The sequence below is a fragment of the Kogia breviceps genome, chromosome 7 (genome assembly GCF_026419965.1).
Source record: "Kogia breviceps isolate mKogBre1 chromosome 7, mKogBre1 haplotype 1, whole genome shotgun sequence".
Lineage (NCBI taxonomy): Eukaryota > Metazoa > Chordata > Mammalia > Artiodactyla > Physeteridae > Kogia > Kogia breviceps.
In genome coordinates, this window is record NC_081316.1 from 92,665,830 (window position 1) to 92,733,860 (window position 68,031).

Here is a 68,031-nt window from a genome sequence, read left to right on the forward strand (position 1 = left end):
GAGGCTTAAGGTAGAGATTGGGGTACAGATACGTGTTAGGGGCCGTGTGCGTTGCAGGGCGCGGATAATCATTAGGGTAGGCCTCAGGGTTCAGGCTGCGGGTGAGGCTTAGGGTTCAGGGTCAGGGTTGGAGCTAGGGTTATGGTTAGGCTTCGGGTGAGGCTTAGGGTCGAGATTGGGGTACGGATACGTGTTAGGGGGGCGTGTGCGTTGCAGGGCGCGGCTTATAGTTAGGGTAGGCCTCAGGGTGCAGTCTTCCGGTTAGGCTTAGTGTTCAGGGTCAGTGTTGGAGCTAGGGTTAGCGTTAGGCTCCCGGTGAGTCGTAGGGTCGAGATTGGGGTACGCATACGTCTAAGGGGGCGTGTGAGTTGCATGGTGCGTCTTATCCTTAGAGTAGGCCTCAGGGTTCAGGCTGCGGATGAGGCTTAGGTTTCAAGGTCAGGGTTGGATCTCGGATTAGGGTTAGGCTCCCGGTGAGGCCTAGGGTAGAGATTGGGGTACGGATACGAGTTCGGGGGCGTGTGCATTGCAGGGCGCGGATAATCGTTAGGGTAGGCCTCAGGGTTAAGGCTGCGTGTGAGCCTTAGTGTTCAGGGTCAAGGTTGGAGCTAGGCTTGGGATTTGGCTCCCGGTGAGGCCTAGGTTCGAGAATGGGGTGCGGATACGTGTTAGGGGGCGTGTGAGTTGCAGGGCACGGCCTACGTTAGGTTAGGCCTCAGGTATCGGGCTGCGGGTGAGGCTTCGGATTCAGGGTCAGGGTTGGAGCTAGGGTTAGGTTTAGGCTCCCGTTGACTCTTCGGATCGAGATTGGGATACGGATACGTTTTAGGGCGCGTGTGCATTGCAGGGCTCGTCTGATCATTAGGGTAGGCCTCAGGGTTCAGGCTGTGTGTGATTCTTAGATTTCAGGGTCAGGGTTGGAGCTAGGGTTAGGGTTAGGCTCCCGCTGAGGCTTCGGGTCGAGATTGGGGTACGGATACGTGTTAGGGGGCTTGTGCGTTGCAGGGCGTTGCTTATAGTTAGTGTAGGTCTCAGGGTTCAGTTTTCCTGTGAGGCTTAGTGTTTAGGGTCAGGGTTGGAGCTAGCTTTAGCGTTCGGCGCCCGGTGAGGCTTAGGGTCGAGATTGGGGTACGGATTCGTGTTAGGGGGCGTGTGCGTTGCAGGGCGCAGCTTATCGTTAGGGTAGGCCTCAGGGTTCAGGCTGCGGATGAGGTTTAGGTTTCAGGGTCAGGGTTGGAACTAGGGTTAGGCTTAGGCTCCCTCTGAGGCCTAGGTTCGAGATTGGGGTACTGATACGTGTTAGTGGGAGTGTGACTTGCAGGGCACAGCTTATCGTTAGGGTAGGGCTCAGGGTTGTGGCTGCGGGTGATGCTTAATGTTCAGGATAAGGGTTGGAGTTAGGGTTAGGGTTAGGCTCCCGTTGAGGCCTAGTGTCGAGATTGGGGTACGGATATGTGTTACGGGGCTTTGTTGTTGCAGGGCGCGGTTTATCGTTAGGGTAGGCCTCAGGGTTCAGGTTGCAGGTGAAGTTTATTGTTCACGGTCAGGGTTGGAGCTAGGGTTAGGGTTAGCCTCCCGGTGAGGCTTTTGGTCGAGATTGGGGTACGGATACGTGTTAAGGGGCGTGTGCCTTGCAGGGCGCGGCTTAACGTTACGGTAGTCCTCAGGGTTCAGGCTGCGAGTGAGACTTAGGGTTCAGGGTCAGGTTTGGAGGTAGGTGTAGCTTTAGGCTCCCCATGAGGCTTTGGGTCGAGATTGGGGTACGGATACGTGTTAGGGGGCGTGTGAGTTGCAGGGCACGGTCTACGTTAGGTTAGGCCTCAGGTATCGGGCTGTGGGTGAGGCTTTGGATTCAGGGTCAGGGTTGGAGCTAGGGTTAGGTTTAGGCTCCCATTGACTCTTCGGATCGAGATTGGGATACGGATACGTTTTAGGGCGCGTGTGCATTGCAGGGCTCGTCTGATCATTAGGGTAGGCCTCAGGGTTCAGGCTGTGTGTGAGTCTTAGATTTCAGGGTCATGGTTGGAGCTAGGGTTAGGGTTAGGCTCCCGCTGAGGTTTAAGGTAGAGATTGGGGTACAGATACGTGTTAGGGGGCGTGTGCGTTGCAGGGCGCGGATAATCGTTAGGGTAGGCCTCAGGGTTCAGTCTGCGGGTGAGGCTTAGGCTTCAGGGTCAGGGTTGGAGCTAGGGATATGGTTAGGCTCTGCGTGAGGCTTAGGGTCGAGATTGGGATACGGTTACGTGTTCGGGGGCGTGTGCATTGCAGGGCGCGGCTTATCGTTAGTGTAGGCCTCAGGGTTCAGTCTTCCTGTGAGGCTTAGGGTTCAGGGTCAGGGTTGGAGCTAGCGTTAGCGTTCGGTTCCCGGTGAGGCCTAGGGTCGAGATTGGGGTACAGATACGTGTTTGGGGGCGTGTGAGTTGCAGGGCGCGGCTTATTGTTAGGGTAGGCCTCAGGGTTCAGGCTACTGGTGAGGCTTACTTTTCAGGGTCAGGGTTGGAGCTACGGATAGGCTTAGCTTCCCGGTGAGGCTTACGGTCGAGACTGGGGTACGGATACGTGTTAGGGGGTGTGTGCGTTGGAGGTCGTGGCTTATCGTTCGGTTAGGCCTCAGGTTTCAGGCTGCGGGTGAGGCTTAGTTTTCAGGGTAACGGTTTGACTTAGGGTATGGGTTAGGCTCCCAGTGAGGCCTAGGTTTGAGATTGGGGTATGGATATGTGTTAAGGGGCGTCGTCGTTGCAGGGCGTGGCTTATCCTTAGCGTAGGCCTCAGGTATCAGGCTGCAGGTGAGGCTTAGCGTTCAGGGTCTGGGTTGCAGCTAGGGTTAATGTTAGGCTCCCGTGAGGCCTAGGGTCGAGATTGGGGTACGGGTAAGTGTTAGGGGGCATGTGCGTTGCAGGGCACGTATTATCGTTAGGATTGGCCTCAGGGTTAAGGCTGCGGATGAGGCTTAGGGTTCAGGGTCAAGTTTGGAGCTAGGCTTGGGATTTGGCTCCCGGTGAGGCCTAGGTTCGAGAATGAGGTGCGGATACGTGTTAGCGGGCGTTTGCGTTGCAGGGCGCGACTTATCCTTAGGGGAGGCCTCAGGGTTCAGGCTGTGGGTGACGGTTAGGGTTCAGGGTCAGAGTTGAAGCTAGGGTTAGGTTTAGGCTCCCGGTGAGGCTTCGGGTCGAGATTGGGGTACGGATACGTGTTAGGGGGTGTGTGCGTTGCAGGGCGTTGCTTATAGGTAGTGTAGGTCTCAGGGTTCAATTTTCCTGTGAGGCTTAGTGTTTAGTGTCAGGGTTGGAGCTAGCTTTAGCGTTTTGCGCCCGGTGAGGCTTAGGGTCGAGATTGGGGTACGGATTCCTGTTCGGGGGCGTGTGCGTTGCAGGGCGCAGCTTATCGTTAGGTTAGGCCTCAGGGTTCAGGCTGCGGATGAGGTTTAGGTTTCAGGGTCAGGGTTGGAACTAGGGTTAGGCTTAGGCTCCCTCTGAGGCCTAGGTTCGAGACTGGGGTACGGATACGTGTTAGTGGGAGTGTGAGTTGCAGGGCACAGCTTATCGTTAGGGTAGGGCTCAGGGTTGTGGCTGCGGGTGAGGCTTAATGTTCAGGATAAGGGTTGGAGTTAGGGTTAGGGTTAGGCTCCCGTTGAGGCCTAGTGTCGAGAGAGGGGTACGGATATGTGTTAGGGGGCGTTGTTGTTGCAGCGCGCGGTTTATCGTTAGGGTAGGCCTCAGGGTTCAGGCTGCAGGTTAGGTTTATTGTTCAGGGTCAGGGTTGGAGCTAGGGTTAGGTTTAGCCACCTGGTGAGGCTTTTGGTCGACATTGGTGTACGGATACGTGTTAAGGGGCGTGTGCCTTGTAGGGCGCGGCTTAACGTTAGGGTAGTCCTCAGGGTTCAGGCTGCGAGTGTGACTTAGGGTTCAGGGTCAGGTTTGGAGCTAGGTGTAGCTTTAGGCTCCCCATGAGGCTTTGGGTCGAGATTGGGGTACGGAAAAGTGATAGGGGGCGTGTGCATTGCAGGGCTCGTCTGATCATTAGGGTAGGCCTCAGGATTAAGGCTGTGTGTGAGTCTTAGATTTCAGGGTCAGGGTTGGAGCTACGGTTAGGGTTAGGCTCCCGCTGAGGCTTAAGGCAGAGCTTGGGGTACAGATACGTGTTAGGGGGCGTGTGCGTTGCAGGGCGCGGATAATCGTTAGGGTAGGCCTCAGGGTTCAGGCTGCGGGTGAGGCTTAGGGTTCAGTGTCATGGTTGGAGCTAGGGTTTGGGTTAGACTCCCTCTGAGGCCTAGGTTCGAGATTGGGGTACGGATACGTGTTAGGGGGTGTGTCCATTGCACGGCGCGGCTTCCCATTAAGGTAGGGCTCAGGGTTGTGGCTGCGGGTGAGGCTTAGTGTTCAGGATACGAGTTGGAGCTAGGGTTAGGGTTAGGCTCCCGGTGAGGCCTAGGGTCGAGATTGGGGTACAGATACGTGTTATGGGGCATGTGAGTTGCAGGGCGCGGCTTATCGTTAGGGTAGACCTCAGGGTTCAGGCTGCAGGTGAGGCTTAGTGTTCAGGATACGGGTTGGATTTAGGGTTAGGGTTAGGCTCCCATTGAGGCCTAGTGTCGAGATTGCGATAGGGATATGTGTTAGGGGGCGTTGTTGTTGCAGGGCGCAGTTTATCGTTAAGGTAGGCCTCAGGGTTCAGGCTGCAGGTGAGGTTTATTGTTCAGGGTCAGGGATTGGAGCTAGAGTTAGGGTTAGGTTCCTGGTGAGGCTTTGGGTCGAGATTGGGGTACGGATACGTGTTAAGGGGCGTGTGCCTTGCAGGGCGTGGCTTAACGTTAGGGTAGGCCCCAGGGATCAGGCTGCGAGTGAGACATACGGTTCAGGGTCAGGTTTGGAGCTAGGGGGAGGTTTAGGCTCCCCGTGAGGCTTTGGGTCGAGATTGGGTTACGGATACGTGTTAAGGGGGGTGTGCCTTGCAGGACGCGGCTTATCGTTAGGGTAGGCCTCAGGGTTCAGGCTGTGGGTGAGGCTTAGGGTTCAGTGTCAGGGTTGGATCTAGGGTTAGGGTTCGGCTCCCTCTGAGGCCTGGTTCGAGGTTGGTGTACGGATTCGTGTTAGCAGGAGTGTGCGTTGCAGGGCGCGGCTTATCGTTAGGGTAGGGCTCAGGTTTGTGGCTGCGGGTGAGGCTTAGTGTTCAGGATAAGTGTTGGAGTTAGGGTTAGGGATAGGCTCCCGGTGAGGCCTCTGGTGGAGATTGGGTTACGGATATGTGTTAGGGGGCGTTGTTGTTGCAGGGCGTGGTTTATCGTTAGGGTAGGCCTCTGGGTTCAGGCTGCAGGTGAGGTTTATTGTTCAGTGTCAGGGGTGGAGCTAGGGTTAGGTTTCGGCTCCGGGTGAGGCTTTGGGTTGAGATTTGGGTACGGATACGTGTTAAGGGGCGTGTGCCTTGCAGGGCGCGCCTTAACGTTAGGGTAGGCCTCAGGGTTCAGGCTGCAGGTGAGTCTTAGGGTTCAGGGCCAGGTTTGGTGCTAGGGGTAGGTTTAGGCTACCCGTGAGGCTTTGGGTCGAGATTGGGGTACGGATATGTGTTAGTGCGCATGTGAGTTGCAGGGCACGGCTGACGTTAGGGTAGGCCTCAGGTATCGGGCTGCGGGTGAGTCTTAGGTTTCAGGGTCAGGGTTGGAGCTAGCGTTAGGATTAGGCTCCCGCTGAGGCTTACGGTCGACATTGGGGTACAGATACGTGTTAGGGGGCGTGTGCGTTGCAGGGCGCGGATAAACGTTACGGTAGGCCTCAGGGTTCAGGCTGCGGGTGAGGCTTACTGTTCAGGGTCAGGGTTGGAGCTAGGGTTAGGTTTAAGCTCCCGGTGAGGGCTAGGGTCGAGATTGGGGTACGGATACTTGTTAAGGGGCGTGTGCGTTGCAGCGCGCCGCTTATCGTTAGGTTTGGACTCAGGGTTCAGATTGCAGGGGAGGATTAGTGTTCAGGACGGGAGTTGGAGCTAGGGTTAGGATTAGGCTTCCTGTGAGGCTAAGGGCCGAGATTGGGGTACGGATACGTGTTAGGGGGCGTGTTCGTTGCAGGGCGTTTGTTATCGTTAGTGTTGGCCTCAGGGTTCAGGCTGCGGGTGAGGCTTAGTGTTCATGGTGAGAGTTGGAGCTAGGGTTAGGTTTAGGTTCCCGGTGATGCTTCGGGTCGAGATAGGGGTACGGATACGTGTTAGGGGTCGTGTGCGTTGCAGGGCGCGGCTTATCGTTAGTGTAGGCCTCAGGGTTCAGTCTTCCTGTGAGGCTTAGGGTTCAGGGTCAGGGTTGGACCTAGCGTTAGCGTTCGGCACCCGGTGAGGCCTAGGATCGAGATTGGGGTACAGATACGTGTTTGGGGGCGTGTGCATTGCATGGCGCAGCTTATTGTTAGGGTAGGCGTCAGGGTTCAGGCTGTGGGTGAAGCTTAGGGTTCAGGGTCATGCTTGGAGCTAGGGTTAGGGTTAGACGCCCTCCGAGGCCTAGGTTCGATATTGGGGTACAGATACGTGGTAGGGCGTGTGTCCGTTGCCCGGCGCGGCTTATCGTTAAGGTAGAGCTCAGGGTTGTGCCTGCGGGTGAGGCTTAGTGTTCAGGACAAGAGTTGGAGCTAGGGTTAGGGTTAGGCTCCCGCTGAGGCTTACGGTCGAGATTGGGGTACCGACACGTGTTATAGTGCGTGTGAGTTGCCAGGCGTGGCTAATCGTTAGAGTAGGACTCAGCGTTCAGGCTGCAGGTGAGGTTTAATTTTCAGGGTCAAGGTTGGACCTAGGGTTAGTGTTAGGCTCCGGGTGAGGCCTAGGGTCGAGTTTGGGGTACGGATACGTGTTAGGGGGCGTGTGCGTTGCAGGGTACGGCTTATCGTTAGTGTAGGCCTCAGGGTTCAGTCTTCCTGTGAGGCTTAGTGTTCAGGGTCAGGGTTGGAACTAGCGTTAGCTTTCAGCTCCCGGTGAGGCCTAGGGTCGAGATTGGGGTACGGATACGTGTTAGGGGGCGTTCTTGTTGCGGGGCGCTGTTCATTGTTAGCGGAGGCCTCAGGGTTCAGGCTGCAGGTGAGGTTTATTTTTCAGGGTCAGGGTTGGAGCTAGGGTTAGGGTTAGGCTCCCGGTGAGGCTTTGGCTGGAGATTGGGTTAGGGATACGTGTTAAGGTGCGTGTGCCTTGCAGGGGGCGGCTTAACGTTAGGGTAGGCCTCAGGGTTCAGGCTCAAGTGAGACTTAGGGATCAGGGTCAGGTTTAGAGCTAGGTTTAGCTTTAGGCTCCCCGTGAGGCTTTTGGTCGAGACTGGGGTATGGATACGTGTTAGGGGGCGTGTGAGTTGCAGGGCACGGCTGACTTTAGGGTAGGCCTCAGGTATCGCGCTGCGGGTGAGGCTTAGGATTCAGTGTCAAGGTTGGAGCTAGGGTTAGTGTTAGGCTCCCGTTGACTCTTCGGGTCTAGATTGGGATACGGATACGTTTTAGGGCGCGGGTGCACTGCAGGGCGCGGCTGATCATTAGGGTAGGCCTCAGGGTTCAGGCTGTGGGTGAGTCTTAGTTTTCAGGATAAGAGTTGGAGCTAGGGTTAGCGTTTGGCTCCCGCTGAGGCTTACGGTCAAGATTGGGGTACAGATACATGTTAGGGGGCGTGTGCGTTGCAGGGCGCGTATAACCGTTAGGGTAGGCCTCAGCGTCCAGTCTTCCGGTTAGGCTTAGGATTCAGGGTCAGGGTTGGAGCTAGGGTTAGTGTTAGGCTCCCGGTGAGGCCTAGGGTCGAGATTGGGGTACGGATATGTGTCAGGGGGCGTTGTTGTTGCAGGGCGCGTTTTATGGTTAGGGTAGGCCTCAGGGTTCAGGCTGCATGTTAGGTTTATTGTTCAGGGTCAGTGTTGGAGCTAGGGTTAGGGTTAGGCTCCCGGTGAGGCATTGGATCGAGATTATGGTACGGATACATGTTAGGGGGCGTGTGCGTTGCAGGGTGCAGCTTATCGTTAGCGTAGGCCTCAGTATTCAGTCTTCCTGTGACGCTTAGGGTTCAGGGTCAGGGTTGGAGCTAGCGTTAGCGTTCGGCTCCTGGTGAGGCCTAGGTTCGAGATTGGGGTAAAGATACGTGTTTGGGGGCGTGTGCGTTGCAGGGCGCAGTTTATTGTTAGGGTAGGACTCAGGGTTCAGGTTGTGGGCGAGGCTTTGGGTTCAGGGTCATGGTTGGAGCCAGGGTTAGGGTTAGGCTCCCTCTGAAGCCTAGGTTCGAGATTGGAGTACGGATACTTGTTAGGGTGTGTGTGCGTTGCAGGGCGTGGTTTATCGTAAGGGAAGGGTTCTGGATTGTGGCTGCAGGTGCGGCTGAGTGTTCAGGATAAGAGTTGGAGCTAGGGTTAGGGTTAGGCTCCCGCTGAGGCTTACGGTCGAGGTTGGGGTACAGATACGTGTTAGGGGGAGTGTGCGTTGCAGGGCGCCTATAATCGTTAGGGTAGGCCTCAGGGTTAAGGCTGCGGATGAGGCTTAGGGTTCAGGGTCAGGGTTGGAGCTAGGCTTAGGGTTTGGTTCCCGGTGAGGCCTAGGTTCGAGAATGGGGTATGGATACGTGATAAGGGGCGTTTGCGTTGCAGGGCGCGACTTATCCTTAGGGTAGGCCTCAGGTTTCAGGCTGCGGGTGAGGCTTAGTGTTCAGGGTCAGGGTTGGAGCTCGGGTTATGGTTAGGCTCCCGGTGAGGCTTACGGTCGAGATTGGGGTACGGATACGTGTTAGGGGGCGTGTGCATTTCAGGGCGCTGCTTATAGTTAGGGTAGGCCTCAGGGTTCAGTCTTCCGGTTAGGATTAGTGTTCAGGTTCAGGGTTGGAGCTAGCGTTAGCGTTCGGCTCCCGGTGAGGCCTAGGGTCGAGATTGGGGTACGGATACATGTTATGGGGCGTGTGAGTTGCATGACGCGGCTTATCGGTAGGTTAGGCCTCAGGGATCAGGCTGCGGTTGAGGATTAGTGTTCAGGGTGAGTGTTGGAGCTAGGGTTAGGGTTAGGCTTCCGGTGAGGCTTAGGGCCGAGATTGTGGTATGGATACGTGTTAGGCGGCGTTTTCGTTTCAGGGCGTGGGTTATCGTTAGGTTAGGCCTCAGGGTTAAGGCTGTGGGTGAGGCTTAGGGTTCAGGGTCAGAGTTGGAGCTAGGGTTAAGTTTAGGTTCCTGGTGAGGCTTTGGGTCGAGATTGGGGAACGGATACGTTTTAGGGGGCGTGGGCATTGCACGGCGCGGCTTATCGTTAGGGTAGGCATCAGGGTTCAGGCTGCGCGTGAGGCTTAGATTTCAGGATAAAGGTTGGGGTTACGGTAAGGGTTAGGCTCCCAGTGAGGCCTAGGGTCGAGATTGGGGAACGGATATATGTTAGGGTGCGTTGTTGTTGCAGGGCGCGGCTTATCCTTAGGGTAGGCCTCAGGGTTTATGTTGTGGGTGAGGTTTAGGCTTCAGGGTAAAGTTTGGACTTAGGTTTGGGCTCCCGGTGAGGCCTCGGGTCGAGATTCGGGTACGGATATATGTAAGGGGCATGTGAGTTGCACGGCGCGGCTTATCATTAGAGTAGACCTCAGGGTTCAGGCTGCGGATGAGGCTTAGGTTTCAGGGTCAGGGTTGGAGCTCGGGGTAGGGTTAGACTCCCGGTGAGGCTTAGGGCCGAGATTGGGGTACGGATACTTGTTAGGGGGCGTGTGCGTTGCAGGGCATGGCTTATCGTTAGGGTAGGCCTCAGGGTTCAGGCTGCGGGTTAGGCTTAGGGTTCAGGGTCAGAGTTGGAGCTAAGGTTAGGTTTAGGCTTCCGGTGAGGCTTCGGGTCGAGACTGGGGTACTGATACGTGTTAGGGGGGGTGTGCGTTGCAGGGCACGGCCTATCGTTAAGGTAGGCCTCAGGGTTCAGCCTGCGGGTGAGGCTTAGGGTTCAGGGTCAGGGTTGGAGCTAGCGTTAGAGTTCGGCACCCGGTGAGGCCTAGGTTCGAGATTGGGGTACAGATACGTGTTTGGGGGCGTGTGCATTGCATGGCGCGGATTATTGTTAGGGTAGGCCTCAGGGTTCAGGCTCTGGGTGAGGCTTAGGTTTCCGGGTCATGGTTGGATCTTGGGTTTGGGTTAGACTCCCTCTGAGGCCTAGGTTTAAGATTGGGGTACGGATACATGTTAGGGGTTGTGTACGTTGCACGGCGCGGCTTTCCATTAAGGTAGGGCTCAGGGTTGTGGCTGCAGGTGAGGCTTAGTGTTCAGGATAAGAGTTGGAGCTAGGGTTAGGGTTAGGCTCCCGTTGAGGCCTAGGGTCGAGATTGGGGTACAGATACGTGTTATGGGGCATGTGAGTTGCAGGTCGCGGCTTATCGTTAGGGTAGACCTCAGGGTTCAGGCTGCAGGTGAGGCTTAGTGTTCAGGATAAGCGTTGCATTTAGGGTTAGGGTTAGGCTCCCATTGAGGCCTAGGGTCGAGATTGCGATAGGGATATGTGTTAGGGGGCGTTGTTGTTGCAGGGCGCAATTTATTGTTAGGGTAGGCCTCAGGGTTCAGGCTGCATGTGAGGTTTATTGTTCAGGGTCAGGGATTGGAGCTAGGGTTAGGGTTAGGTTCCCGGTGAGGCTTTGGGTCGAGATTGGGGTACGGATACGTGTTAAGGGGCGTGTGCCTTGCAGGGCGTGGCTTAACGTTAGGTTAGGCCTCAGGGATCAGGCTGCGAGTGAGACATAGGGTTCAGGGTGAGATTTGGAGCTAGGGGGAGGTTTAGGCTCCCCGTGAGTCTTTGGGTCGAGATTGGGTTACAGATACGTGTTAACGGGGGTGTGCCTTGCAGGACGCGGCTTATCATTAGGGTAGGCCTCAGGGTTCAGGCTGTGGGTGAGGCTTAGGGTTCAGTGTCAGGGTTGGATCTAGGGTAAGGATTCGGCTCCCTCTGAGGCCTGGTTCGAGATTGGTGTACGGATACGTGTTAGCGGGAGTGTGCGTTGCAGGGCCCGGCTTATCATTAGGGTAGGGCTCAGGTTTGTGGCTGCGGGTGAGGCTTAGTGTTCAGGATAAGTGTTGGAGTTAGGGTTAGGGTTAGGCTCCCGGTGAGGCCTCTGGTCGAGATTGGGTTACGGATATGTGTTAGGGGGCGTTGTTGTTGCAGGGCGTGGTTTATCGTTAGGGTAGGCCTCTGGGTTCAGGCTGCAGGTGAGGTTTATTGTTCAGGGTCAGGGGTGGAGCTAGTGTTAGGTTTCGGCTCCGGGTGAGGCTTTGGGTCGAGATTTGGGTACGGATACGTGTTAAGGGGCGTGTGCCTTGCAGGGCGCGCCTTAACGTTAGTGTAGGCCTCAGGGTTCAGGCTGCAGGTGAGTCTTAGGGTTCAGGGTCAGGTTTGGTGCTAGGGGTAGGTTTAGGCTACCCGTGAGGCTTTGGGTCGAGATTGGGGTACTGTTATGTGTTAGGGGGCGTGTGAGTTGCAGGGCACGGCTGACGTTAGGGTAGGCCTCAGGTATCGGGCTGCGGGTGAGTCTTAGGTTTCAGGGTCAGGGTTGGAGCTAGGGTTAGGATTAGGCTCTCGCTGAGGCTTACGGTGGTGATTGGGGTACAGATACGTGTTAGGGGGCGTGTGCGTTGCAGGGCGCGGATAAACGTTAGGGTAGGCCTCAGGGTTCAGGCTGCGGGTGAGGCTTAGTGTTCAGGGTCAGGTTTGAAGCTAGGGTTAGGTTTAAGCTCCCGGTGAGGGCTAGGGTCGAGATTGGGGTACGGACACTTGTTAAGGGTCGTGTGCGTTGCAGCGCACCCCTTATAGTTAGGTTAGGACTCAGGGTTCAGATCGCAGGTGAGGATTAGTGTTCAGGATGGGAGTTGGAGCGAGGGTTAGGATTAGGCTTCCGGTGAGGCTTAGGGCCGAGATTGGGGTACGGATACGTGTTAGGGGTCGTGTTCGTTGCAGGGCGTTTGTTATCGTTAGTGTTGGCCTCAGAGTTCAGGCTGCGGGTGAGGCTTTGGGTTCATGGTGAGAGTTGGAGCTAGGGTTAGGTTTAGGTTCCCGGTGAGGCTTCAGTCGAGATTGGGGTACAGATACGTGTTAGGGAGCGTGTGCGTTGCAGGGCGCGGCTTATCATTAGTGTAGGCCTCAGGGTTCAGTCCTCCTGTGAGGCTTAGGGTTCAGGGTCAGGGTTGGAGCTAGCGTTAGCGTTCGGCACCCGGTGAGGCCTATGTTTGAGATTGGGGTACAGATACGTGTTTGGGGGCGTGTGCGTTGCATGGCGTGGCTTACTGTTAGGGTAGGCATCAGGATTCAGGCTGCGGTTGAGGCTTAGGGTTCAGGGTCATGGTTGGAGGTAGGGTTAGTGTTAGACGCGCTCTGAGGCCTAGGTTCAATATTGGGGTACAGATACGTGGTAGGGCGTGTGTCCGTTGCCCGGCCTGGCTTATTGTTAAGGTAGGGCTCAGGGTTGTGCCTGCGGGTGAGGCTTACTGTTCAGGATAAGAGTTGGAGTTCGGGTTCTGGTTAGGCTCCCGGTGAGGCTTCGGATCGAGATTGGGGTACGGATACGTGTTAGGGGGCGTGTGCATTGCAGGGCGCGGCTGATTGTTAGGGTAGGCCTCAGGGTTCAGTCTTCCGGTTAGGCTTAGGGTTCAGGGTCAGGGTTGGAGCTAGGGTTAGTGTTAGGCTCCCAGTGAGGCCTAGGGTCGAGATTGGGGTACGGATATGTGTTAGGGTGCGTTGTTGTTGCAGAGCGTGTTTTATCGTTAGGGCAGGCCTCAGGGTTCAGGCTTCATGTTAGGTTTATTGTTCAGGGTCAGTGTTGGAGCTAGGGTTAGGGTTAGGCTCCCGGTGAGGCATTGGGTCGAGATTATGGTATGGATACGTGTTAGGGGGCGTGTGCATTCCAGGGCGTGGCTTATCGTTAGTCTAGGCCTCAGGTTCCAGTCTTCCTGTGAGGCTTAGGGTTCAGGGTCAGGGTTGGAGCTAGGTGTAGCTTTAGGCTCCCCATGAGGCTTTGGGTCGAGATTGGGGTACGGATACGTGTTAGGGGGCGTGTGAGTTGCAGGGCACGGTCTACGTTAGGTTAGGCCTCAGGTATCGGGCTGCGGGTGAGGCTTAGGATTCAGGGTCAGGGTTGAAGCTAGGGTCAGGTTTAGGCTCCCATTGACTCTTCGGATCTAGATTGGGATACGGATACGTTTTAGGGCGCGTGTGCATTGCCGGGCTCGTCTGATCATTAGGGTAGGCCTCAGGGTTCAGTCTGCGTGTGAGGCTTAGGCTTCAGGGTCAGGGTTGGAGCTAGGGATATGGTTAGGCTCTTGGTGAGGCTTAGGGTCGAGATTGGGATATGGTTACGTGTTCGGGGGCGTGTGCATTGCAGGGCGCGGCTTATCGTTAGTGTAGGCCTCAGGGTTCAGTCTTCCTGTGAGGCTTAGGGTTCAGGGTCAGGGTTGGAGCTAGCGTTAGCGTTCGGTTCCCGGTGAGGCCTAGGGTCGAGATTGGGGTACAGATACGTGTTTGGGGCGTGTGAGTTGCAGGGCGCGGCTTATCATTAGTGTAGGCCTCAGGGTTCAGTCTTCTTGTGAGGCTTAGGGTTCAGGGTCAGGGTTGGACCTAGCGTTAACGTTCGGCACACGGTGAGCCCTAGGTTCGAGATTGGGGTACAGATACGTATTTGGGGGCGTGTGCATTGCATGGCGCAGCTTATTGTTAGGGTAGGCGTCAGGGTTCAGGCTGCGGGTGAAGCTTAGGGTTCAGGGTCATGCTTGGAGCTAGGGTTAGGGTTAGACGCCCTCCGAGGCCTAGGTTCGATATTGGGGTACAGATACATGGTAGGGCGTGTGTCCGTTGCCCGGCGCGGTTTATCGTTAAGGTAGAGCTCAGGGTTGTGCCTGCGGGTGAGGCTTAGTGTTCAGGACAAGAGTTGGAGCTAGGGTTAGGGTTAGGCTCCCGCTGAGGCTTACGGTCGAGATTGGGGTACCGACACGTGTTATAGGGCGTGTGAGTTGCCAGGCGTGGCTAATCGTTAGAGTAGGACTCAGCGTTCAGGCTGCAGGTGAGGTTTAATTTTCAGGGTCAAGGTTGGACCTAGGGTTAGGGTTAGGCTCCGGGTGAGGCCTAGGGTCGAGTTTGGGGTACGGATACGTGTTAGGGGGCGTGTGCGTTGCAGGGCACGGCTTATCGTTAGTGTAGGCCTCAGGGTTCAGTCTTCCTGTGAGGCTTAGTGTTCAGGGTCAGGGTTGGAACTAGCGTTAGCTTTCAGCTCCCGGTGAGGCCTAGGGTCGAGATTGGGGTACGGATACGTGTTATGGGGCGTTTGAGTTGCATGACGCGGCTTATCGGTAGGTTAGGCCTCAGGGATAAGGCTGCGGGTGAGGATTAGTGTTCAGGGTGAGTGTTGGAGCTAGGGTTAGGGTTAGGCTTCCGGTGAGGCTTAGGGCCGAGATTGTGGTATGGATACGTGTTAGGAGGCGTTTTCGTTTCAGGGCGTGGGTTATCGTTAGGTTAGGCCTCAGGGTTAAGGCTGTGGGTGAGGCTTAGGGTTCAGGGTCAGAGTTGGAGCTAGGGTTAAGTTTAGGTTCCTGGTGAGGCTTTGGGTCGAGATTGGGGTACGGATACGTGTTAGGGGGCGTGGGCATTGCACGGCGCGGCTTAACGTTAGAGTAGGCCTCAGGGTTCAGTCTGCGGATGAGGTTTAGGTTTCAGGGTCAGGGTTGGAGTTCGGATTAGGGTTAAGCTCCCGGTGAGGCCTAGGGTCGAGATTGGGGTATGGATACTTGTTAGGGGGCGTGTGCGTTGCAGGGCGCTGCTTATAGTTAGGGTAGGCCTCAGGGTTCAGGCTGCGGGTGAGTCTTAGGTTTCAGGGCCAGGGTTGGAGCTAGGATTAGGGTTAGGTTCATGGTGAGGCTTCTGGTCGAGATTGGTGTACATATACGTGTTAGGGTACGTGTGAGTTGCAGGGGGTTGATAATTGTTAGGGTAGGCCTCAGGATTCAGGCTGTGCTTGAGGCTTAGGGTTCAGGGTCAGAGTTGGTGCTAGGTTTAGGTTTAGGTTCCTGGTGAGGCTTCGGGTCGAGATTGGGGTACGGACACGTGTTAGGGGGCGTGTGCATTGCAGGGCGCGGCTTATCGATAGTGTAGGACTCAGGGTTCAGTCTTCCTGTGAGGCTTAGGGTTCAGGGTCAGGGTTGGATCTAGCGCTAGCGTTCGGCTCCCAGTGAGGCCTAGGGTCGAGATTGGGGTACAGATACGTGTTATGGGGCGTGTGCTTTGCAGGGCGCGGCTTATTGTTATGGTAGGCCTCAGGGTTCAGGATGAGGGTGAGGATTAGGGTTCAGGGTCAGGGTTGGAGCTAGGGTAAGGGTTAGGCTCCCTCTGAGGCCTAGGTTCGAGATTGGGGTACGGATACGTGTTAGGGGGAGTGTGCATTGCAGGGCACAGCTTATTGTTAGGGTAGGGCTCAGGGTTGTGTCTGCAGGTGAGGCTTAGTGTTCAGGATATGGGTTGGAGTTAGGGTTAGGGTTAGGCTCCCGCTGAGGCTCACGGTCGAGATTGGGGTACAGATATCTGTTAGGGGGCATTGTTGCAGGGCGCGGTTTATCGTTAGGGTAGGCCTCAGTGTTCAGACTGCAGGTGAGGTTTATTGTTCAGGGTCAGGGTTGGAGCTAGGGTTAGGGTGAGGCTCCCGGTGAAGCTTTGGGTCGAGATTGGGGTACGGATACGTGTTAAGGGGCGTCTGCCTTGCAGGGTGCGGCTTAACGTTAGGGTAGGCCTCAGGGTTCAGGCTGTGGGTGAGGCTTAGGGTTCAGTGTCAGGGTTGGAGCTAGGGTTATGGTTAGCCTCCAGTTGAGGCTTTGGGTCAAGATTGGGGTACGGATATGTGTTAGGGGGCATGTGCGTTGCAGGGCGCGCCTTATACTTAGGGTAGGACTCAGGGTTCAGTCTTCCGGTAAGGCTTAGTGTTCAGGGTCAGTGTTGGAGCTAGGGTTAGGGTGAGGCTCCCGGTGAAGCTTTGGGTCGAGATTGGTGTACGGATACGTGTAAGGGGGCGTGTGAGTTGCACGGCGCGGCTTATCATTCGAGTAGACCTCAGGGTTCAGGCTGCGTATGAGGCTTAGGTTTCAGGGTCAGGGTTGGAGCTCGGGTTAGGGTTAGACTCCCGGTGAGGCTTAGGGCCGAGATTGGGGTACGGATACTTGTTAGGGGGCGTGTTCGTTGCAGGGCGTGGGTTATCGTTAGGGTAGGCCTCAGGGTTCAGGCTGCGGGTTAGGCTTAGGGTTCAGGGTCAGAGTTGGAGCTAGGGTTAGGTTTAGGCTTCTGGTGAGGCTTCGGGTCGAGACTGGGGTACTGATACGTGTTGGGAGCGTGTGCGTTGCAGGGCGCAGCTGATCGTTAGGGTAGGCCTCAGGGTTCAGGCTGCGGGTGAGGCTTAGGGTTCAGGGTCAGCGTTGGAGCTAGCGTTAGCGTTCGGCACCCGGTGAGGCCTAGGTTCGAGATTGGGGTACAGATACGTGTTTGGGGGCGTGTGCATTGCATGGCGCGGCTTATTGTTAGGGTAGGCCTCAGGGTTCAGGCTGCGGGTGAGGCTTAGGGTTCAGTGTCATGGTTGGAGCTAGGGTTTGGGTTAGACTCCCTCTGAGGCCTAGGTTCGAGATTGGGGTACGGATACGTGTTAGGGGGTGTGTCCATTGCACGGCGCGGCTTCCCATTAAGGTAGGGCTCAGGGTTGTGGCTGCGGGTGAGGCTTAGTGTTCAGGATACGAGTTGGAGCTAGGGTTAGGGTTAGGCTCCCGGTGAGGCCTAGGGTCGAGATTGGGGTACAGATACGTGTTATGGGGCATGTGAGTTGCAGGGCGCGGCTTATCGTTAGGGTAGACCTCAGGGTTCAGGCTGCAGGTGAGGCTTAGTGTTCAGGATACGGGTTGGATTTAGGGTTAGGGTTAGGCTCCCATTGAGGCCTAGTGTCGAGATTGCGATAGGGATATGTGTTAGGGGGCGTTGTTGTTGCAGGGCGCAGTTTATCGTTAAGGTAGGCCTCAGGGTTCAGGCTGCAGGTGAGGTTTATTGTTCAGGGTCAGGGATTGGAGCTAGAGTTAGGGTTAGGTTCCTGGTGAGGCTTTGGGTCGAGATTGGGGTACGGATACGTGTTAAGGGGCGTGTGCCTTGCAGGGCGTGGCTTAACGTTAGGGTAGGCCCCAGGGATCAGGCTGCGAGTGAGACATACGGTTCAGGGTCAGGTTTGGAGCTAGGGGGAGGTTTAGGCTCCCCGTGAGGCTTTGGGTCGAGATTGGGTTACGGATACGTGTTAAGGGGGGTGTGCCTTGCAGGACGCGGCTTATCGTTAGGGTAGGCCTCAGGGTTCAGGCTGTGGGTGAGGCTTAGGGTTCAGTGTCAGGGTTGGATCTAGGGTTAGGGTTCGGCTCCCTCTGAGGCCTGGTTCGAGGTTGGTGTACGGATTCGTGTTAGCAGGAGTGTGCGTTGCAGGGCGCGGCTTATCGTTAGGGTAGGGCTCAGGTTTGTGGCTGCGGGTGAGGCTTAGTGTTCAGGATAAGTGTTGGAGTTAGGGTTAGGGATAGGCTCCCGGTGAGGCCTCTGGTGGAGATTGGGTTACGGATATGTGTTAGGGGGCGTTGTTGTTGCAGGGCGTGGTTTATCGTTAGGGTAGGCCTCTGGGTTCAGGCTGCAGGTGAGGTTTATTGTTCAGTGTCAGGGGTGGAGCTAGGGTTAGGTTTCGGCTCCGGGTGAGGCTTTGGGTTGAGATTTGGGTACGGATACGTGTTAAGGGGCGTGTGCCTTGCAGGGCGCGCCTTAACGTTAGGGTAGGCCTCAGGGTTCAGGCTGCAGGTGAGTCTTAGGGTTCAGGGCCAGGTTTGGTGCTAGGGGTAGGTTTAGGCTACCCGTGAGGCTTTGGGTCGAGATTGGGGTACGGATATGTGTTAGTGCGCATGTGAGTTGCAGGGCACGGCTGACGTTAGGGTAGGCCTCAGGTATCGGGCTGCGGGTGAGTCTTAGGTTTCAGGGTCAGGGTTGGAGCTAGCGTTAGGATTAGGCTCCCGCTGAGGCTTACGGTCGACATTGGGGTACAGATACGTGTTAGGGGGCGTGTGCGTTGCAGGGCGCGGATAAACGTTACGGTAGGCCTCAGGGTTCAGGCTGCGGGTGAGGCTTACTGTTCAGGGTCAGGGTTGGAGCTAGGGTTAGGTTTAAGCTCCCGGTGAGGGCTAGGGTCGAGATTGGGGTACGGATTCTTGTTAAGGGGCGTGTGCGTTGCAGCGCGCCGCTTATCGTTAGGTTTGGACTCAGGGTTCAGATTGCAGGGGAGGATTAGTGTTCAGGACGGGAGTTGGAGCTAGGGTTAGGATTAGGCTTCCTGTGAGGCTAAGGGCCGAGATTGGGGTACGGATACGTGTTAGGGGGCGTGTTCGTTGCAGGGCGTTTGTTATCGTTAGTGTTGGCCTCAGGGTTCAGGCTGCGGGTGAGGCTTAGTGTTCATGGTGAGAGTTGGAGCTAGGGTTAGGTTTAGGTTCCCGGTGATGCTTCGGGTCGAGATAGGGGTACGGATACGTGTTAGGGGGCGTGTGCGTTGCAGGGCGCGGCTTATCGTTAGTGTAGGCCTCAGGGTTCAGTCTTCCTGTGAGGCTTAGGGTTCAGGGTCAGGGTTGGACCTAGCGTTAGCGTTCGGCACCCGGTGAGGCCTAGGATCGAGATTGGGGTACAGATACGTGTTTGGGGGCGTGTGCATTGCATGGCGCAGCTTATTGTTAGGGTAGGCGTCAGGGTTCAGGCTGTGGGTGAAGCTTAGGGTTCAGGGTCATGCTTGGAGCTAGGGTTAGGGTTAGACGCCCTCCGAGGCCTAGGTTCGATATTGGGGTACAGATACGTGGTAGGGCGTGTGTCCGTTGCCCGGCGCGGCTTATCGTTAAGGTAGAGCTCAGGGTTGTGCCTGCGGGTGAGGCTTAGTGTTCAGGACAAGAGTTGGAGCTAGGGTTAGGGTTAGGCTCCCGCTGAGGCTTACGGTCGAGATTGGGGTACCGACACGTGTTATAGTGCGTGTGAGTTGCCAGGCGTGGCTAATCGTTAGAGTAGGACTCAGCGTTCAGGCTGCAGGTGAGGTTTAATTTTCAGGGTCAAGGTTGGACCTAGGGTTAGTGTTAGGCTCCGGGTGAGGCCTAGGGTCGAGTTTGGGGTACGGATACGTGTTAGGGGGCGTGTGCGTTGCAGGGTACGGCTTATCGTTAGTGTAGGCCTCAGGGTTCAGTCTTCCTGTGAGGCTTAGTGTTCAGGGTCAGGGTTGGAACTAGCGTTAGCTTTCAGCTCCCGGTGAGGCCTAGGGTCGAGATTGGGGTACGGATACGTGTTAGGGGGTGTTCTTGTTGCGGGGCGCTGTTCATTGTTAGCGGAGGCCTCAGGGTTCAGGCTGCAGGTGAGGTTTATTTTTCAGGGTCAGGGTTGGAGCTAGGGTTAGGGTTAGGCTCCCGGTGAGGCTTTGGCTGGAGATTGGGTTAGGGATACGTGTTAAGGTGCGTGTGCCTTGCAGGGGGCGGCTTAACGTTAGGGTAGGCCTCAGGGTTCAGGCTCAAGTGAGACTTAGGGATCAGGGTCAGGTTTAGAGCTAGGTTTAGCTTTAGGCTCCCCGTGAGGCTTTTGGTCGAGACTGGGGTATGGATACGTGTTAGGGGGCGTGTGAGTTGCAGGGCACGGCTGACTTTAGGGTAGGCCTCAGGTATCGCGCTGCGGGTGAGGCTTAGGATTCAGTGTCAAGGTTGGAGCTAGGGTTAGTGTTAGGCTCCCGTTGACTCTTCGGGTCTAGATTGGGATACGGATACGTTTTAGGGCGCGGGTGCACTGCAGGGCGCGGCTGATCATTAGGGTAGGCCTCAGGGTTCAGGCTGTGGGTGAGTCTTAGTTTTCAGGATAAGAGTTGGAGCTAGGGTTAGCGTTTGGCTCCCGCTGAGGCTTACGGTCAAGATTGGGGTACAGATACATGTTAGGGGGCGTGTGCGTTGCAGGGCGCGTATAACCGTTAGGGTAGGCCTCAGCGTCCAGTCTTCCGGTTAGGCTTAGGATTCAGGGTCAGGGTTGGAGCTAGGGTTAGTGTTAGGCTCCCGGTGAGGCCTAGGGTCGAGATTGGGGTACGGATATGTGTCAGGGGGCGTTGTTGTTGCAGGGCGCGTTTTATGGTTAGGGTAGGCCTCAGGGTTCAGGCTGCATGTTAGGTTTATTGTTCAGGGTCAGTGTTGGAGCTAGGGTTAGGGTTAGGCTCCCGGTGAGGCATTGGATCGAGATTATGGTACGGATACATGTTAGGGGGCGTGTGCGTTGCAGGGCGCAGCTTATCGTTAGCGTAGGCCTCAGTATTCAGTCTTCCTGTGACGCTTAGGGTTCAGGGTCAGGGTTGGAGCTAGCGTTAGCGTTCGGCTCCTGGTGAGGCCTAGGTTCGAGATTGGGGTAAAGATACGTGTTTGGGGGCGTGTGCGTTGCAGGGCGCAGTTTATTGTTAGGGTAGGACTCAGGGTTCAGGTTGTGGGCGAGGCTTTGGGTTCAGGGTCATGGTTGGAGCCAGGGTTAGGGTTAGGCTCCCTCTGAAGCCTAGGTTCGAGATTGGAGTACGGATACTTGTTAGGGTGTGTGTGCGTTGCAGGGCGTGGTTTATCGTAAGGGAAGGGTTCTGGATTGTGGCTGCAGGTGCGGCTGAGTGTTCAGGATAAGAGTTGGAGCTAGGGTTAGGGTTAGGCTCCCGCTGAGGCTTACGGTCGAGGTTGGGGTACAGATACGTGTTAGGGGGAGTGTGCGTTGCAGGGCGCCTATAATCGTTAGGGTAGGCCTCAGGGTTAAGGCTGCGGATGAGGCTTAGGGTTCAGGGTCAGGGTTGGAGCTAGGCTTAGGGTTTGGTTCCCGGTGAGGCCTAGGTTCGAGAATGGGGTATGGATACGTGATAAGGGGCGTTTGCGTTGCAGGGCGCGACTTATCCTTAGGGTAGGCCTCAGGTTTCAGGCTGCGGGTGAGGCTTAGTGTTCAGGGTCAGGGTTGGAGCTCGGGTTATGGTTAGGCTCCCGGTGAGGCTTACGGTCGAGATTGGGGTACGGATACGTGTTAGGGGGCGTGTGCATTTCAGGGCGCTGCTTATAGTTAGGGTAGGCCTCAGGGTTCAGTCTTCCGGTTAGGATTAGTGTTCAGGTTCAGGGTTGGAGCTAGCGTTAGCGTTCGGCTCCCGGTGAGGCCTAGGGTCGAGATTGGGGTACGGATACATGTTATGGGGCGTGTGAGTTGCATGACGCGGCTTATCGGTAGGTTAGGCCTCAGGGATCAGGCTGCGGGTGAGGATTAGTGTTCAGGGTGAGTGTTGGAGCTAGGGTTAGGGTTAGGCTTCCGGTGAGGCTTAGGGCCGAGATTGTGGTATGGATACGTGTTAGGCGGCGTTTTCGTTTCAGGGCGTGGGTTATCGTTAGGTTAGGCCTCAGGGTTAAGGCTGTGGGTGAGGCTTAGGGTTCAGGGTCAGAGTTGGAGCTAGGGTTAAGTTTAGGTTCCTGGTGAGGCTTTGGGTCGAGATTGGGGAACGGATACGTTTTAGGGGGCGTGGGCATTGCACGGCGCGGCTTATCGTTAGGGTAGGCATCAGGGTTCAGGCTGCGCGTGAGGCTTAGATTTCAGGATAAAGGTTGGGGTTACGGTAAGGGTTAGGCTCCCAGTGAGGCCTAGGGTCGAGATTGGGGAACGGATATATGTTAGGGTGCGTTGTTGTTGCAGGGCGCGGCTTATCCTTAGGGTAGGCCTCAGGGTTTATGTTGTGGGTGAGGTTTAGGCTTCAGGGTAAAGTTTGGACTTAGGTTTGGGCTCCCGGTGAGGCCTCGGGTCGAGATTCGGGTACGGATATATGTAAGGGGCATGTGAGTTGCACGGCGCGGCTTATCATTAGAGTAGACCTCAGGGTTCAGGCTGCAGATGAGGCTTAGGTTTCAGGGTCAGGGTTGGAGCTCGGGGTAGGGTTAGACTCCCGGTGAGGCTTAGGGCCGAGATTGGGGTACGGATACTTGTTAGGGGGCGTGTGCGTTGCAGGGCATGGCTTATCGTTAGGGTAGGCCTCAGGGTTCAGGCTGCGGGTTAGGCTTAGGGTTCAGGGTCAGAGTTGGAGCTAAGGTTAGGTTTAGGCTTCCGGTGAGGCTTCGGGTCGAGACTGGGGTACTGATACGTGTTAGGGGGGGTGTGCGTTGCAGGGCACGGCCTATCGTTAAGGTAGGCCTCAGGGTTCAGCCTGCGGGTGAGGCTTAGGGTTCAGGGTCAGGGTTGGAGCTAGCGTTAGAGTTCGGCACCCGGTGAGGCCTAGGTTCGAGATTGGGGTACAGATACGTGTTTGGGGGCGTGTGCATTGCATGGCGCGGATTATTGTTAGGGTAGGCCTCAGGGTTCAGGCTCTGGGTGAGGCTTAGGTTTCCGGGTCATGGTTGGATCTAGGGTTTGGGTTAGACTCCCTCTGAGGCCTAGGTTTAAGATTGGGGTACGGATACATGTTAGGGGTTGTGTACGTTGCACGGCGCGGCTTTCCATTAAGGTAGGGCTCAGGGTTGTGGCTGCAGGTGAGGCTTAGTGTTCAGGATAAGAGTTGGAGCTAGGGTTAGGGTTAGGCTCCCGTTGAGGCCTAGGGTCGAGATTGGGGTACAGATACGTGTTATGGGGCATGTGAGTTGCAGGTCGCGGCTTATCGTTAGGGTAGACCTCAGGGTTCAGGCTGCAGGTGAGGCTTAGTGTTCAGGATAAGCGTTGCATTTAGGGTTAGGGTTAGGCTCCCATTGAGGCCTAGGGTCGAGATTGCGATAGGGATATGTGTTAGGGGGCGTTGTTGTTGCAGGGCGCAATTTATTGTTAGGGTAGGCCTCAGGGTTCAGGCTGCATGTGAGGTTTATTGTTCAGGGTCAGGGATTGGAGCTAGGGTTAGGGTTAGGTTCCCGGTGAGGCTTTGGGTCGAGATTGGGGTACGGATACGTGTTAAGGGGCGTGTGCCTTGCAGGGCGTGGCTTAACGTTAGGTTAGGCCTCAGGGATCAGGCTGCGAGTGAGACATAGGGTTCAGGGTGAGATTTGGAGCTAGGGGGAGGTTTAGGCTCCCCGTGAGTCTTTGGGTCGAGATTGGGTTACAGATACGTGTTAACGGGGGTGTGCCTTGCAGGACGCGGCTTATCATTAGGGTAGGCCTCAGGGTTCAGGCTGTGGGTGAGGCTTAGGGTTCAGTGTCAGGGTTGGATCTAGGGTAAGGATTCGGCTCCCTCTGAGGCCTGGTTCGAGATTGGTGTACGGATACGTGTTAGCGGGAGTGTGCGTTGCAGGGCCCGGCTTATCATTAGGGTAGGGCTCAGGTTTGTGGCTGCGGGTGAGGCTTAGTGTTCAGGATAAGTGTTGGAGTTAGGGTTAGGGTTAGGCTCCCGGTGAGGCCTCTGGTCGAGATTGGGTTACGGATATGTGTTAGGGGGCGTTGTTGTTGCAGGGCGTGGTTTATCGTTAGGGTAGGCCTCTGGGTTCAGGCTGCAGGTGAGGTTTATTGTTCAGGGTCAGGGGTGGAGCTAGTGTTAGGTTTCGGCTCCGGGTGAGGCTTTGGGTCGAGATTTGGGTACGGATACGTGTTAAGGGGCGTGTGCCTTGCAGGGCGCGCCTTAACGTTAGTGTAGGCCTCAGGGTTCAGGCTGCAGGTGAGTCTTAGGGTTCAGGGTCAGGTTTGGTGCTAGGGGTAGGTTTAGGCTACCCGTGAGGCTTTGGGTCGAGATTGGGGTACTGTTATGTGTTAGGGGGCGTGTGAGTTGCAGGGCACGGCTGACGTTAGGGTAGGCCTCAGGTATCGGGCTGCGGGTGAGTCTTAGGTTTCAGGGTCAGGGTTGGAGCTAGGGTTAGGATTAGGCTCTCGCTGAGGCTTACGGTGGTGATTGGGGTACAGATACGTGTTAGGGGGCGTGTGCGTTGCAGGGCGCGGATAAACGTTAGGGTAGGCCTCAGGGTTCAGGCTGCGGGTGAGGCTTAGTGTTCAGGGTCAGGTTTGAAGCTAGGGTTAGGTTTAAGCTCCCGGTGAGGGCTAGGGTCGAGATTGGGGTACGGACACTTGTTAAGGGTCGTGTGCGTTGCAGCGCACCCCTTATAGTTAGGTTAGGACTCAGGGTTCAGATCGCAGGTGAGGATTAGTGTTCAGGATGGGAGTTGGAGCGAGGGTTAGGATTAGGCTTCCGGTGAGGCTTAGGGCCGAGATTGGGGTACGGATACGTGTTAGGGGTCGTGTTCGTTGCAGGGCGTTTGTTATCGTTAGTGTTGGCCTCAGAGTTCAGGCTGCGGGTGAGGCTTTGGGTTCATGGTGAGAGTTGGAGCTAGGGTTAGGTTTAGGTTCCCGGTGAGGCTTCAGTCGAGATTGGGGTACAGATACGTGTTAGGGAGCGTGTGCGTTGCAGGGCGCGGCTTATCATTAGTGTAGGCCTCAGGGTTCAGTCCTCCTGTGAGGCTTAGGGTTCAGGGTCAGGGTTGGAGCTAGCGTTAGCGTTCGGCACCCGGTGAGGCCTATGTTTGAGATTGGGGTACAGATACGTGTTTGGGGGCGTGTGCGTTGCATGGCGTGGCTTACTGTTAGGGTAGGCATCAGGATTCAGGCTGCGGTTGAGGCTTAGGGTTCAGGGTCATGGTTGGAGGTAGGGTTAGTGTTAGACGCGCTCTGAGGCCTAGGTTCAATATTGGGGTACAGATACGTGGTAGGGCGTGTGTCCGTTGCCCGGCCTGGCTTATTGTTAAGGTAGGGCTCAGGGTTGTGCCTGCGGGTGAGGCTTACTGTTCAGGATAAGAGTTGGAGTTCGGGTTCTGGTTAGGCTCCCGGTGAGGCTTCGGATCGAGATTGGGGTACGGATACGTGTTAGGGGGCGTGTGCATTGCAGGGCGCGGCTGATTGTTAGGGTAGGCCTCAGGGTTCAGTCTTCCGGTTAGGCTTAGGGTTCAGGGTCAGGGTTGGAGCTAGGGTTAGTGTTAGGCTCCCAGTGAGGCCTAGGGTCGAGATTGGGGTACGGATATGTGTTAGGGTGCGTTGTTGTTGCAGAGCGCGTTTTATCGTTAGGGCAGGCCTCAGGGTTCAGGCTTCATGTTAGGTTTATTGTTCAGGGTCAGTGTTGGAGCTAGGGTTAGGGTTAGGCTCCCGGTGAGGCATTGGGTCGAGATTATGGTATGGATACGTGTTAGGGGGCGTGTGCATTCCAGGGCGTGGCTTATCGTTAGTCTAGGCCTCAGGTTCCAGTCTTCCTGTGAGGCTTAGGGTTCAGGGTCAGGGTTGGAGCTAGCGTTAGCGTTCGGCTCCCGGTGAGGCCTAAGGACGAGATTGGGGTACGGATATATGTCAGGGTGCGTTGTTGCTGCAGGGTGCGGTTTATCGTTAGGGTAGTCCTCAGGGTTCAGGCTGCAGGTGAGGATTAGTGTTCAGGGTGATAGTTGGAGTTAGGGTTAGGGTTAGGCTTTCGGTGAGGCTTAGGGCCGAGATTGGGGTACGGATACGTGCTAGGGGGCGTGTTCGTTGCAGGGCGTGGGTTATCGTTAGGGTAGGCCTCAGGGTTCAGGCTGCAGGTGAGGTTTATTGTTCAGGGTCAGGGTTGGAGCTAGGGTTATGGTTAGGCTCCCGGTGAGGCCTAGGTTCGAGAATGGGGTACAGTTACCTGTTAGGGGGAGTTTGCGTTGCAGGGCGCGACTTATCTATAGGGTAGGCCTCAGGGTTCATTCTTCCGGTTAGGCTTAGGGATCAGGGTCAGGTTTGGAGCTAGGGTTATGGTTAGACTCCCGGTGAGGCTTCGGGTCGAGATTGGGGTACCGATACCTGTTAGGGTGTGTGTGCGTTGCAGGGCGCGGGTTAACGTTATGGTAGGCCTCAGGGTACAGGGTTCGGGTGAGGCTTAGGGTTCAGGGTCAGGGTTGGATCTAGGGTTAGATTTAGGATCCTTCAGACGCCTAGATTCGAGATTGGGGTACGGATACGTGTTAGGTGGAGTGTGCGTTGCAGGACGCGGCTTATCGTTGGGGTACGGCTCAGGGTTGTGGCTGTGTGAGAGGCTTAGGGTTCAGGATAAGGGTTGGAGTTAGGGTTAGGGTTAGGTTCCCCGTGAGGCGTAGGGTCGAGATTGGGGTAGGGATACTTGTTAGGGGGCGTGTGCGTTGCAGGGCGCCGCTTATCGTTAGGTTAGGACTCAGGGTTCAGGCTGCGGTTGAGGCTTAGTATTCAGGGTGTGAGTTGGAGCTTGGGTTAGGGTTAGGCTCCCGGTGAGGCTGTGGGTCGAGATTTGGGTACGGATACGTGTTAAGGGGCGTGTTCTTGCAGGCCGCGGCTTAACTTTAGGGTAGACCTCAGGGTTCAGGCTGCGGGTGAGACTTAGTGTTCAGGGTCAGGTTTGGAGCTAGGGGTAGGTTTAGGCTCCCCCTGAGGCATTGTGTCGAGATTCGGGTACGGATACATATTAGGGGGCGTGTGCATTGCAGGGCGCGGCTTAACGTTAGGGTAGGCCTCAGGGATCAGGCTGCGGGTGAGACTTAGGGTTCAGGGTCAGGTTTGGGGCTAGGGGTAGGTTTAGGCTCCCTGTGAGGCTTTGGGTCGAGATTGGGGTACGGATATATGTTAGGGGACGTGTTCATTGCAGGGCGCGGCTGATCGTTAGGGTAGGCCTCAGGTATCGGGCTGCAGGTGAGGCTTATTGTTCAGGGTCATGGTTGGAGCTAGGGTTAGGATTTGGCTCCCGGTGAGGCTTCGGGTCGAGATGGGGGTACGGATATGTGTTAGGGCACGTGTGCACTGCAGGGAGCGGCTGATCATTAGGGTAGGCCTCAGGGTTCAGGCTGTGGGTGAGTCTTAGGTTTCACGGTCAGGGTTGCAGCTAGGGTTAGGGTTAGGGTCCCACTGAGGCTCATGTTCGAGATTGGGGTACAGATACGTGTTAGGGGGCGTGTGCGTTGCAGGGCGCGGATAATCGTTAGGGTAGGTCTCAGGGTTCAGGCTGCGGGTGAAGCTTAGTGTTCAGGGTCAGGGTTGGAGCTAGGGTTAGGGTTAAGCTCCCGGTGAGGCCTAAGGTCGAGATCGAGTTACGGATACTACTTAGGGGGTGTGTGCATTGCAGGGTGCAGCTTATCGTTAGTGTAGGCCTCAGGGTTCACTGTTCCTGTGAGGCTTAGTGTTCAGGGTGAGAGTTGGAGCTAGGGTTAGGATTAGTCTCCCTCTGAGGACTAGGTTCGAGATTGGGGTATGGATACGTGTTAGGGGGCGTGTTCATTGCAGGGCGTGGGTTATCGTTAGGGTAGGCCTCAGGGTTCAGGCTGCAGGTGAGGTTTATTGTTCAGGATCAGGGTTGGAGCTAGGGTTAGGGTTAGGCTCCCGGTGAGGCTTTGGGTCGAGATTGGAGTACGGATACCTGTTAAGGGGTGTGTGCCTTGCACAGCACGGCTTATTTTTAGTGTAGGCCTCAGGGTCCAGGCTGCGGGTGTGGCTTAGGATTCAGGGCCACGGATGGAGCTAGGGTTAGGGTTAGGCTCCCGCTGAGGCCTAGGTTCGAGAATGTTGTACGGATACGAGTTAGGGGACGATTCCGTTGCAGGGCGTGACTTATCCTTAGGGTAGGCTTCTGGGTTCACGCTGCGGGTGAGGCGTAGGGTTCAGGGTCAGGATCGGAGCTAGGGTTATGGTTAGGCTCCGGGTGAGGCTTCGGGTCGAGATTGGGGTACGGATACCTGGTAGGGTGCGTGTGCGTTGCGGGGCACGTGTTAACGTTATGGTAAGCCACAGGGTACAGGGTGCCGGTGAGGCTTAGGGTTCAGGGTCAGGGTTGGATCTAGGGTTAGATTTAGGCTCCCTCAGAGGCCTAGATTCGAGATTGTGGAAAGGATACGTGTTAGGTGGAGTGTGCGTTGCAGCGCGCGGCTTATCGTTGGGGTACAGCTCAGGGTTGTCGGGGCGTGAGAGGCTTAGTGTTCAGGATAAGGGTTGGAGTTAGGGTTAGGATTAGGTTCCCAGTGAGGCCTAGGGTCGAAATTGGGGTACGGATACTTGTTAGGGGGCGTGTGCGTTGCAGGGCACGGCTGACGTTAGGGTAGGCCTCAGGCATCGGGCTGCGGGTGAGGCTTAGAATTAAGGGTCAGGGTTGGAGCTAGGGTTAGGGTTAGGCTCCCGGTGAGGCTGTGGGTCGAGATTTGGGTACGGATACGTGTTAAGGGGCGTGTTCTTGCAAGGTGCTGCTTAACTTTAGGGTAGGCCACAGGGTTCAGGCTGCGGGTGAGACTTAGTGTTCAGGGTCAGGTTTGGAGCTAGGGGTAGGTTCAGGCTCCCCATGAGGCATTGTGTCGAGATTCAGGTACTGATACATATTAGGGGGCGTGTGCATTGCAGGGCGCGGCTTAATGTTAGGGTAGGCCTCAGGGTTCAGGCTTCGGGTGAGACTTAGGGTTCAGGGTCAGGTTTGGAGCTAGGGGTAGGTTTAGGCTCACCGTGAGGCTTTGGGTCGAGATTGGGGTACGGATACGTGTACGGGGGCGTGTGTGTTGCAGGGCGTGGCTCATCGTTAGTGTAGGGCTCAGGGTTCAGTCTTCCTGTGAGGCTTAGGGTTCAGGGACAGGGTTGGAGAGAGCGTTAGCGTTCATCTCCCGGTGAGACCTAGGGTCGAGATTGGGGTACAGATACGTGTTAGGGGACGTGTGCGTTGCAGGGCGCGGCTTATTTTTAGGGTAGGCCTCAGGGTTCAGGCTGCGGGTGAGGCTTAGGGTTCAGGGTCAGGGGTGGAGCTAGGGTTAGGGTTAGGCTCCCTCTGAGGCTTAAGTTCGAGATTGGGGTACGGATACGTATTAGGGGTAGTGTGCATTGCAGGGCGCGGCTTATTGTTAGGGTAGGGCTCAGGGTTGTGGCTGCGGGTGAGATTTAGTGTTCAGAATAAGGGTTGGAGTTAGGGTTAGGGTTAGGCTTCCGGTGACGCCTAGGGTCAAGATTAGGGTACGGATAAGTGTTAGGAGGAGTGTACGTTTCAGGTCGCATCTGATCATTAGGGTAGGCCTCAGGGTTCAGGCTGTGGGTGAGTATTAGGTTTCAGGGTCAGGGTTGGACCTAGGGTTAGGGTTAGGCTCCCGCTGAGGCTTACGGTCGAGATTGGGGTACAGATACGAGTTAGGGGGCGTGTGCGTTGCAGGGTGCGGATAATCGTTAGCGTAGGCCTCAGGGTACAGGGTGCGGGTTAGGCTTAGGGTTCAGGGTCAGGGTTGGAGCTAGCGTTAGGGTTAGGCTCCCTCTGAGGCCTAGGTTCGAGAATGGGGTACGGATACGTGTTAGGGGGCCTTTGCATTGCAGGGCTCCACTTATTCTTAGGGTAGACCTCAGGGTTCAGGCTGCGGGTGAGGCTTAGGGTTCAGAGTCAGGGTTGGAACTAGGGTTATTTTTAGGCTCCTGGTGAGGCTTACGGTCGAGATTGGGGTACGGATACGTGTTAGGGGGCGTGTGCGTTGCACGGTTTGGCTTATCGTTAGAGTAGGCCTCAGGGTTCAGGCTGCGGATGAGGCTTAGGTTTCAGGGTCACGGTTGGATCTCCGGTAAGGTTTAGGCTCCCGGTGAGGCTTAGGGTAGAGATTGGGATACGGATATGTGTTAGGGGGCGTGTGCGTTGCAGGGCGCAGCTCATCATTAGTGTAGGCCTCAGGGTTCAGTTTTCCTGTGAGGCTTTGGGTTCAGGGTCAGGGTTGGATCCAGCGTTAGCGTTCGATTCCCGGTGAGTCCTAGGGTCGAGATTGGGGTACAGATACGTGTTAGGGGGCGTGTGCGTTGCAGGGCGCATCTTATTGTTAGGGTAGGCCTCAGGGTTCAGGCTGTGGGTGAGTCTTAGGTTTCAGGGTCAGAGTTGGTGCTAGGGTTAGGGTTAGGCTCCCGCTGAGGCTTACGGTCGTGATTGGGGTACAGATACGTGTTAGGGGGCGTGTGCGTTACAGGGCGCGGATAATAGTTAGGGTAGGTCTCAGGGTTCAGGCTGCGGGTGAGGCTTAGGGTTCAGGGTCAGGATTGGAGCTAGGGTTAGGGTTAGACTCCGGGTGAGGCTTTGGTTCGAGATTGGGGTACGATACGTGTTAAGGGGCGTATTCGTCGCAGGGCGTGGGTTATCGTTAGGGTAGGCCTCAGGGTTCAGGCTGCGGGTTAGGCTTAGTGTTCAGGGACAGAGTTGGAGCTAGGGTTAGGTTTAGGCTCCCGGTGAGGCTTCGGGTCGAGACTGTGGTACTGATACATGGTAGGGTGCATGTGCGTTGCAGGGCGCGGCTTATCGTTAGGGTAGGCCTCAGGGTTCAGGCTGCGGGTGAGGCTTAGGGTTCAGTGTCAGGGTTTTAGCTAGCGTTAGGGTACGGCTCCCTCTGAGGCCTAGGTTCGAGATTGGGGTACGGATATATGTTAGCGGGAGTGTCCATACCAGGGAGTGGCTTATCGTTAAGGTAGGGCTCAGGTTTGTGTCTGTGGGTGAGTCTTAGTGTTCAGGATAATTGTTGGAGTTAGGGTTAGTGTTAGGCTCCCGGTGAGGCGTAGGGTCGAGATTGGGGTACGGATACCTGGTAGGGTGCGTGTGCGTTGCGGGGCGCGGGTTAACGTTATGGTAGGCCCCAGGGTACAGTGTGCGGGTGAGGCTTAGGGTTCAGGGTCAGGGTTGGATCTAGGGTTAGATTTAGGCTCCCTCAGAGGCCTAGATTCGAGATTGGTGTACTGATACGTGTTAGGTGGAGTGTGCGTTGCAGCGCGCGGCTTATCGTTGGGGTACGGCTCAGGGTTGTCGGTGCGTGAGAGGCTTAGTGTTCAGGATAAGGGTTGGAGATAGGGTTAGGATTAGGTTCCCAGTGAGGCCTAGGGTCAAAATTGGGGTACGGATACTTGTTAGGGGGCGTGTGCGTTGCAGGGCACGGCTGACGTTCGGGTAGGCCTCAGGCATCGGGCTGCGGGTGAGGCTTAGGATTAAGGGTCAGGGTTGGAGCTAGGGTTAGGGTTAGGCTCCCGGTGAGGCTGTGGGTCGAGATTTGGGTACGGATACGTGTTAAGGAGCGTGTTCTTGCAAGGTGCGTCTTAACTTTAGGGTAGGCCACAGGGTTCAGGCTGCGGGTGAGACTTAGTGTTCAGGGTCAGGTTTGGAGCTAGGGGTAGGTTTAGGCTCCCCCTGAGGCATTGTGTCGAGATTCAGGTACTGATACATATTAGGGGGCGTGTGCATTGCAAGGCGCGGCTTAACGTTAGGGTAGGCCTCAGGGATCAGGCTTCGGGTGAGACTTAGGGTTCAGGGTTAGGTTTGGAGCTAGGGGTAGGTTTAGGCTCACCGTGAGGCTTTGGGTCGAGATTGGGGTACGGATACGTGTAAGGGGGCGTGTGTGTTGCAGGGCGTGGCTTATCGTTAGTGTAGGGCTCAGGGTTCAGTCTTCCTGTGAGGCTTAGGGTTCAGGGTCAGGGTTGGAGAGAGCGTTAGCGTTCATCTCCCGGTGAGGCCTAGGGTCGAGATTGGGGTACAGATACGTGTTAGGGGGCGTGTGCGTTGCAGGGCGCGGCTTATTGTTAGGGTAGGCCTCAGGGTTCAGGCTGCGGGTGAGGCTTAGGGTTCAGAGTCAGGGTTGGAACTAGGGTTATTTTTAGGCTCCTGGTGAGGCTTACGGTTGAGATTGGGGTACGGATACGAGTTAGGGGGCGTGTGCGTTGCACGGTTTGGCTTATCGTTAGAGTAGGCCTCAGGGTTCAGGCTGCGGATGAGGCTTAGCTTTCAGGGTCACGGTTGGATCTCCGGTAAGGTTTAGGCTCCCGGTGAGGCTTAGGGTAGAGATTGGGATACGGATACGTGTTAGGGGGCGTGTGCTTTGCAGGGCGCAGCTCATCATTAGTGTAGGCCTCAGGGTTCAGTTTTCCTGTGAGGCTTTGGGTTCAGGGTCAGGGTTGGATCCAGCGTTAGCGTTCGATTCCCGGTGAGGCCTAGGGTCGAGATTGGGGTACAGATACGTGTTAGGGGGCGTGTGCGTTGCAGGGCGCATCTTATTGTTAGGGTAGGCCTCAGGGTTCTGGCTGCGGGTGAGGCTTAGGGTTCAGCGTCAGGGTTGTAGCTAGGGTTAGGGTTAGGCTCCCTCTGAGGCCTAGGTTCGAGATTTGTGTACGGATACGTGTTAGGGGGAGTGTGCGTTGTAGGGCGCGGATAATCGTTAGCGTAGGCCTCATGGTTCAGACTGTGTTTGAGGCTTAGTGTTCAGGGTCAGGTTTGGAGATAAGGTTAGGTTTAGGCTCCCGGTGAGGCCTAGGTTCGAGATTGGGGTATGGATACGTGTTAGGGGGAGTGTAAGTGTCAGGTCGCATCTGATCATTAGGGTAGGCCTCAGGGTTCAGGCTGTGGGTGAGTATTAGGTTTCAGGGTCAGGTTTGGAGATAAGGTTAGGGTTAGGCTCCCTCTGAGGCCTAGGTTCGAGATTGGGGTATGGATACGTGTTAGGGGGAGTGTGCGTTGCAGGGCGTGGATAATCGTTAGCGTAGGCCTCAGGGTTCAGGCTGCAGTTGAGGTTTAGTTTTCAGGGTCAGGTTTGGAGCTAAGGTTAGGTTTAGGGTTCCGGTGATGCCTAGGTTTGAGATTGTGGTACCGATACATGTTAAGGGGCGTGTGCATTGCAGGGCACGGCTTATCGTTAGGGTAGCCCTCATGGTTCAGACTGTGTTTGAGGCTTATGGTTCAGGGTCAGGTTTGGAGATAAGGTTAGGTTTAGGCTCCCGTTGAGGCCTAGGTTCGAGATTGGGGTACGGATACGTGTTAGGGGGAGTGTACGTTTCAGGTCGCATCTGATCATTAGGGTAGGCCTCAGGGTTCAGGCTGCGGGTGAGGCTTAGGGTTCAGGGTCAGGGTTGGAGCTAGGGTTAGGGTTAGGATCCCTCTGAGGCTTAGGTTCGATATTGGGGTACGGATACGTATTAGGGGTTGTGTGCATTGCAGGGCGCGGCTTATTGTTAGGGTAGGGCTCAGGGTTGTGGCTGCGGGTGAGGGTTAGTGTTCAGGATAATGGTTGGAGTTAGGGTTACAGTTAGGCTCCCGGTGAGGCCTAGGGTCGATATTAGGGTACGGATATGTGTTAGGGGGCGTTGTTGTTGCAGGGCGCGGTTTATCGTTAGGGTAGGCCTCAGGGTTCAGGCTGCAGGTGAGGTTTATTCTTCAAGGTCAGGGTTGGAGCCAGGGTTAGGGTTCGGCTCCCGGTGAAGCTTTGGGTCGTGATTGGGGTACGGATACGTGTTAAGGGGCGTGTGCTTTGCAGGGCGCGGCTTAACGTTAGGGTAGGCCTCAGGGTTCAGGCTGCGAGTGAGACTTAGGTTTCAGGGTCAGGATTTTAGCTACGTGTAGCTTTAGGTTCGCCGTGAGGCTTTGGTTCGAGATTGGGGTACGAATACGTGTTAGGGGGCGTGTGAGTTGCAGGGCACGGCTGACGTTACGGTAGGACTCAGGTATCGGGCTGCGGGTGAGGCTTAGGATTAAGGGTCAGGGTTGGAGCTAGGGTTAGGTTTAGGCTCCCGTTGACTCTTCGGGTCGAGATTGGGATACGGATACGTTTTAGGGCGCGTGTGCATTGCAGGGCGCGTCTGATCATTAGGGTTATCCTCAGGGTTCAGGCTGTGTGTGAGTCTTAGATTTCAGGGTCAGGGTTGGAGCTAGGGTTAGGCTTAGGCTCCCGCTGAGGCCTACGGTCAAGATTGGGGTACAGATACGTGTTAGGGGGCCTGTGCGTTGCAGGGCGCGGATAATCGTTAGGGTAGGCCTCAGGGTTCAGGCTGCGGATGACGCTTAGGTTTTAGGGTCAGGGTTGGATATCGGGTTAGGGTTAGGCTCCCGGTGAGGCCTAGGGTCGAGATTGGGGTATGGATACGTGTTAGGGGGCGTGTGCGTTGCAGGTCGCAGCTCATCGTTAGTGTAGGCCTCAGGGTTCAGTCTTCCTGTGAGGCTTAGGGTTCAGGGTCAGGGTTGGATCTAGCGTTAGCGTTCGGTTCCCAGTGAGGCCTAGGGTCGAGATTGGGGTACAGATACGTGTTAGGGGGCGTGTGCGTTGCAGGGCGCGTCTTATTGTTAGGCTAGGCCTCAGGGTTCAGGCTGCGGGTGAGGCTTAGTGTTCAGGGTCAGGGTTGGAGCTAGGGTTAGTGTCAGGCTCCCTCTGAGGCCTAGGTTGGAGATTGGGGTACGGATACGTGTTAGGGGGAATGTGCGTTGCAGGGCGCGGATAATCGTTAGCCTAGGCCTCAGGGTTCAAGCTGCGGTTGAGGTTTAGGTTTCAGGGTCATGTTTGGAGCTAAGGTTAGGTTTAGGGACCCGGTGAGGCCTAGGTTCGAGATTGTGGTACCGATACGTGTTAGGGGGCGTGTGCCTTGCAGGTCACGGCTGATCGTTAGTGTAGGCCTCATGGTTCAGACTGTGTTTGAGGCTTAGTGTTCAGGGTCAGGTGTGGAGATAAGGTTAGGTTTAGGCTCCTGGTGAGGCCTAGGTTCGAGATTGGGGTACGGATACGTGTTAGGGGGAGTGTACGTTTCAGGTCGCATCTGATCATTAGGGTAGGCCTCAGGGTTCAGTGTGTGGGTGAGTCTTAGAATTCAGGGTCAGGGTTGGACCTAGGGTTAGGGTTAGGCTCCCGCTGAGGCTTACGGTCGAGATTGGGGTACAGATACCTGTTAGGGGGCGTGTGCGTTGCAGGGTGTGGATAATCGTTAGGGTAGGCCTCAGGGTATAGGCTGCGGGTGAGGCTTAGGGTTCAGGGTCAGGGTTGGAGCTAGCGTTAGGGTTAGGCTCCCTCTGAGGCCTAGGTTCGAGAATGGGGTACGGATACGTGTTAGGGGGCCTTTGCACTGCAGGGCGCCACTTATTCTTAGGGTAGACCTCAGGGATCAGGCTGCGGGTGAGGCTTAGGGTTCAGAGTCAGGGTTGGAACTAGGGTTATTTTTTGGCTCCTGGTGAGGCTTACGGTCGAGATTCGGGTACGGATACATGTTAGGGGGCGTGTGCATTGCACGGTTTGGCTTATCGTTAGAGTAGGCCTCTGGGTTCAGGCTGCGGATGAGGCTTAGGTTTCAGGGTCACGGTTGGATCTCCGGTAACGCTTAGGCTCCCGGTGAGGATTAGGGTAGAGATTGGGATACGGATACGTGTTAGGGGGCGTGTGCGTTGCAGGGCTCGGCTCATCGTTAGTGTAGGGCTCAGGGTTCAGTCTTCCTGTGAGGCTTAGGGTTCAGGGTCAGGGTTGGAGAGAGCGTTAGCGTTCGTCTCACGGTGAGGCCTAGGGTCGAGATTGGGGTACAGATACGTGTTAGGGAGCGTGTGCATTGCAGGGCGTGGCTTATTGTTATGGTAGGCCTCAGGGTTCAGGCTGCGGGTGAGGCTTAGGATTCAGTGTCATGGTTGGAGCTAGGTTTAGGGTTAGGCTCCCTCTGCGGCTTAGGTTCGAGATTGGGGTACGGATACGTATTAGGGGGAGTGTGCATTCCACGGCGCAGCTTATTGTTAGGGTAGGGCTCAGAGTTCAGGCTGTGGGTGAGTATTAGGTTTCAGGGTCAGGGTTGGAGCTAGCGTTAGGGTTAGGCTCCCTCTGAGGCCTAGGTTCGAGAATGGGGTACGGATACGTGTTAGGGGGCCTTTGCATTGCAGGGCGCCACTTATTCTTAGGGTAGACCTCAGGGTTCAGGCTGCGGGTGAGGGTTAGGGTTCAGAGTCATGGTTGGAACTAGGGTTATTTTTAGGCTCCTGGTGAGGCTTACAGTTGAGATTGGGGTACGGATATGTGTTAGGGGGCGTGTGCGTTGCACGGTGCGGCTTATCGTTAGAGTAGGCCTCAGGGTTCAGGCTGCGGATGAGGCTTAGGTTTCAGGGTCACGGTTGGATCTCCGGTAACGGTTAGGCTCCCGGTGAGGCTTAGGGTAGAGATTGGGATACGGATACGTGTTAGGGGGCGTGTGCGTTGCAGGGCGCGGCTCATCGTTAGTGTAGGGCTTAGGGTTCAGTCTTCCTGTGAGGCTTAGGTTTCAAGGTCAGGGTTGGAGAGAGCGATAGCGTTCGTCTCCCGGAGAGGCCTAGGGTCGAGATTGGGGTACTGATACGTGTTAGGGAGCGTGTGCGTTGCAGGGCGCGGCTTATTGTTATGGTAGGCCTCAGGGTTCAGGCTGCGTGTGAGGCTTAGGGTTCAGGGTCATGGTTGGAGCTAGGGTTAGGGTTAGGCTCCCTCTGCGGCTTAGGTTCGAGATTGGGGTATGGATACGTATTAGGGGGATTGTTCATTGCAGGGCGCGGCTTATTGTTAGGGTAGGGCTCAGGGTTGTGGCTGCGGGTGAGGGTTAGTGTTCAGGATAAGGGTTGGAGTTAGGGTTAGGGTTAGGATCCCGGTGAGGCCTAGGGTCGAGATTAGGGTTCGGATATGTGTTAGGGGGCGTTGTTGTTGCAGGGCGAGATTTATCATTAGGGTAGGCCTCAGGGTTCAGGATGCAGGTGAGGTTTATTGTTCAAGGTCAGGGTTGGAGCTAGGGTTAGGGTTACGCTCCCGGTGAAGCTTTGGGTCGTGATTGGGGTACGGATACGTGTTAAGGGGCGTGTGCCTTGCAGGGCGCGGCTTAATGTTAGGGTACGCCTCAGGGTACAGGCTGCGAGTGAGACTTAGGGTTCAGTGTCAGGTTTGGAGCTAGGTGTAGCTTTAGGCTCCCCGTGAAGCTTTGGTTCGAGATTGGGGTACGGATACATGTTAGGGGGCGTGTGAGTTGCAGGGCATGGCTGACGTTCGGGTAGGTCTCAGGTATCGGGCTGTGGGTGAGGCTTAGGATTAAGGGTCAGGGTTGGAGCTAGGGTTAGGTTTATGCTCCCGTTTACTCTTCGGGTCGAGATTGGGATACGGATACGTTTTAGGGCGCTTGTGCATTGCACGGCGCGTCTGATCATTAGGGTAGGCCTCAGGGTTCAGGCTGTGGGTGAGTCTCAGATTTCAGGGTCAGGGTTGGAGCTAGGGATAATCTTAGGCTCCCGCTGAGTCTTACGGTCAAGATTGGGGTACAGATACGTGTTTGGGGGCGTGTGCGTTTCAAGGCGCGTATAATCGTTAGGGTAGGCCTCAGGGTTCAGGCTGCGGGTGAGCCTTAGGGTTCAGGGTCACGGTTGGAGCTATGGTTATGGTTAGGCTCTGGGTGAGGCTTCGGGTCGAGATTGGGGTACGGATACGTGTTAGAGGTGTGTGTGCGTTGCAGGGTGCAGATAATCGTTAGGGTAGGTCTCAGGGTTCAGTCTTCCTGTGAGGCTTAGTGTTCAGGGTCAGAGCTGGAGCTAGGGTTAGCTTTAGGCTCCCGGTGAGGCCTAGGGTCGACATTGGGGTACGGATATGTGTAAGGGGGCGTGTGAGTTGCACGGTGAGGCTTATCGTTAGAGTAGGCCTCAGGGTTCAGGCTGCGGATGACGCTTAGGTTTCAGGGTCAGGGTTGGATATTGGGTTAGGGTTAGGCTCCCGGTGAGGCCTAGGGTCGAGATTGGGGTACGGATACGTGTTAGGGGGCGTGTGCGTTGCAGGGCGCAGCTCATCGTTAGTGTAGGCCTCAGGGTTCAGGCTGCGGGTGAGGCTTAGTGTTCAGCATCAGGGTTGGAGCTAGGGTTAGGGTTAGGCTCCCTCTGAGGCCTAGGTTCGAGATTGGGGTACGGATACGTGTTAGGGGGAGTGTGCGTTGCAGGGCGTGGATAATCGTTAGCGTAGGCCTCAGGGCTCAGGCTGTGCTTGAGGTTTAGGTTTCAGGGTCACGTTTGGAGCTAAGGTTAGGTTTAGGGTCCCGGTGAGGCCTATGTTCGAGATTGTGTTACCGATACATGTTAGTGGGCGTGTGCATTGCAGGGCACGGCTGATCGTTAGGGTAGGCCTCATGGATCAGGCTGTGTTTGAGGCTTAGTGTTCAGGGTCAGGTTTGGAAATAAGGTGAGCTTTAGGCTCCCGGTGAGGCCTAGGTTCGAGATTGGGGAACGGATACGTGTTAGGGGGAGTGTACGTTTCAGGTCGCATCTGATCATTAGGGTAGGCCTCAGGGTTCAGGCTGTGGGTGAGTATTAGGTTTCAGGGTCAGGGTTGGACCTAGGGTTAGGGTTAGTCTCCCGCTGAGGCTTACGGTCGAGATTGGGGTACAGATACGAGTTAGGGGGCGTGTGCATTGCAGGGTGCGGATAATCGTTAGCGTAGGCCTCAGGGTACAGGCTGCGGGTTAGGCTTAGGGTTCAGGGTTAAGGTTGGAGCTAGGGTTAGAGTTAGGCTCCCTCTGAGGCCTAGGTTCGAGAATGGGGTACGGATACGTGTTAGGGGGCCTTTGCATTGCAGGGCGCCACTTATTCTTAGGGTAGACCTCAGGGTTCAGGCTGCGGGTGAGGCTTAGGGTTCAGAGTCAGGTTTGGAACTAGGGTTATTTTTAGGCTCCTGGTGAGGCTTACGGTTGAGATTGGGGTACGGATACGTGTTAGGGGGCGTGTGCGTTGCACGGTTTGGCTTATCGTTAGAGTAGGCCTCAGGGTTCAGGCTGCGGATGAGGCTTAGCTTTCAGAGTCACGGTTGGATCTCCGGTAAGGTTTAGGCTCCCGGTGAGGCTTAGGGTAGAGATTTGGATACGGATACGTGTTAGGGGGCATGTGCGTTGCAGGGCGCGGCTCATCGTTAGTGTAGGGCTCAGGGTTCAGTCTTCCTGTGAGGGTTAGGTTTCAGGGTCAGTGTTGGATCTAGCTTTAGCGTTCAGTTCCCGGTGAGGCCTAGGGTCGAGATTGGGGTACAGATACGTGTTAGTGGGCGTGTGCGTTGCAGGGCGCGTCATATTGTTAGGGTAGGCCTCAGGGTTCAGGCTGCGGGTGAGGCTTAGGGTTCAGCGTCAGGGTTGGAGCTAGGGTTAGGGTTAGGCTCCCTCTGAGGCCTAGGTTCGAGATTGGGGTACGGATACGTGTTAGGGGGAGTGTGCGTTGCAGGGCGCGGATAATCGTTAGCGTAGGCCTCAAGGTTCAGGCTGCGGTTGAGGTTTAGGTTTCAGGGTCAGGTTTGAAGCTAAGGTTAGGTTTAGGGTCACGTGATGCCTAGGTTCGAGATTGTGGTACCGATACATGTTAGTGGGCGTGTGCATTGCAGGGCACGGCTGATCGTTAGGGTAGGCCTCATGGTTCAGACTGTGTTTGAGGCTTAGTGTTCAGGGTCAGGTTTGGAGATAAGGTTAGGTTTAGGCTCCCGGTGAGGCCTAGGTTCGAGATTGGGGTACGGATACGTGTTAGGGGGAGTGTACGTTTCAGGTCGCATCTGATCATTAGGGTAGGCCTCAGGGTTCAGGCTGCGGGTGAGGCTTAGGGTTCAGCGTCAGGGTTGGAGCTAGGGTTAGGGTTAGGCACCCTCTGAGGCCTACGTTCGGGATTGGGGTACGGATACGTATTAGGGGGAGAGTGCGTTGCAGGGCCCGGCTTATCGTTAGGGTAGGGCTCAGTGTTCAGGCTGCGGTTGAGGCTTAGGTTTCAGGGTCAGGTTTGGAGCTAAGGTTAGGTTTAGGCTCCCGGTGAGGCCTAGGTTCGAGAAGGGGTACGGATATGTGTTAGGGGTCCTTTGCATTGCAGGGCACCACTTATTCTTAGGGTAGACCTCAGGGTTCAGGCTGTGGGTGAGGCTTAGGGTTCAGAATCATGGTTGGAACTAGGGTTACTGTTAGGCTCCGGGTGAGGCTTACGGTCGAGATTGGGGTACGGATACGTGTTAGGGGGGCATTTGCGTTGCAGGGCGCGGCTTATAGTTAAGGTAGGCCTCAGGGTTCAGTATTCCGCTTAGGCTTAGTGTTCAGGGTCAGTGTTTGAGCTAGGGTTAGCGTTTGGTTCCCGGTGAGGACTAGGGTCGAGATTGGGGTACAGATACGTGTAAGGGGGCGTGTGAGTTGCACGGTGCGGCTTATCGTTAGAGTAGGCCTCAGGGTTCAGGCTGCGGATGAGGCTTAGGTTTCAGGGTCACGGTTGGATCTCCGGTTAGGGTTTGGCTCCCGGTGAGGCTTAGGGTCGAGATTGGGGTACGGATACGTGTTAGCGGGCGTGTGCGTTGCAGGACACGGCTCATCGTTAGTGTAGGCCTCAGGGTTCAGTCTTCCTGTGAGGCTTAGGGTTCAGGATCAGGGTTGGAGCCAGCGTTAGCGTTCGTCTCCCGATGAGGCCTAGGGTCGAGATTCGGGTACAGATATGTGTTAGGGGGCCTGTGGGTTGCAGGGCGCGGCTTATTTTTAGGGTAGGCCTCAGTGTTCAGGCTGCGGGTGAGGCTTAGGGTTCAGGGTCAGGGTTGGAGCTAGTGTTAGGGTTAGGCTCCCTCTGAGGCCTAGGTTCGAGATTGGGGTACGGATACATATAAGGGCGAGTGTGCGTTGCAGGGCGAAGCTTATCGGTAGGGTAGGGCTCAGGGTTGTGGCTGCGGGTGAGGGTTAGACTTCAGGATAAGGGTTGGAGTTAGGGTTAAAGTTAGGCTCCCGGTGAGGCCAAGGGTCGAGATTGGGGTACGGATATGTGTTAGGGGGCGTTGTTGTTGCAGGGCGCTGTTTATCTTTAGGGTAGGCCTCCCGGGTCAGGCTGCAGGTGAGCTTTATTCTTCAGGGTCAGTGTTGGAGCTAGGGTTAGGGTTAGGATCCCTTTGAGAGTTTGGGTCGAAATTGGGGTACGGATACGTGTTAGGGGGCGCGTGCCTTGCAGGGCGTGCCTTAACGTTAGGGTAGGCCTCAGAGTTTAGGCTGCGGGTGAGGCTTAGTGTTCAGGGTAACGGATGGAGGTAGGGTTAGGGTTAGTCTCCCGGTGAGTCTTATGTTCGAGATTGGGGTACGGATACGTGTTAGGGGGTGTGTGATTGGCTGGGCGTGGCTTATCGTTAAGGTAGGCCTCAGGGTTCAGGCTGCGGCTTAGGCTTAGGGTTCAGGTCAGGATTGGACCTAGGGTTAGGTTTAGGCTCCCGCTGAGGCCTAGGTTGGAGATTGGGGTACGGAAATGTGTTTGGGGTCGTGTGCGTTGCAGGGCGTGGCTTATCGTTAGGGTAGGCCTCAGGTTTGAGGCTGCGGGTGAGGCTTAGGGTTCAGCTTCAGGGTTTTAGCTAGGGTTAGCTTTAGGCTCCCAGTGATATTTAGGGTCGAGATTGGGGTACAGATACGTGATAGGGGGAGTGTGCGTTGCAGGGCGCGGCTTATCGTTAGGGTAGGCCTCAGGTTTGAGGCTGCGGGTGAGGCTTAGGGTTCAGCTTCAGGGTTTTAGCTAGGGTTAGCTTTAGGCTCCCAGTGATATTTAGGGTCGAGATTGGGGTACGGATACGTGATAGGGGGAGTGTGCGTTGCACGGCGCGGCTTATCGTTAGGGTAGGCCTCAGGGTTCAGGCTGCGGGTGAGGCTTAGTATTCACGGTCACCGTTGGAGTTGGGTTAGGTTTAGGCTCCCGGTTTGTCGTAGGGTCGAGATTGGGGTACGGATACGTGTTTGGGGGCGTGGGCGTTGCCGGGCGTGGGTTATCGTTACGGTAGGCCTCAGGGTTCAGGCTGCGGGTGAGGCTTAGGGTTCAGGGTCAAGGTTTTTGCTACGGTTAGGGTTACTCACACGGTGAGGCCTACGGTCGAGATTGGGGTACGGATATGTGTTAGGGGGCGTGTTCATTGCAGGGCACGGCTGATCGCTAAGGTAGGCCTCAGTGTTCAGGCTGCTGGTGAGGCTTAGCGTTCAGGGTCAGGGTTGGAGCAGGGTTAGGGTTATGCTCTCGCTGAGGCCTAGGGTCGAGATTGGTGAATGGATACGTGTTAGGGGGCGTGAGCATTGCAGGGCATGGCCGATTGTTCCCGTAGGCCTCAGGGTTCAGGTTGCCGGTTAGGCTTGGGATTCAAGGTCACCATTGGAGTTGGGTTAGGTTTAGGCTCCCCGTGAGGCTTTGGGTCGAGATTGGGGTATGGATACGTGTTAGGGTTCGTGTGAGTTGCAGGGCACGGCTGACGTTAGGGTAGGCCTCAGGTATCGGGCTTCGGGTGAGTCTTAGGATTCAGGGTCAGGGTTCTAGCTAGGGTTAGGTTTAGGCTCCCGTTGAGGCTTCGCGTCGGGATTGGGGTACGGATACCTTTTAGGGCGCGTGTGCATTGCAGGGCGCGGCTGATCATTAGGGTAGGCCTCAGGGTTTAGGCTGTGGATGAGTCTTAGTTTTCAGGTTCAGGGTTGGAGCTAGGGTTAGGGTTAGGCTCCCGGTGAGGCCTAGGTTCGAGAATGGGTTACGGATACGTGTTAGGGGGCGTTTGCGTTGCAGGGCGAGACTTATCCTTAGGGTAGGCCTCAGGGTTCAGGCTGCGGGTGAGTTTAGAGTTCAGGTTCAGGGTTGGAGCTAGGGTTATGGTTAGGCTCCTGGTGAGGCTTAAGGTCGAGATTGGGTTACGGATACGTGTTAGGGGGCCTGTGCGTTGCAAGGCGCGGCTAATAGTTAGGGTAGGGCTTAGGGTTGAGTCTTCCGGTTAGGCTGAGTGTTCAGGGTCAGGGTTGGAACTACGGTTAGTGTTAGGCTCCCGTTGAGGCCTAGGGTCGAGATTGGGGTACGGATATGTGGAAGGGGGCATGTGAGTTGCACAGCGTGGTTTACCGTTAGAGTAGGCCTCAGGTTTCAGGCTGCGGAAGAGGCTTAGTTTTAAGGGTCAGGGTTGGACCTCGGGTTAGGGTTAGGCTACCGGTGAGGCCTAGGGTCGACATTGGGGTACAGATACTTGTTAGGGTGCGTTTGCGTTGCAGGGCACCGCTTATCGTTCGGTTAGGCCTCAGGGTTCAGGCTGCAGGTGAGGATTAGTGTTCAGGGTGAGAGTTGAAGCTAGGGTTAGGGTTAGGCTTCCGGTGAGGTTTAGGGACGAGATTGGGGTACGGATATGTGTTAGGGGGCGTGTTAGATGCAGGGCACTGCTGAAGTTAAGGTAGGCCTCAGGTATTCGGCTGCGGGTGAGGCTTAGGATTCAGGGTCAGGGTTGGAGCTAGGGTTAGGTTTAGGCTCCCGTTGAGGCTTTGTGTCTAGATTGGGGTACGGATACCTTTTAGGGCGCATGTGCATTGCAGGGCGTGGCTGATCATTAGGGTAGGCCTCAGGGTTCAGGCTGTGGGTTAGTCTTAGGTTTCAGGGTCAGGGTTGGAGCTAGGGTTAGGGTTAGGCTCCCGCTGAGGCTTACGGTCGAGATTGGGGTACAGATCCTTGAAAGGGGCGTGTACATTGCAGGGCACGGATAATTGTTACAGTAGGGCTCAGGGTTCAGTCTGCGGGTGAGGCTTAGTGTTCAGGTTCAGGGTTGGAGCTAGCGTTAGGTTTAGGCTCCCGGTGAGGCCTTGGTTCGAGAATGGGGTACGGATACGTGTTAGGGGGCGTTTGCATTGCAGGGCCCGACTTATACTTAGGGTAGACCTCAGGGTTCAGGCGGCGGGTGAGGTTTAGGTTTCAGCCTCAGTGTTGGAGCTGGGTTATGGTTAGGCTCCCGGTGATGCCAGGGTCGAGTTTGGGGTATGGATACGTGTGAGGGTGCGTGTGCCTTGTAGGGCGCGGCTTATAGTTAGCGTAGGCCTTAGGGGTCAGTCTTCAGGTTAGGCATAGGGTTCAGGGTCAGGGTTGGAGCTACGGTTATGGTTAGGCTCCCGGTGAGGCTTTGGTTCGAAATAGGGGTACGGATACCTGTTAGGGTGCGTGTGGGTTGCGGGGCGCGGGTTAATGTTATGGTAGGCCTCAGGGTTCAGGCTGCGGGTGAGGCTTAGTGTTCAGGGTCAGGGATGGAGCTAGGGTTAGGGTGAGGCTCCTGGTGAGGCTTAGGGTCGAGATTGGGGTACGGATACGTGTTACGGGGCGTGTGTATTGTAGGGCGCGCCTTTTCGTTCTGGTAGGACTCAGGGTTCAGGCTTAGGGTAAGGCTTAGTGTTCAGGGTCATGGTTGGATCTAGAGTGAGGATTCGGCTCCCGGGGAGGTCTATGGTCGAGATAGGGGTACGGATACGTGTTAGCGGGCGTGTGCATTGCCAGGCGCGTCTTATCATTAGGGTAGGCCTCAGTGTTCAGGCTGCAGGTGAGGCTTAGTGTTCAGGGTAAGGGTTGCAGTTAGGGTTAGGGTTAGGCTCCAGGTGAGTGCTAGGGTCCAGATTGGGGTACGTATATGTGTTAGGGGGCGTGTGCGTTGTAGGGCGTGGCTGATCGTTAGGGTAGGGCTCAGGGTTCAGGATGCGGGTCAGGCTTAGGGTTCAGGGTCAGGGTTAGAGCAAGGGTTAGTGTTAGGCTCCCTGTGGGCCTTCGGGTCGAGATAGGGGCACGGATACATGTTAGGGCGCGTGTGTGTTGCATGGCATGGCTTATCGTTATGGTAGGCCTCAGGGTTCAGGCTGCGTGTGAGGCTTAAGATTCAAAGTCAGGGTTTTAGCTAGGGTTAGGATTAGGCTTCCAGTGAGGTTTATGGTCGAGATTGGGGTATGCATACGTGTTAGGGGGGGTTTGAGTTGCAGGGCGTGGGCTTACCGTTACAGTAGGCCTCAGGATTCAGGCTGCGGCTGAGGCTTAGGGTTCAGGGGCAGGGTTGGATCTAGGGTTAGGGTTTGGTTCTCGCTGAGGCCTTTGGTCGCGAATGGGGTACGGATACGTGTTATGGGGCCTGTGCCTTGCAGGGCGTGGCTTACCGTTAGGGTAGGCCTCAGGGTTCAGGCTGCATGTGAGGCTTAGTGTTCAGGGTCAGGGTTGGATCTAGGGTTAGGGTGAGGCTCCCGGTGAGGCTTTGGGTCGAGATTGTGGTACGGATACGTGTTAGGGGGCGTGTGCATTGCAGGGCGCGGCTTACCATTACCGTAGTCCTCAGGGTTCAGGCTGCGGGTGAGGCTTACGGTTCAGGGACAGGATTGGAGCTAGGGTTACGGTTAGGCTCCGGGTGAGGCTTTGGGTCGAGATTGGGGTACGGATACGTGTTAGGTGGCATGTACGTTGCAGCGCGCAGCTGATTGTTAGGGTAGGCCTCAGGGTGCAGGCTGCCGGTGACTCTTAGTGTTCAGGTTCAGGGTTGGAGGTAGGGTTAGGGTTAGGCTCCCGGTGATGCTTCGGGTCGAGATAGGGATACGGATACGTGTTAGGGGTCGTGTGCGTTGCATTGTTCAGCTTATCGTTAGGCTAGACCTCAGGGTTCAGGCTGCAGGTGAGGCTTTGGGTTCTGGGTCAGGGTTGGACCTAGGGTTAGAATTAGGTTCACGGTGAGGCTTCGGGTCGAGATTCCGGTACGGATATGTGTTAGGGGGCGTGTGCGTTGGACGGCGCCACATATCATTATGGTAGGCCTCAGGGTTCAGGCCTCTGATGAGGCTTAGGGTTCAGGGTCAGGGTTGGAGCTAGGGTTTGGATTAGGCTCCCGGTGAGGCCTAGGTTCGAGATTGAGGTACGGATACGTGTTTGGGGGCGTGTGCTTTGCACAGCGCAGCTTATCGTTAGGGTAGGCCTCAAGGTTCAGGCTGCGGATGAGTGTTAGGGTTCACGGTCAGGTTTGGAGCTACGGTTAGGCTCAGGTTGCCGGAGAGGCCTAGGGTCGAGATTGGGGTACGGATATGTGTTATGGGGCATTTGCGTTGCAGGGCGCGACTTATTGTTATGGTAGGCCTCAGGCTTCAGGCTGCGGGTGAGGCTTAGTGTTAATGGACAGGATTGAAGCTAGGGTTACGGTTTGGCTCCCGGTGAGTCTTTGGGTCGAGATTGGGGTACGGATACGTGTTAGGGGGCGTGTGCGTTGTAGGGCACGGCTGATCGATTGGGTAGGCCTCAAGGAGCAGCCTGCGGGTGACTCTTAGTGTTCCAGGTCAGGGTTGGAGGTAGGGTTAGGATTAGGCTCCCGGTGAGGCTTCGGGTCGATATTGCGTTACGGATATGTGTTAGGGGGCGTGTGCGATGCAGGGCGTGGCTTATCGTTAGGGTAGGCCTTAGGGATGACGCTGCGAGTGAGGCTGAGTGTACAGGGTCAGGGTTTTAGCTAGGGTTAGGGTTAGGCTACCAGAGAGGCTTAAGGGACTAGATTGGGATATGGATACGTGTTAAGGGGCGTGTGTGTTGCAGGGCACAGCTTATCATTTGGGTAGGACTCAGGGTTTAGGCTGCGGGTGAGGCTTAGTGTTCAGGGTCGGGGTTGGAGTTAGGGTTAGTGTTAGGCTCTCGGTGAGGCCTAGGGTAGAGATTGGGGTACAGATATTTGTTAGGGGGCATTTTTGTTGCAGGGACGGCTTATCGTTAGGGTAGGCCTCAGGGTTCAGGCTGCAGTTGAGGCCTAGTGTTCAGGTTCAGGGTTGGAGCTAGGGTTAGGGTTAGGCTTCCGGTGAGGCCTAGGGTCGAGATTGGGGTACAGATACGTGTTAGCGGGCGTTTGCATTGCAGGGCGGGGCTTATATTTAGGGTAGGCCTCAGGGTTCAGGCTGCAGGTGAGGCTTAGTGTTCAGGGTCAGGGTTGGAGCTGGGTAATGGTTAGGCTCCCGGTGAGTCTTTGGGTCGAGATTGGAGTATGGATATGTGTTAGGGTGCGTTTTTGTTCCAGGGCATGGCTTATCATTAGGGTAGGCCTCAGGGTTCAGACTACAGGTGAGGCTTAGGGTTCAGGGTCAGGGTTGGAGCTAGGGTTAGGGTTTGGCTCTCGCTGTGGACTAGGTTCGAGATTGGGGTACGAACACGTGTTAGGGGGCGTGTGCATTGCAGGGCACAGCTGATCGTTAGGGTATGCCTCAGGGTTCAGGCTGCGGGTGAGGCTTAGGTTTCAGGGTCATGGTTGGAGCTAGGGTTCGGGTTAGGCTCCCGGTGACCCTTCGGATCGAGATTCGGTTACGGATTCGTCTTCGGGGTCATGTGGGTTGCACGGCACGGCTCATCGTTAGGGTAGTCCTCAGGGTTCAGGGTGTTGGTGAGGCTTAAGGTTTAGGGTCAGGGTTGGACCTAGGGTTAGGGTTAGGCTCCCGGTGAGGCTTCTGGTCGAGATAGGGATACGGATAGCTGTTAGGGGGCGTGTGCGTTGCATTGTTCAGCTTATCGTTAGGGTAGGCCTCAGGGTTCAGGCTGCAGGTGAGGCTTCGGGTTCTGGGTCAGGGTTGGAGCTAGGGTTAGGTTTAATCACCCGGAGAGGCCTAGGGTGGAGATTGGTATATGGAAACCTGTTAGGGGGTGTTTGCAATTCAGGTCGACGCTTATAGTTACGGTAGGCCTCAGGGTTAATAATGCGGTTGAGGCTACGATTTAAGGTTGAAGGTTGGAGCTAGGGTTAGGGTAAGGCTCCCGGTGATGCTTCGGGGCGAGATTATGGTTCGGATACGTGTTAGGGGGCGTGTGCGTTTCAGGGCGCGGCTGAATGTTAGGGTAGGCCTCAGGGTTTAGGCTGCGGGTGAGGCTTAGTGTTCAGGGTCAGTGTTGGAGGTAGGGTTAGGGTTAGGAGCCCTGTGAGGCTTCTTGTCGAGATTGGGGTATGGATACGTGTTAGAGGGCATGTACGTTGCAGGGCTCGGCTTATTGTTCGGGTAGGCCTCAGGGTTTAGGCTTCGGGTGAGACTTAGAGTTCACGGTCAGGGTTGGAGCTAGGGTTAGGATTAGGCACCCGGTGAGGGCTAGTGTTGAGATTGGGTTACTGATACGTGTTAGGGGGCGTGTGCGTTGCATTGTGCGGCTTATCGTTAGCGTAGGCCTCAGGGTTCAGGCTGAGGGTGAGGTTTAGGGTTCACGGTCAGGATTGGAGCTAGGGTTGGGTTTACTCTCCCGGCGAGGCCTAGGGAGGAGATTGGGGTACGGATACGTGTTATGGGGTGGGTGCGTTGCAGGGCGCGGCAGATCGTTATGGTGGGCCTCGGGGTTCAGGCTGCAGGTGAGGCTTAGTGTTCAGTGTAATGGTTGTACTTAGGGTTAGGGTTAGGCACCCGGTGAGGCCTAGGTTCGAGATTGGGGTATGGATACGTGTTGGGGGGCGAGTGCGTGGCATTGTGCGGCTTATCATTAGGGTAGTCCTCAGGGTTCAGGCTGCGGGTGAGGCTTAGTGTTCAGGGACAGGAATGGAGCTAGGGTTATGGTTAGGCTCCCGGTGAGGCTTCGTGTCGTGATTCGGGTACGGATACATGTTAGCGGGCGTGTGCGTTGCAGGGAATGGTTTATCGTTATGGTAGGCCTCAGGGTTCAGGTGTCGGGTGAGGCTTAGGGTTCAGGGTCAGGGTTTGAGCTAGGGTTAGGATTAGGCTCCCGGTGAGTCCTAGGGTCGAGATTGCGGTACGGATACATGTTAGGGGGCGTCTGCGTTGCACGGCGCAGCTTATCTTTAGGGTAGGCCTCAGGGTTCAGGCTGTGGGTGAGTGTTATGGTTCAGGATCTGGTATGGAGCTAGGTTTAGGGTTAGGCTCCCGTTGAGGCCTAGGGTCGTGATTGGGTTACGTATATGTGATAGGGGACGTTTGTGATGCAGGGCGCGGCTTATAGTTAGGGTAGGCCTCAGGGTTAAGCCTGTGGGTGAGGCTTAGGGTTCAGGGCCAGATTTGGAGCTAGGGTTAGCGTCAGGCTCCCGGTGTGGCCTACGGTCGAGATTGGGGTACGGATACGTGTTAGGGGGCGTTTGCGTTGCAGGGCGAGGCTTATCGTGATGGTAGGCTTCACGGTTCAGGCTGTGGATGAATCTTAGGGTTCAGTGTCAGGGTTGAAGCTAGGGTTAGTTTTAGGCTCCTGGTGAGGTTTTGGGTCGAGATAGGGGTATGCATACCTGTTAGGGGGCCTGTGAGTTGCAGGGCGCGGCTTACCGTTAGGGTAGGCCTCAAGGTTCATGTTGCGGGTGAGGCTTAGGGTTCAGCATCAGCGTTGGTGCTAGGGTTAGGTTTAGGCTCCCGGTGAGGCCTAGGTTCGAGATTGGGGTACGGATACCTGTTAGGGGGCGTGTGCGTTGCAGGGCGCGGCTTATTGTTACGGTAGGCCTCAGGCTTCAGGCTGCGGGTGAGGCTTAGTGTTAATGGACAGGATTGAAGCTAGGGTTACGGTTTGGCTCCCGGTGAGTCTTTGGGTCGAGATTGGGGTACGGATACGTGTTAGGGGGCGTGTGCGTTGCAGGGCACGGCTGATCGTTAGGGTAGGCCTCAAGGAGCAGGCTGTGGGTGACTCTTAGTGTTCCGGGTCAGGGTTGGAGGTAGGGTTAGGATTAGGCTCCCGGTGAGGCTTCGGGTCGATATTGGGGTACGGATATATGTTAGGGGGCGTGTGTGATGCAGGGCGTGGCTTATCGTTAGGGTAGGCCTCAGGGATGACGCTGCGAGTGAGGCTGAGTGTTCAGGGTCAGGGTTTTAGCTAGGGTTAGGGTTAGGCTACCAGTGAGGCTTAAGGGACTAGATTGGGATACGGATACGTGTTAAGGGGCGTGTGCATTGCAGGGCACGGCTTATCATTTGGGTAGGCCTCAGGGTTCAGGCTGCGGGTGAGGCTTAGGGTTCAGGGTCAGTGTTGGAGCTAGGGTTAGGGTTTGGCTCTCGCTGTGGCCTAGGGTCGAGATTGGGGTACGAACACGTGTTAGGGGGCGTGTGCATTGAAGGGCACAGCTGATCGTTAGGGTGCCTCAGGGTTCAGGCTGCGGGTGAGGCTTAGGTTTCAGGGTCATGGTTGGAGCTAGGGTTCGGGTTAGGCTCCCGGTGACCCTTCGGATCGAGATTCGGTTACGGATTCGTGTTCGGGGGCATGTGGGTTGCACGGCACGGCTTATCGTTAGGGTAGTCCTCAGGGTTCAGGGTGTTGGTGAGGCTTAAGGTTTAGGGTCAGGGTTGGACCTAGGGTTAGGGTTAGGCTCCCGGTGAGGCTTCGGGTGGAGATAGGGATACGGATAACTGTTAGGGGGCGTGTGCGTTGCATTGTTCAGCTTATCGTTAGGGTAGGCCTCAGGGTTCAGGCTGCAGGTGAGGCTTTGGGTTCTGGGTCAGGGTTGGAGCTAGGGTTAGGTTTAATCACCGGGTGAGGCCTAGGGTGGAGATTGGTGTATGGAAACCTGTTAGGGGGTGTTTGCAATTCAGGGCGAGGCTTATAGTTACGGTAGGCCTCAGGGTTAATAATGCGGTTGAGGCTACGATTTAAGGTTGAAGGTTGGAGCTAGGGTTAGGGTAAGGCTCCCGGTGATGCTTCGGGGCGAGATTATGGTACGGATATGTGTTAGGGGGCATGTGTGTTTCAGGCGCGGCTGAATGTTAGGGTAGGCCTCAGGGTTTAGGCTGCGGGTGAGGCTTAGTGTTCAGGGTCAGTGTTGGAGGTAGGGTTAGGGTTAGGCGCCCTGTGAGGCTTCTTGTCGAGATTGGGGTATGGATACGTGTTAGAGGGCATGTACGTTGCAGGGCTCGGCATATTGTTCGGGTAGGCCTCAGGGTTTAGGCTTCGGGTTAGACTTAGAGTTCACGGTCAGGGTTGGAGCTAGGGTTAGGATTAGGCACCCGGTGAGGGCTAGTGTCGAGATTGGGTTACTGATACATGTTAGGGGGCGTGTGCGTTGCATTGTGCAGCTTATCGTTAGTGTAGGCCTCAGGGTTCAGGCTGAGTGTGAGGTTTAGGTTTCAGGGTCAGGGTTGGAGCTAGGGTTGGGTTTACTCTCCCGGTGAGGCCTAGGGAGGAGATTGGGGTACGGATACGTGTTATGGGGCGTGTGCGTTGCAGGGCGTGGCTGATCGTTATGGTGGGCCTCGGGGTTCAGGCTGCAGGTGAGGCTTAGTGTTCAGTGTAATGGTTGTACTTAGGGTTAGGGTTAGGCACCCGGTGAGGCCTAGGTTCGAGATTGGGGTATGGATACGTGTTGGGGGCGAGTGCGTTGCATTGTGCGGCTTATCATTAGGGTAGTCCTCAGGTTTCAGGCTGCAGGTGAGGCTTAGTGTTCAGGGACAGGAATGATGCTAGGGTTATGGTTAGGCTCCCGGTGAGGCTTCGTGTCGTGATTCGGGTACGGATACATGTTAGCGGGTGTGTGCGTTGCAGGGCATGTTTTATCGTTATGGTAGGCCTCAGGGTTAAGGTGTCGGGTGAGGCTTAGGGTTCAGGGTCAGGTTTTGAGCTAGGGTTAGGATTAGGCTCCCGGTGAGTCCTAGGGTTGAGATTGCGGTACGGATACATGTTAGGGGGCGTTTGCGTTGCACGGCGCAGCTTATCTTTAGGGTAGGCCTCAGGGTTCAGGCTGTGGGTGAGTGTTAGGGTTCAGGGTCTGGTATGGAGCTATGTTTAGGGTTAGGCTCCCGTTGAGGCCTAGGGTCGAGATTTGGTTACGTATACGTGATAAGGGACGTTTGTGTTGCAGGGCGCGGCTTATAGTTAGGGTAGGCCTCAGGGTTCAGCCTGTGGGTGAGGCTTAGGGTTCAGGGCCAGATTTGGAGCTAGGGTTAGGGTCAGGCTCCCGGTGTGGCCTACGGTCGAGATTGGGGTACGGATACGTGTTAGGGGGCGTTTGCATTGCAAGGCGAGGCTTATAGTGACGGTAGGCTTCACGGTTCAGGCTGTGGATGAATCTTAGGGTTCAGTGTCAGGGTTGAAGCTAGGGTTAGTTTTAGGCTCCTGGTGAGGCTTTGGGTCGAGATAGGGATATTCATACCTGTTAGGGGGCGTGTGAGTTGCAGGGCGCGGCTTACCGTTAGGGTAGGCCTCAAGGTTCATGTTGCGGGTGAGGCTTAGGGTTCAGCATCAGCGTTGGAGCTAGGGTTAGGTTTAGGTTCCCGGTGAGGCCTAGGTTCGAGATTGGGGTATGGATACGTGTTAGGGGGCGTGTGCGTTGCAGGGCGCGGCTTATTGTTACGGTACGCCTCAGGCTTCAGGCTGCGGGTGAGGCTTAGTGTTAATGGACAGGATTGAAGCTAGGGTTACGGTTTGGCTGCCGGTGAGTCTTTGGGTCGAGATTGGGGTACGGATACGTGTTAGGGGGCGTGTGCATTGCAGGGCATGGCTGATCGTTAGGGTAGGCTTCAAGGAGCAGGCTGCGGTGACTCTTAGTGTTCCGGGTCAGGGTTGGAGGTTGGGTTAGGATTAGGCTCCCGGTGAGGCTTCAGGTCGATATTGGGGTACGGATATGTGTTAGGGGTGTGTGCGATGCAGGGCCTTGCTTATCGTTAGGGTTGGCCCCGGGGTTCAGTCTGCGGGTGAGGCTTAGGATTCAGGGTAAGGGTTGGACCTAGTGTTAGTGTTAGGCACACGGTGAGGTGTAGTGTCGAGATTGGGGTACGGATACGTGTTAGGGGGCGTTTGCGTTGCAGCGCGTGGCTTATCGTTAGGGTAGGCCTCAGGGATGACGCTGCGAGTGAGGCTGAGGGTTCAGAGTCAGGGTTTTAGCTATGGTTAGGGTTAGGCTAGCAGTGAGGCTTAAGGGACTAGATTGGGATACGGATACGTGTTAAGGTGCGTGTGCGTTGCAGGGCGCAGCTTATCATTGGTGTAGGTCTCAGGGTTCAGGCTGCGGGTGAGGCTTAGGGTTCAGGGTCAGGGTTGGAGCTAGGGTTCGGGTTACGCTCCCGGTGACCCTTCGGATCGAGATTCGGTTACAGATACGTGTTCGGGGGCGTGTCTTTTGCACGGCACGGCTTATCGTTAGGGTAGTCCTCAGGGTTCATGTTGTTGGTGAGGCTTAAGTTTCAGGGTCAGGGTTGGACCTAAGGTTAGGGTTAGGCTCCCGGTGAGGCTTCGGGTCGAGATAGGGATAAGGATAACTGTTAGCGGGCGTGTGCGTTGCATTGTTCGGCTTATAGTTAGCCTAGGCCTCAGGGTTCAGGCTGCAGGTGAGGCTTAGGGTTCTGGGTCAGGGTTGGAGCTAGGGTTAGGTTTAATCACCCAGTGAGGCCTAGGGTGGAGATTGGTGTATGGAAACCTGTTAGGGGGTGTTTGCAATTCAGGGCGAGGCTTATAGTTACGGTAGGCCTCAGGGTTAATAATGCGGTTGAGGCTAAGATTTAAGGTTGAAGGTTGGAGCTAGGGTTAGGGTAAGGCTCCCGGTGATGCTTCGGGGCGAGATTATGGTACGGATATGTGTTAGGGGGCGTGTGCGTTTCAGGCGCGGCTGAATGTTAGGGTAGGCCTCCGGGTTTAGGCTGCGGGTGAGGCTTAGTGTTCAGGGTCAGTGTTGGAGGTAGGGTTAGGGTTAGGCTCCCTGTGAGGCTTCTTGTCGAGATTGGGGTATGGATACGTGTTAGAGGGCATGTACGTTGCAGGGCTCGGCTTATTGTTCGGGAAGCCTCACGGTTTAGGCTTCGGGTTAGACTTAGAGTTCAGGGTCAGGGTTGGAACTAGGGTTAGGATTAGGCACCCGGTGAGGGCTAGTGTCGAGATTGGGTTACTGACACGTGTTAGGGGGCGTGTGCGTTGCATTGTGTGGCTTATCGTTAGCGTAGGCCTCAGGGTTCAGGCTGAGGGTGAGGTTTAGTGTTCAGGGTCAGGGTTGGAGCTAGGGTTGGGTTTACTACCACGGTGAGGCCTAGGGAGGAGATTGGGGTACAGATACCTGTTATGGGGCGTGTGCGTTGCAGGCCGCGGCTGATCGTTATGGTGGGCCTCGGGGTTCAGGCTGCAGGTGAGGCTTAGTGTTCAGTGTAATGGTTGGACTTATGGTTAGGGTTAGGCTTGCGGTGAGGCCTAGGTTCGAGATTGGGGTACGGATATGTGTTCGGGGGCGTGTGTGTTGCACCGCAGGGCTGATTGTTAGGGTGGGCCACAGGGTTTAGGCTGCAGGTGAGGCTTAGTGTTCAGGGTAAGGGTTGGAATGAAGTTTAGTGTTAGGCTCCCGGTGAGGCCTAGGGTCGAGTTTGGGGTACGGATATGTGTTAGGGGGCGGTTTTGTTGCAGGGCGTGGCTTATCCTGAGGGTAGGCCTCAGTGTTCAGGATGTGGGTGAGGCTTAGGGTTCAGGGTCAGCGTTTGGGCTAGGGTTAAGGTTAGGCTCCCGTGAGGCTTTGGGTCGAGATTGGGGTACGGATACGTGTTAGGGGGCGTGTGCATTGCAGGGCGCGGCTTATATTTTGGGTAGGATTCAGGGTTCAGTCTGCAGGTGAGGCTTAGGGTTCAGGGTCACGCCTGGAGCTAGGGTTAGTGTTAGGCTCTGGGTGAGGCTTCGTGTCGAGAAAGGGGTCTGTATACGTGTTAGGGGGAGTGTGCGTTTCAGGCCGTGGCTTATCATGATGATAGGCCTCACGGTTCAGGCTGTGGGTGAAGCTTAGGGTTCAGGATCAGGGTTGGAACTAGTGTTGGAGTTTGGCTCTCGCAGAGGCCTAGTGTCTAGATTGGGGTACGGATACGTGTTAGGGGGCGTGTGCGATGCACGGCGCGGCTGATAGTTAGGGTAGGCCTCAGGGTTCAGGATGCATGTGAGGCCTAGCGTTCAGGATCAGGGATAGAGCTAGGGTTTGAGTTAGGCTCCCAGTGAGGCTTTGGGTCGAGATAGGGGTACGGATACGAGTTAGGGCGCGTGTGTGTTGCAGGGCGCGGCTTATCGTTACAGTAGGCCTCGGGGTTCAGGCTGCATGTGAGGTTTAAGGTTCAAGGTCAGGGTTTTAGCTAGGGTTAGGGTTAGGCTCCCAGTGAGGCATAGGGTCGAGATTGGGGTACGGATACGTGTTAGGGGGCGTGTGTGTTGCAGGGCGCGGCTGATAGTTATGGTAGGCCTCAGGGTTCAGGCTGCGGTTGACTCTTAGTGTTCAGGGTCAGGGTTGGAGGTAGGGTTAGGATTAGGCTCCCGGTGAGGCTTCGGTTCGATATTGGGGTACGAATAAGTGTTTGGGGGCGTTTGCGATGCAGTGCGGGGCTTGTCGTTAGGGTAGCCCTCAGGGCTCAGGCCGTGGGTGAGGCTTAGGGTTCAGGGTCAGGGGTGGAGCTAGGGTTACGGTGAGGCATCCGGTGAGGCGTAGGGTCGAGATAGGGTTACAGAAACGTGTAACGGGGCATGTGCGTTGCATTGTGCGGCTTATCGTTAGGGTAGGCGTCAGGGTTCAGGCTGCGGGTGAGGCTTACTGTTAAGGGTCAGCTTTGGAGCTAGGGTTAGCGTTTGGCTCCTGGTGTGGCCTAGGGTTGAGATTGTGGTACGGATACGTGTTAGGGGGCGTGTGCGTTGCAGGGCGCAGCTTATCTTTACGGTAGGCCCCAGGGTTCAGGATGCGGGTGAGGCTTAGGGTTCAGGGTCAGGGTTGGAGCTAGGGTTAGGGTTTGGCTCTCGCTGAGGCCTAGGGCCTAGATTGGGGTCCGGATACGTGTTAGGGGGCATGTGTGATGCCCGGCGTGGCTTATTGTTAGGGTAGGCATCAGGGTTCAGGATGCTGGTGAGGCTTAGGGTTCAGGGTCAGGGTTAGAGCTAGGGTTAGTGTTAGGCTCCCGGTGAGGCTTTGGGTCGAGATAGGGTTAGGGATACGTGTTAGGGCGCGTGTGCATTGAAGGGCGTGGCTTATCATTAGAGTAGGCCTCAGGGTTCAGGATGCGGGTGAGGCTTTGCTTTCACCGTCAACATTGGAGCTAGGGTTAGGTTTAGGCTCCAGGTGAGGCGTAGGGTGGAGATTGCGGTACGGATTCGTGTTAGGGGGCGTGTGCTTTGCATGGCGCGGCTTACCGTTAGGGTAGGCCTCAGGGTTCAGGCTGCAGGTGAGGCTTAGTGTTCAGGGTCAGGGTTGGAGGTATGGTTAAGGTTAGGCTCCCAGTGAGGCTTCGGGTCGACATTGGGGTACGGATACGTGTTAGGGCGCCCGTGCAATGCACGGCGCGGCTTGTCGTTAGGGTAGCCCTCAGGGCTCAGGCTGTGGGTGAGGCTTAGGGATCAGTGTCAGGTTTGGAGCTAGGGTTACGGTGAGGCATCCCGTGAGGCGTAGAGTCGAGATAGGGTTATGGAAACGTGTTTGCGGGGCGTGTGCGTTGCATTGTGCAGCTTATCTTCATGGTAGACCTCAGGGTTCAGGCTGTGGGTGAGGCTTAGTGTTCAGGGTAAGGGTCGGTATTAACGTTAGGGTTAGGCTCCCGGTGAGGCCTATTGTCGAGAATGGGGTACAGATTCATGTTAGGGTGAATTTGCTGTGCAGGGCACGGCTTATCGTAAGGGCAGGCCTCAGGGTTCAGTCTGCATTTGAGGCTTTGTGTTCAGAGTCAGGGTTGGAGCTAGGGTTAGGGTTAGGCTCCCGGTGAGGCCTAGGGTCGAGATTGGGGTACGGATACGTGTTACGGGGCTTTTTCGTTGCAGGGTGAGGTTTATCGTTAGGGTAGGGCTCAGGGTTCAGTCTTTGGTAGGCTTAGGGTTCAGGGTCAGGGTTGGAGCTAGGGTTAGGGTTAGGGTCCTGCTGAGGCTTCGAGTCGAGATTGGAGTACGGATATGTGTTAAGGGACGTGTGCATTGCAGGGCGCGGCTTATTGTTATGGTTGCCCTAAGGGTTCAGGCTGTGGGTGAGACTTAGGGTTCAGGGTCAGGGTTGGACCTCGGGTTAGGATTAGACTCACGGTGAGGTGTAGGGTCGAGATTGGGGTACGGATACGTGTTAGGGGGCTTGTGCGTTGCAGGGCGCAGCGTATCGTTAGCGTAGGCCTCAGGGTTCAGGCTGCAGGTTAGGCTTCGGGTTCAGGGTTAGGTTTGGAGCTAGGGTTAGGTTTAGGCTCCCGGTGAAGCCTATGGTCGAGATTGGGGTACGGATACGTGTTAGGGGGCTTTTTCGTTGCAGGGCGAGGCTTATCGTTAGGGTAGGCCTCAGGGTTCAGGCTGCGGGGGAGACTTAGGGTTCAGGGTCAGGGTTCGACCTAGGGTTACGGTTAGACTCACGGTGAGGTGTAGGGTCGAGATTGGGGTACGGATACGTGTTAGGGGGCGTGTGCGATGCACGGCGCATCTTATCATTAGGGTAGGCCTCAGGGTTCAGAATGCGGGTGAGGCTTAGCGTTCAGGGTTAGGGTTAGAGCTAGGGTTAGAGTTAGGCTCCCGGTGAGGCTTTGGGTCGATATAGGGGTACGGATACGTGTTTGGGGGTGTGTGCGATGCAGGTCGGGGCTTGTCATTAGGGTAGCCATCAGGGCTCAGGCTGTGGGTGAGGCCTAGGGTTCAGGGTCAGGATTGGAGCTGGGTTACGGTGAGGCATCTGGTGAGGCATAGGGTCGAGATAGGGTTACAGATACGTGTTAGGGGTCGTGTGCGTTGCATTGTGCGGCTAATCGTTAGGGTAGGCCTCAGGGTTCAGGCTGCGGGTGAGGCTTAGTGTTCAGGGTCTGGGTTGGAGCTATTGTTAGGGTTTGGCTCTCGCTGAGGCCTAGGGTCGAGAATGGGGTACGGATACGTGTTATGGCGCGTGTGCATTGCACGGCGCGGCTTACCGTTAGGGTAGGCCTCAGGGTTCAGGCTGCAGGTGAGGCTTAGTGTTCAGGGTCAGGGTTGGATCTAGGGTTTGGGTGAGGCTCCCTGTGAGGCTTCGGGTCGATATTGTGATACGGATACATATTAGGGGGCGTGTGCATTGCAGGGCGTGGCTTATCATTATGGTAGGCCTCAGGGTTCAGGCTGCAGTGAGGCTTAGGGTTCAGGGACAGGATTGGGTCTAGGGTTAGGGTTACGCTCCCGGTGAGGCTTCGGGTCGATATTGGGGTACGGATACGTTTTAGGGGGCGTGTGCTTTGCAGGGCACGGATAAACGTTAGGGTAGGACTCAGGGTTCAGGCTGTGGGTGAGGCTTAGTGTTCAGGTTCAGGGTTGGAACTAGGGTTAGGCTTAGGCTCTCGGTGAGGCCTATGGTCGAAATTGGGTTACGGATACTTAAGGGTCTTGTGCGTTGCAGCGCGCTGCTTATCGTTAGGTTAGGACTCAGGCTTCAGACTGCGGGTGAGGATTAGTGTTCAGGGTGAGAGTTGGACCTAAGGTTAGGGTTAGGCTTCCGGTGAAGCTTAGCGCCGAGATTGGGGTACGTATACGTGTTAGGGGGCGTGTTCGTTGCAGGGCGTGGTTTATCGTTAGGGTAGGCCTCAGGGGTCCCGCTGCGGTTGAGGCTAAGGGTTCATGGTCAGAGTTGGAGCTAGGGTTAGGTTTAGGTTCCCGGTGAGTCTTCGGGTCGAGATAGGGGAACGGATACATGTTAGGGTGCGTGTGCATTGCAGGGCGTGGCTATTCGTTAGTGTAGGCCTCAGGGTTCAGTCTGCCTGTGAGGCTTAGTGTTCAGGGTCAGGGTTGGAGCTAGCGTTAGCGTTCGGCTCCCGGTGAGGCCTAGGTTCGAGATTGGGGTACAGATACCTTTTTGGGGGCATGTGCGTTGCAGGGCACGGCTCATTGTTAGGGTAGGCCTCAGGGTTCAGGCTGCGGCTGAGGCTTAGGGTTCAGGTTCATGGTTGGAGCTAGCGTTAGGGTTAGGCTCCCTCTGAGGCCTAGGTTCGAGATTGGGGTACGGATACGTGCTAGGGGGTCTGTCCGTTGTACAGCGTGGCTTATCGTTAAGGTAGGGCTCAGGGTTGTGGCTGCGGGTGAGGCTTAGTGTTCAGGATAAGAGTTGGAGGTAGGGTTAGGGTTAGGCTCCCGCTGAGGCTTACGGTCGAGATTGGGATACAGATACGTGTTAGGTGGCGTGTGCGTTGCAGGGCGCGTATAATCGTTAGGGTAGGCCTCAGGGTTAAGGCTGCGGTTGAGGCTTAGGGTGCAGGGTCAGGGTTGGAGCTACGTTTAGGTTTAGGCTCCCGGTGAGGCCTAGGTTCGAGAATGGGTTTCGGATACGTGTTCTGGGGCGTTTGCGTTGCAGGGCGCGACTTATCCTTACGGTAGGCCTCAGGGTTCAATCTTCCGTTTAAGCTTAGGGTTCAGGGTCAGGGTTGGAACTAGGCTTAGCTTTCGGCTCCCGGTGAGGCCTAGGGTCGAGATTGGGGTACGGATACAAGTTAGAGGGCGTGTCGGTTGCAGAGCGTGGCTTATAGTTAGGATAGTCTTTAGGGTCCAATCTTCCGTTTAAGCTTAGGTTTCAGGGTCAGGGTTGGAGCTAGGGTTAGCGTTAGGCTCCCGGTGAGGCCTAGGGTCGAGATTGGGGTACCGATACGTGTTAGGGGGAGTGTGAGTTGCACGTCGCTGCTTATCGTTAGAATAGGCCTCAGGGTTCAGGCTGCGGATGAGGCTTAGGTTTCAGGGTCAGGGTTGGGGCTCGAGCTAGTGTTAGGTTTCCGGTGAGGCCTAGGGTCGAGATTGGGGTACGGATACGTGTTAGGGGGCGTGTGGGTTGCAGAGCGCTGCTTATAGTTAGGGTAGGCCTCAGGGTTCAGTCTTCCGGTTAGGCTTAGGGTTCAGGGTCAGGGTTGGAGCTAGGGTTAGTTTTAGGCTCCCGGTGACACCTAGGGTTGAGATTGGGGTATGGATATATGTTAGGGGGTTTTGTTGTTGCAGGGCGCGGTTTATCGTTAGGGTAGTCCTCAGGGTTCAGGCTGCGGGTGAGGATTAGTGTTCAGGGTGAGAATTGGAGCTAGCGTTAGGGTTAGGCTTCTGGTTAGGCTTAGGGCCGAGATTGGGGTAGGGATACGTGCTAGGGGGCGTGTCCTTTGCAGGGCGTGGGTTATGCTTAGGGTAGTCCTCAGGGTTCAGGCTGCATGTGAGGTTTATTGTTCAGGGTCATGTTTGGAGCTAAGGTTTGGGTTAGGCTCCCGGTGAGGCTTTGGGTCGAGATCGGGGTACGGATACGTGTTAAGGGGCATGTGCCTTGCAAGGCGCGGCTTATTGTGAGGGTAGGCCTCAGGGTCCAGGCTGCGGGTGAGGCTTAGGGTTCAGGGTCAGGGTTGGAGCTAGGGTTAGGGTTAGGCTCCCGCTGAGGCCTAGGTTCGAGAATGTTGTACGGTTACGAGTTAGGGGACGTTTGCGTTGCATGGCGCGACTTATACTTAGGGTATGCTTCAGGGTTCAGGCTGCGGGTGAGGCGTAGGGTTCAGGGTCATGGTTGGAGCTAGGGTTATGTTTAGGCTCCCCGTGAGGCTTCGGGTCGAGATTGGGGTATGGATACCTGTTAGGGTGCGTGTGCGTTGCAGGGCACGGGTTAACGTTATGGTAGGCCTCAGGGTACAGGGTTCGGGTGAGGCTTAGGGTTCAGGATCAGGGTTGTAGCTAGGGTTAGATTTAGTCTCCCGGTGATGCTTCGGGTCGAGATCGGGGTATGGATACGTGTTAGGGGGCGTGTGCATTGCAGGGCGCGGCTTATTGTTAGGATAGGCCTCAGGGTTAAATCTTCCGTTTAAGCTTAGGGTTCAGGGTCAGCGTTGGAGCTGGGTTATTGTTGGGCTCCCGGTGAGGCCTAGGGTCGAGATTGGGGTACGGATACGTGGTAGGGGGAGTGTGCGTTGCAGGGCGCCACTTATCGTTAGCTTAGGCCTCAGGGTTCAGGCTACGGGTGAGGCTTAGTGTTCAGGGTGAGAGTTGGAGCTAGGGTTAGGGTAAGGTTTCTGATGAGACTTCGGAAAGAGATTGGGGTACGAATACGTGTTAGGGGGAGTGTTCGTTGCAGGGCGTGGGTTATCATTAGGATAGGCCTCAGAGTTCAGGCTGTGGGTGAGACTTAGCGTTCAGGATCAGAGTTGAAGCTAGGCTTAGGTTTAGGGTACCAGTGAGGCTCAGGAACGAGATTGGGGTACAGATACGTGTTAGGGGGCGTCTGTGTTTCAGGGCGCAGCTTATCGTTAGGGTAGGCTTCAGGGTTCTGGCTGTGGGTGAGGCATAGGCTTCAGGGTCAGGGTTGGAGCTAGGGTTAGGCTTAGGCTCCCTCTGAGGCCTCGGTTTGAGATTGGGGTACGCATACGTGTTAGGGGGAGTGTGCGTTGCAGGGCGTGGCTTATCGTTGGGGTAGGGCTCAGGGTTGTGGCTGCGTGAGAGGTTTAGGGTTCAGGATAAGGGTTGGAGTTAGTGTTAGGGTTAGGTTCCCGGTGAGGCCTAGTGTCGATATTCGGGTACGGATACTTGTTAGGGGGCGTGTGCGTTGTAGGGCGCCGCTTATTGTTAGGGTAGGCCTCAGGGTTCAGGCTGCGGTTGAGGCTTAGTGTTCAGGGTGTGATTTGGAGCTAGGGTTAGGGTTAGGCTCCCGGTGAGGCTGTGGGTCGAGATTGGGGTACGGATACGTGTTAAGGGGCGTGTTCTTGCACGGCCCGGCTTAACTTTAGGGTAGGCCTCAGGGTTCAGGCTGCGGGTGAGACTTAGTGCTTAGATTCAGGTTTGGAGCTAGGGGTAGCGTTAGGCTCCCGGTGCGGCTTATGGTAGAGATTAGGGTACAGATACGTGTTAGGGAGCGTGTGCGTTGCAGGGTGCCGATAATCGTTAGGGTAGGCCTCAGGGTTCAGGATGTGGGTGAGTATTAGTGTTCAGGTTCAGGGTTGGAGCTAGGGTTAGGCTTAGACTCCCGGTGAGGCCTATGGTCGAAATTGGGGTACAGATACTTGTTAAGGGGCGTGTGTGTTGCAGCACACCACTTATCGTTAGGTTAGGACTCAGGGTTCAGCCTGTGGGTGAGGATTAGTGTTCAGGGTGAGAGTTGGAGCTAGGGTTAGGTTTAGGTACCCGGTGAGTCTTCGGGTCGAGATTGGGGTACAGAAACGTGTTTGGGGGCGTGTGCGTTGCAGGGCACGGCTCATTGTTTGGGTAGGCCTCAGGGTTCAGGCTGCGGGTGAGGATTAGGGTTCAGGGTCATGGTTGGAGCTAGGGTTAGGGTTAGGCTCCCTCTGAGGCCTAGGTTCGAGATTGGGGTATGGATACGTGTTTGGGGGTGTGTCCGTTGCATGGCGCGGCTTATCGTTAAGGTAGGGCTCAGGGTTGTTGCTGCGGGTGAGGCTTAGTGTTCAGGATAAGAGTTGGAGCTAGGGTTAGGGTTAGGCTCCCGCTGAGGCTTACAGTCGTGATTGGGGTACAGATACGTGTTAGGGGGCGTGTGCGTTGCATGGCTCGTATAAACGTTAGGGTAGGCCTCAGGATTAAGGCTGCGGATGAGGCTTAGGGTGCACGGTCAGGGTTGGAGCTACGTGTAGGTTTAGGCTCCCGGTGAGGCCTAGGTTCGAGAATGGGTTTCTGATATGTGTTAGGGGGCGTTTGCGTTGCAGGGCGCGACTTATCCTTAGGGTAGGCCTCAGGGTTCAGGCTGCGGGTGAGGCTTAGTGTTCAGGGTCAGGGTTGGAGTTCGGGTTTTGGTTAGGCTCCCGTTGTGGCTTTGGGTCGAGATTGGGGTATGGATACGTGTTAGGGGGTGTGTGGGTTGCAGGGCGCTGCTTATAGTTATGGTAGGCCTCAGGGTTCAGTCTTCCGGTTAGGCTTAGGGTTCAGGGTCAGGGTTGGAGCTAGGGTTAGTGTTAGGCTCCCGGTGAAGCCTATGGTCGAGTTTGGGGTACGGATATGTGTTAGGGGGCGTTGTTGTTGCAGGGCGTGGTTTATCGTTAGGGTAGGCCTCAGTGTACAGTCTTCCTGTGCGGCTTAGTTTTCAGGGTCAGGTTGGAGCTGCGTTAGCGTTCGGCTCCCGGTGAGGCCTCGGGTCGAGATTGGGGTACAGATACGTGTTAGGGGGTGTGTGCGTTGCAGGGCACAGCTTATTGTTAAGCTAGGCCTCAGGGTTCAGGCTGCGGGTGAGGCTTAGGGTTCAGGGTCATGGTTGGAGCTAGGGTTAGGTTTGGGCTCCCTCTGAGGCCTAGTTTCGAGATTGGGGTAAGGATACATGTTAGGATGAGGGAGCGTTGCAGGTCCCGGCTTATCGTTAGTGTAGGGCTCAGGTTTGTGCATGCGGGTGAGGCTTACTGTTCTGGATAAGGGTTGGAGTTAGGTTTAGGGTTAGTCTCCCGGTGAGGCCTAGGGTCGAGATTGGTGTACGGATATGTGTTAGGGGGCGTTGTTGTTGAAGGGGGCGGTTTATCTTTAGGGTAGGCCTCACGGTTCAGGCTGCAGGTGAGGTTTATTGTTCAGGGTCAGGGTTGGAGCTAGGGTTAGGATTACGCTCCCGGTGAGGCATTGGGTCGAGATTAGGGTACAGATACGTGTTAGGGGGCGTTTGCGTTGCAGGGCGCGGCTTATCGTTATCGCAGGCCTCAGGGTTCAGTCTTCCTGTGACGCTTAGGGTTCAATGTCAGGGTTGGAGCCAGCGTTAGCGTTCGGCTCCCGGTAAGGCCTATGGTCGAGATTGGGGTACGGATATGTGTTAGGGGGTGTTGTTGCTTTGGGCGCGGTTTATCGTTAGGGTAGTCCTCAGGGTTCAGGCTGCGGGTGAGGATTAGTGTTCCGGGTGAGAGTTGGAGCTAGGGTTACGGTTAGACTTCTGGTGAGGCTTAGGGCCGAGATTTGGGTACGGATACGTGTTAGGGGGCGTTTTCGTTGCAGGGCGTGGGTAATTGTTAGGGTAGGCCTCAGGGTTCAGGCTGCAGGTGAAGTTTATTGTTCAGGGTCAGGGTTGGAGCTAGGGTTAGGTTTAGGCTCCCGGTGAGGCTTTGGGTCGAGATTGTGGTACGGATACGTGTTAAGGGGCGTGTGCCTTGCACGGCGCGGCTTATTGTTAGGGTAGGCCTCAGGGTCCAGGCTGCGGGTTAGGCTTAGGGTTCAGGGTCAGGGTTGGAGCTAGGATTAGGGTTAGGCTCCCGCTGAGGCCTAGGTTCGAGAATGTTGTAGGGATACGAGTTAGGGGACGTTTGCGTTGCATGGCGCGACTTATCCTTAGGGTAGGCTTCAGAGTTCAGGCTGCTGGTGAGGCGTAGGGTTCAGGGTCAGGGTTGGACCTAGGGTTATGGTTAGGCTCCCGGTGAGGCTTCGGGTCGAGATTGGGGTACGGATACCTGTTAGGGTGCGTGTGCGTTGCGGGGCGCGGCTTAACGTTATGGTAGGCCTCAGGGTACAGGGTGCGGGTGAGGCTTAGTGTTCAGGGTCAGGGATGGAGCTAGGGTTAGATTTAGGCTCCCGGTGATGCTTCGGTTCGAGATTGGGGTACGGATACGTGTTAGGTTGCGTGTGCATTGCAGGGCGCGGCTTATAGTTAGGATAGGCCTCAGGGTTCAATCTTTCGCTTAAGCTTAGGGTTCTTGGTTAGGGGTGGAGCTAGGGTTAGAGTTAGGCTCCCAGTGAGGGCTAGGGTCGAGATTGGGGTACGGACACGTATTAAGGGGCGTGTGAGTTGCACGTCGCGGCTTATCGTTAGAGTAGGGCTCAGGGTTAAGTCTGCGGATGAGGCTTAGGTTTCAGGGTCAGTGTTGGAGCTCGGGTTAGTGTTAGGTTTCCGATGAATCCTAGGGTCGAGATTGGGGTACCGATACTTGTTAGGGGGCGTGTGCGTTGCAAGGCACCACTTATCGTTAGCTTAGGCCTCAGGGTTCAGGCTGCGGGTGAGGCTTAGTGATCAGGGTGAGAGTTGGATCTAGGGTTAGGCTTAGGCTCCCTCTGAGGCCTAGGTTCGAGATTGGGGTACGGATACGTGTTAGGGGGAGTGTGCGTTGCAGGGCGCGACTTATCGTTGGGGTAGGGTTCAGGGTTGTGGCTGTGTGAGAGGCTTAGGGTTCAGGAGAAGGGTTGGAGTTAGGGTGAGGGTTAGGTTCCCGGTGAGGCCTAGGGTCGAGAATGGGGTACGGATATGTTTTAAGGGGCGTGTTATTGCAGGGAGCGGCTTAACTTTAGGGTAGGCCTCACGGTTCAGGCTGCGGGTGAGACTTAGTGTTCAGGGTCAGGTTTGGAACTAGGGGTAGGTTTAGGCTCCCGCTGTGGCTTATAGTCGAGCTCGGGGTACAGATAAGTGTTAGGGGGCGTGTGCGTTGCAGGGCACGGATAATCGTTAGGGTAGGCCTCAGGGTTCAGGCTGTGGGTGAAGCTTAGTGTTCAGGTTCATGGTTGGAGCTAGGGTTAGGCTTAGGCTCCCGGTGAGGCCTATGGTCGAAATTGGGGTACGGATACTTAAGGGGCGTGTGCGTTGCAGTGCGCCGCTTATCGTTAGCTTAGGACTCAGGCTTCAGACGGTGGGTGAGGATTAGTGTTCAGGGTGAGAGTTGGAGCTGGGGTTAGGGTTAGGCTCCCTCTGAGGCCTAGGTTCGAGATTGGGGTACGGATACGTGCTAGGGGGTGTGTCCGTTGATCGGCGCGGCTTATCGTTAATGTAGGGCTCAGGGTTGTCGCTGCGGGTGAAGCTTAGTGTTCAGGATAAGAGTTGGAGCTAGGGTTAGGGTTCGGCTCCCGCTGAGGCTTACGGTCGAGATTGGGGTACAGATACGTGTTAGGGGGCGTGTGCATTGCAGGGTGCATATAATCGTTAGGGTAGGCCTCAGGGTTAAGGCTGCGGTTGAGGCTTGGTGTGCAGGGTCAGGGTTGGAGCTACGTTTAGGTTTAGGCTCCCGGTGAGTCCTAGTTTCGAGAATGGGTTTCGGATACGTGTTAGGGGGCGTTTGCGTTGCAGGGCGCGACTTATCCTTAGGGTAGGCCTTAGGGTTCAGGCTGTGGGTGAGGCTTAGTGTTCAGGTTCAGGGTTCGAGTTCGGGTTATGGTTAGGCTCCCGGTGAGGCTTAGGGTCGAGATTGTGGTATGGATACGTGTTAGAGGGAGTGTGAGTTGCACGCCGCGACTTATTGTTAGAGTAAGCCTCAGGGTTTAGGTTGCGGATGAGGCTTAGGTTTCAGGGTCAGGGTTGGAGCTCGGGCTAGTGTTAGGTTTCCGGTGAGGCCTAGGGTCGAGATTGGGGTACGGATACGTGTTAGGGGGCGTGTGGGTTGCAGAGCACTGCTTATAGTTAGGGTAGGCGTCAGGGTTCAGTCTTCCAGTTAGGCTTAGGGTTCAGGGTCAGGGTTGGAGGTAGGGTTAGTGTTAGGCTCCCGGTGAGGCCTAGGGTCGAGATTGGGGTAAGGATATGTGTTAGGGGGTGTTGTTGTTGCAGGGCGCGCTTTATCGTTAGGGTAGGCCTCAGGGTTCAGGCTGCAGGTTCGGTTTATTGTTCAGGGTCTGGGTTGGAGCTAGGTTTAGGGTTAGGCTCCTGGTGAGGCATTGGGTCGAGATTAGGGTACGGATACGTGTAGGGGGCGTGTGCGTTGCAGGGCGTGGCTTAAAGTTAGCGTAGGCCTCAGGGTTCAGTCTTCCTGTGACGCTTAGCGTTAAGGGTCAGGGTTGGAGCTAGGGTTAGGGTTAGGCTCCCGGTGAGGCTGTGGGTCGAGATTGGGGTACGGATACGTGTTAAGGGGCGTGTTCTTGCAGGGCACGGCTTAACTTTAGGGTAGGCCTCAGGGTTCAGGCTGCGGGTGAGAATTAGTGTTCAGGGTCAGTTTTGGAGCTAGGGGTAGGGTTTGGCTCCCGCTGAGGCTTACAGTCGAGATTGGGGTACAGATACGTGTTAGGGGGTGTGTATGTTGCAGGGCAGGGATAATCATTAGGGTAGGCCTCAGGGTTCAGGGTGTGGGTGAGGCTTAGTGTTCAGGTTCAGGGTTGGAGCTAGGGTTAGGCTTAGGCTCCTGGTGAGGGCTTTGGTCAAAATTGGCGTATGGATACTTGTTAAGGGGCGTGTGCGTTGCAGCGCGCCGCTTATCGTTAGGTTAGGACTCAGGCTTCAGACTGCGCGTGAGGATTAGTGTTAAGGGTGAGAGTTGGTGCTAGGGTTAGGGTTAGGTTTCCGGTGAGGCTTAGCGCCGAGATTGGGGTATGGATACGTGTTAGGGGGCGTATTCGTTGCAGGGCGTGGGTTATCGTTAGGGTAGGCCTCAGGGGTCATGCTGCGGGTGAGGCTTACGGTTCATGGTCAGAGTTGGAGCTACGGTTTGGTTTAGGTTCCCGGTGAGGCTTTGGGTCGAGATTGGGGTACGGATACGTGTTAGGGGGTGTGTGCACTGCAGGGCGCAGCTTATCATTAGTGTAGGGCTCAGGGTTCAGTCTTCCTGTGAGGCTTAGGGTTCAGGGTCAGGGTTGGAGCTAGTGTTAGCGTTTGGCTCCTGGTGAGGCCTAGGTTCGAGATTGGGGTACAGATACGTGTTTGGGGGCGTGTGCGTTGCAGGGCACTGCTTATTGTTAGGGTAGTCCTCAGGGTTCAGGCTGCGGGTGAGGTTTAGGGTTCCGGGTCAGGGTTGGGGCTAGGGTTAGGGTTATGCTCCCTCTGAGGCCTAGGTTCGAGATTGGGGTACGGATACGTGCTAGGGGGTGTGTCCGTTGCACGGCGCGGCTTATCGTTAAGGTAGGGCTCAGGGTTGTGGCTGCGGGTGAGGCTTAGTGTTCAGTTTAAGAGTTGGAGCTAGGGTTAGGGTTTGGCTCACGCTGAGGCTTAGGGTCGAGATTGGGGTACAGATATGTGTTAGGGGGCGTGTGCATTGCAGGGCGCGTATAATCGTTAGGGTAGGCCTCAGGGTTAAGGCTGAGGATGAGGCTTAGGTTTCAGGGTAAGGGTTGGAGCTACGGTTAGGTTTAGGCTCCCGGTGAGGCCTAGGTTCGAGAATGGGGTTCGGATACGTGTTAGGCGGCGTTTGCGTTGCAGGGCGCGACTTATCCTTAGGGTAGGCCTCAGGGTACAGGCTGCGGGTGAGGCTTAGTGTTCATGGTCAGATTTGGAGTTCGGGTTATGGTTAGGCTCCTGGTGAAGCTTAGGGTCGAGATTGGGGTACGGATACGTGTTAGGGGGCGTGTGGGTTGCAGGGTGCTGCTTATAGTTAGGGTAGGGCTCAGGGATCAGTCTTCCAGTTAGGCTTAGGGTTCAGGGTCAGGGTTGGAGCTAGGGTTAGTGTTAGGTTCCCGGTGAGGCCTAGGGTCGAGATTGGGGTACGGATATGTGTTAGGGGGTGTTGTTGTTGCAGGGCGCGGTTTATCGTTAGGGTAGGTCTCAGGGTTCAGGCTGCAGGTTAGGTTTATTGTTCAGGTTCAGGGTTGGAGCTAGGGTTAGGGTTCGGCTCCCGGTGGGGCATTGGGTCAAGATTAGGGTACGGATACGTGTTAGGGGGCGTGTGCGTTGCAGGGCGCGGCTTATCGTTAGCATAGGCCTCAGGGTCCGTCTTCCTGTGACGCTTAGGGTTCAGGGTCATGGTTGGAGCTAGCATTAGCGTATGGCTCCCGGTGAGGCCTAGGGTCGAGATTGGTGTACGGATATGAGTTATGGGTCGTTGTTGCTCCAGGGCGCGGTTTATCGTTAGGGTAGTCCTCAGGGTTCAGGCTGCGGGTGAGGATAGTGTTCAGGGTGAGAGTTGGAGCTAGGCTTAGGGTTAGGCTTCCGGTGAGGCTTAG